The following is a 72089-nucleotide window of genomic DNA, read 5'->3' as shown; positions in this document are numbered from 1 at the left end:
TATGACATGGTAATGCTCTGTAGATTTTGCTTTTCTTCTATGGCAGGAACTTTTGAATCAAACTTAGAAGACAAAGATCTTAGAACCTTTTCAACCAAAGTAACTTCTTTTATTTCTTCACCCAAGTTTTTCATACAATTAACATTCTCATCTATACGTAAGAAATAGTTAGCCACACTTTCATCATTGTGAATTCTGAGATTTTCATACTGAATTCTGAGAGTTTGTAGTTTTTCCCATTTTACCTGATCATCTCCTTCATAGCTCAGAACGATCTTGTCCCATATTTCTTTTGCGGTTTTGAGCTGCATAACCTTGACGAATTCTGATTGAGATAGACTCCCTAATAGAGTATTGACAGCCTTTGCAATTGTTTCATACTACTTCTTACCAGTCGTATCTGTAGGAGTTGTTGATGGAAATGTGTATCATGTTTCCACAATATCCCAAACTTCTGTACCAAGAGATTGAAGATAGGTTGTGATTCTTACCTTCCAATAGACGAAGTTGCTCCCATCAAAAATTGGTGGCCGGATCGATGCTTCTTTTTTGTAGTTGCTCATGATGATAGATCTTCCTTCAAGCAAGCAAGCTTCTTCTGAAGGACCGGCTCTGATACCAATTGTTGGAAATAATACTGAGAGGGGGGGGTGAATCAGTATTATCAGGTCAATTATTTTTCATTTCACAATCAGGTTTGTATACGCTACTTCGACTAGTAAAAACCGTGTATGTACGCAACTGCAATTAAGTAAACTAGCGTATAACCAGCAGACTTGTAATTGAAATTATTCTTCAAATATTGATCATTAATCTGTGCATCAAACCATATAAACAGTAACCAGGAACAGTAAAATAGAACAAGAAGTCACACATAAGAACACAATATATAAGGTGGAAACCCAATGTGGGTGAAAACCACCTGTTGCAATTCGTCTCTATCTTCTTTTAATTAGAAACTTCTTTTTACAATGTATCTGTACTGGTGTAGTCTTATACCAGTACGCAAGCTGCTACCTGTAGAAGGCTACAACCTTCTCTCATTCTCCAGCTTCTCCTGGAAGGGAGCTACAACCCCCTTAGCTCTTGTACTAACTGAGGTACTAGTACGTAGGTGCTGACCTATAGAAGGCTACAACCTTCTTTTTCTTCTAGGGACCATGTTTCATAAATTTTCAGACTGGATCCATGAATAATATCAATCAAACATCAAGTATATCTGCATCAACCAATCTCCTTTGTACAAACCACTACTGAATCAACTAATCACTTCTCATAATGTTGTAACCAGAAATCAGTAATAGTAACCAGACACCAATTCTGAACCCAGAACACTGTAGCAATAAACAGAAGTAGCTAAAACAGATTTCATGAGACGTACGCTACTTCAATATGCAGAAACCTGTGTACATACGCAGCTGTATTAAGGCCAACTATCGCATACGCTATCTTCACTTGCTGAACTCGTGTGTATACGCGCCTCTGATGTGCCGAACCTGCGGACAGATCTATAAAAGATAATTTACCCTTTTTACTTAATCAGACATCAGTTATACCCAGATTATCAGATTTATAGATCTAATCATGCGCCAATTATAACAGATCAAAAATCACACAATGATACTACTATTCAAGCCTTAAGATCTCGACCCATCAATAGCACTTATCCATCTTTTAGCGCTCAGGTTCCTCCTTCGTTCAGATCCACCAATGCACCATAACCCAATTCTAGATCTTGCTCTTCATAAGATATTCAATACTTCGTTTCATGCTTTTTCCCAATGATCTCCTTCCCCTTTTATAGTTTTAGGCCTTACTCAATACCATGGTCGAAAAACATTTAGAACCAATACCTGGGTTCAACACTTCGGATGCAATACCAAGGTCCAAATATAACGGACTAAATACCATGGACCAAAATAAGTTTTTCCACAAGTACGTGCTTGTCTTTGCATGAAAGTACGTGCATACATATACGTGCCTTTTGATCGCCTAACGCGCGTGTACATGTGACTTGGTTAAGAGGAACCTGCGTATATCTCTTTTTCTTTCATTCTGAGAGCCTGAACTATGATCTGCCATTTGAGTGAGTTGCCATCAAGGACAACACCTGTGTCATAGTGCCAAACATGTGTCATAATGCCAACATGAAGAACATGTCTTATTTTAATTATTTCAAGAGATAATCAAATAAAATGACGTGAAGAATATGTCTTACATTTTCATTACATATTCGAATGACTAAAATATAAATTATGAAGATTGACCATAACTACAAAATTCAACACTCTTGTAACACCCTCCTCCCACATTTACCGAAGCTAACCAGTCTACCGAGGGAAACATGTGATGAAGAGTTACTATGAAATGATTCAACTCCCTAACTACAGTTAAGGAAGTGGAACCGATGAACCAACACTTTATAGACCCCCCTGAGGTGCTATAGGACCCCCAAGAACTAATCCATCACTCCATGTGCACAACCCCTAAGTTAACCTAGCCTTTCACTAAACTAAACCCCCAGTCGCTCCCATGACAAGGCCTCCATGTGACTGAAGCCCTCGAGTCACTCCCAAACTGCAGTATTTTTCAATCAATTCTGTATCAGAGACTATGATATTTAAGCCACGTTTTCAGGGCTAGTCTCCAGACCAATGCCTAGAACTCAATGAGACTTTCCAAGACAATAAATGACACCAAGACAAAGCCTCTAACACAAAACTTGATTAATGAATTGACCTAAACAAGCCTAACCATGACAGACATTTCGTCAAACACATGAAATCTACAGGTCATGAATGCATATTTAAACATATGGGTTTGATACTTATTTGAGAATCATCAAGAAGGTCTAATTCATTCTCATAATAGTTGCAATAACATATATAGTTCATGCATTCAATAGCCATTAATTTACCAATTAAAACATGTTAAGATCCATAACTAAAATTTGTCATGAAACCATGCTTATAACCAACATGTAACTAGAATATTAAAATTCATAGATCAACCATTAAAGCCACATAATAACAAGTACATTTACTCATAAAATACAAGAGGAAAAGAGCTCTTATTAACATATGCAAAATCAAACCAAGTTACAGACTTCCACGTACCGCTCGACCATAGATTGGGTTGAACCAAATCGTTCTTTGATCCAATCACCCTTGTGCCATATTCCAAGCATGAATGTGGGACTCACAACAGAACAAATCAAGGCTTCTTCAGGCATTACCGTGTATCTCGTCAAGGGATTCCTAGGCCCAAACAATAAACATACACTTCAGGATTTACTGCAATCATGTGATATACCAGTCAAGGGATCACTAGGCCCTAAACAAGCATGGATGCCTCCAGATCTCTCCACCTAAACAATGAGGAATTTTTTTGTATCCGCCTCTAGGATTTACCGTGTATACCACCATTATCGATCAAGGGATTCCTAGGCCCAACGAGGTCTCCACCCTCAAGATTTTACTTTGTATCCCGCCATTACCGGTCAAGGGATTCCTATGCCCAACAAGGGTATTCATAACCAGGCTTTACCGTATATCTCACCAAGGAATTCCTAGGCCTTGTGATTTTTCTTGACACCACCCTACTAAGTTTCTAATCCATTCGGTAATCCAGCTCAACCAAATAAGAGAACCCCATAACACCATGGCTATCCAGAAATAGCAAGGCAAGGCTAAAAACCAATGTCACCCTTAGAAAAAACCATGCCAATGACAGCAAGAGAACCAAAAAGACACATGCATGTACCATGCATGCCAAAACTAGCAAGGAAATCATGCATGCAACTCGATACCTACAAGTAATCTCGTCGTAGCCACTTGATCCCGCTCTTCCTTGCTTGATCTTTGCCTCCCTTTTTCTTTCTTTTCTACAATGCTAGAGTGCTCCAATAATTTCTCTAAGTGTGAGAGAGATAATGGAGAGAGAGCTCCACCCAAAAACTATCAAAAGGCCATGAACTGATCCTCAAAATCCTTTTTATCAATAAGGCCTCTATTTTCTTCAATTTACGTTATTTTTCCTTCATTTTCCTCCTCACATGCAACATGTGACCTTTCACCTTCCTTTTTTCCTAATTTCCGTTATTTTCATAAATAAAATGCCAATTAATGCCTCTTGCCTTTTTAAAGCCTATGTCATTGCCTTTGCCAATTTTCCCCTAGCCATAATAAACCAAATGAACACCCACACTAGGATTTTTTCCCCAACATTCAACTTGGAATACATGTCCCATGACCTTGGTGTTATTTTTCCTTTATTACTTTATTACATATAATTTTAACCTGGGGCTATTACAACTCCCTCTTAGCTAGGGAGGTATTCATAATGACTATCCATATGTTCTCTTTTTTACAAATTTGTCTAAGAAAAGGTTATAAGAATTCATCATCAATAGCATTATCCAATTACCATAATTCTAATCGATACCTATGACCTATGGTGTATCTTCACCATAAGCCTAGTTGGTACTCCTAACATGTTGTATATCATTAGCATCAACTAGTCACCATGATTCTAGTTAGCACCTCTGACCCATGGTATATTGACTAATACTGGTTCACCATAATCTTGGTCAATATCTTTGGCTCGTGGTGAGACGCTAGGGACTTACTCAATCCATTTCAGTAGTATGGTCCCAAATCCCAGTCTAGGCCATGATGCTAAATGAGCTCACTCTACCTATCTAGAGATTAATTTGAGTCTGATGCTGAAGGGAACCCACTCAACTTACTGATCCTAGGCCTATAGGACCATTCTTCCTAATCCTGGTCAATATACTTGACACAAGAAGAATGACTATACTTTGTTGAACCATTCTCCCTAATTCTAGTCAACATACTTAATAGGGGGATAATGTTTATCCATATTGCTATCTCATTAGCACTCCCTCTCACTAAGGGAGGCATTCTCAACAATTCCAAGCCTTTTCCATTGAAGTATACAAACTTCACTTTAGACAGAGGCCTTGTAAGAATATCATCTATCTTCTCATCAATAGAGATGTATTGGAGCCTTACTACTACTTTCCACACCATGTCATGAATGTAGTGGTACTTAATATCGATGTGCTTCGACCGATCATGGAAAACTAGATTTATTGTGAGCTTAACACAGCTTTGATTGTCACAATATATCATGGTTGATTGATACCTGATCAAATAATCCTGCGAGTAACTTTCGAAGCCATGCTTCTTCATAACTCTCTAAACTAGCTACAATATACTCTACCTCAATAGTGATGAGTGCAACAAATGTTTGTTTCCTGCTCATCCATGAAATCAGAGCGGATTCCAAACTGAAGCAACATTTAGATGTACTCTTTCTATCTTTCACACTCCATTCCCAATCTAAATGTGTATATCCCTATAGTTGTATATCACCATTTGACACATATATCAAACAATAGTCAATTGTACCACATAAATAACTCAATACATGCTTTGCTGCAATCCTATGATCATGTCTCGGTTCCATCTAGAATTGGCTCAAAGTGTTCATTGCAAAGGAAATGTTTGGCTCGGTATTAACCAAATACATCAAGGAGCCAATTAAATTTCGGTACATGGGTGTATCTCCCAGATCTAACTCAAAGTCTCTCAATTTCCTTAGGTTTATCACCATGGGCATTTTCATGGATTTATAGTCCATCATTCCAAAATTCTGCAGGATCTTGATAACATATTTTCCTTGACCAAGGAAGATTTCACCAAGATTTTTCCATACTTCTAGCCCCAAATAGTAGTGCATTAACCCAAGGTCCTTCATATCAAATACACAGGGCAATTCCCTCTTACATTGAATAATGAGATGCTCTACACTTATGATAAAATTTAACTCATCAACATACAATAATAAAATCACAGGTTCATTCTTATCAACCTTAACATATAGGTTTGGATCCGCATTTCTTTTGGAGAGACCAAGTCTTGTTAGATAACCATCAATTCAATAATACCAAGCTTTGGGTGCTTGCTTAAGTCCATATAAGGGTTTCTTCAATCTGCAAATGTGAGACTCTTTCCCATGAACCTCAAAATGTTGAGGTTTTTCTATGTACACTTCTTCCTCAATCACACCATTGAGGAAAGTAGCCTTTACATCCATTTGATGAAAATTTCAATGCATAGAAGAATTAATAGAAATAATAGATCTAATATTAGTGTACCTGGAAACTGGAGCAAAAGTATAATTGTAATCCTCTCCCTCTTTCTGGGAGAATCCTCTAGCCACAAATATTGCTTTTTATTTGTCAATACTGCCATCCATTGCATGCTTAATCTTATATATCCATTTTGAGGTCACCATTGACTTCCCTTTAGGCCTAGGAACAATATCCCATACATAATTCTTCAAAATAGGTTGGTATTCTTCCATCATTGCATATTTCCAAACTTGTTGGCTAGCTGGATCTTCATAGGTGGAAGGTTCAGAATAAATGATAATAGTCATCAATGTTGCATATAAAACATACCTTTTCGGTCTCTTAATTTCCGCAGAAGTGACACGTGGTGTTGCATGTCCTTCTACTTTTTGCAAGGTAGATATGAGAAAAGTTTGCCTCTTCCAGATTTCAAGAATAACAGCTGCATTCATTGGTTCACTAGGTCATTCTGGTTCTTCCTAATATCTACGAGATATTATGAAGGATTGGATGGACCTGAACCCTCTTCCTTAGGAGCTTCATGTTCTTCATCATCATCGGATTCTATGGGAACTTCTTTGAACTTCTAGTAGGCATCGTTCTTACCAAAGGTAATGTCTCTGCTAACTTCAAGTTGTCGCTATCTTGGAACATAAATTCTATATGCCTTTGATGATTCGATGTATCCAACAAATATTCCTTTCTTTCCTGAAGGCTCTAGTTTCTTCCTTTTATCTTTGGTTATATGAATATAAACTAGACAACCAAAGATTCTCAAATGTCCAACCTTTGGTTTTTGTCTGGTGACCACTTCTTCAAGAGTCTTATCCCGAAGATTCGATGAGGAATTATATTTTGTATATAGATTTTTGTCATGGATGCTTCACTTCATAAGAACATGAGCAATGTTTTGATCATGCATCATTGCCTTAACAAATTCTTCAATGGTTCTATTATTTCTTTCAGTGACTCCATTTTCTTGTGGATTGTAAGGAACTATCAACTCCCTCTTAATCCCAACTTCTTTACAAAAGGAAACGAGTTCCTTGGAAGTATATTCTCCTCCATTATCTGATCTCAGAATCCTAATTTTATTTCCTATCAATTTCTCTACTTCAACCTTGAACTCTTGAAACTTGTTGAAGACTTCATCCTTGGTGTTCATGAAGTAAATCCATGTCTTGCAAGAGAAGTCATCAATAAAGGTTACATAGTATAGAGCTCCTCCAAGATATTTCACTAGAATTGGACCACATACATCAGAATCAACTAAATCCAAGATTTCCTTGGACCTACTTTCATTTCTTGGAAAATATTTCTTGACGTTATTTCCAAGCGCACAACCTTTACATACTCATGCTCCATCTGTTGTAACAGACTTGGTGAAAATTCCATGTAAAAATATATAAATACCATGGATGATGGGATACGTATTCCAAGATGAATGGTGGGGGAAACATCCTAGTTTGTGTTGATTCAGTTTATTATGGCTAAGGAAATTGGCAAAGGCAATGGAAAAGGCTTTGGAAAGACATGAGGCGTTTATTGGCATTTTATTTATGAAAATAATGGAAATTAGGAGAAAGGGAAGGTGAAAGGTCACAGGTTGCATGTGAGGAGGAAATTGAAGGAAAATAATGGAAAATGAAGAAAATAGAGGCCGCATTAATAAAAAGGCTTCTGGGGATCAGTGGGCGGGACTTGGTCAGTTCAGTTTTGGAGCTCTCTCATTTTTCTCTCTCTCTCTCTCATACTCTTGGATACTTAGAGTTTTCTTGGAGTACTCTTGGAGGGGTGGCATACTTGGATTCTTGCATAAAGAAGGCAAAGGGAGAGAAGGAAAGCGCAAGAGGGCATCAGGATCAGAAGCTATAGAGGGATTTTCTTGCAGGTATAAATTTGCATGTATGTTTTCCTCACTATTTTTGGCATGCATGGCACATGCATGTGGTTTCTTGGTTATGATCTATCATTGGCATGGAGGATGGCTGAGATTAATAGTGGATTGCCTAGACTTTCTATTCCCTGGATAGCCATGGTGATTGTGGGTTTACTTGCATTATTTGTTTTTTGTTGGTTCTCATGTTACTTAGATTGAGTTATGTTACTAGTCCTAGAGCCTTGTTTGGACAAACGCTCTGGAGCCCTGTATCAGCTTGGGTTGAGTTACTAGTGCTTGATCCTTGGTTGGAAAAATGCTCTGGAGTCCTTGGTTGGTTGAGTTAATATTCCTAGAGCCTTGGTTGGAAAAACTCTATAGAGCCCAGTAAAAGATGTGGGTTGAGTTACTAGTCCTGGAGCCTTGGTTGGACAAACACTCTGGAGCCCTGGAAGGTTGGGATAAAGGTCAACCTAATGTTGGTTTTGTGATGTCCGACTGTGAGGTGGAATCACTATTCAATGGGTTGAGGTGGATGGCCTCTAGAAGCCCTGCATGAGTTTTGATTGATGTGTTCTATGAGATCCCACATTCATGCTTGGAATATGGCACGGGAGTGAATGGCTGAAGAAAGATTTAACTCAGCCATTCTATGGTCGGGTGGAACGTGGAAGTCCCATCTCAGGTTTGGATTTTGCATCAGTAATGAAAGGTTATTTATCTTTGTATCTCTATGAGAATTATGATGGATTACATGTGGTTTATATGGCTGTGATTTTATTGGTATTTTTGTCCCTATTATGTTTTCCTATATGTACATTTTATGGCAGCAGCTATGTATGGATCTCAGCATGTTTTTACTCGTACATGAATGGATAATGTGTCTATGACCTAAAATATGATAATGCAACAAATGGCATGAGGGAATAATGGTTCATAGCGATTCTCAAATAAGTATGAGATCCCTACACTTAATTTTGTTGTTTACACCAGTAAGTTACATGTCGATGATATGTTTGATGAAATGTTTGTCATATCTAGTAGGGGTATGGTTACGGTCTTGTTGATCTTATTAATTTTTCTTCATTGTTTCCCTGTACTTTTCTTGGTTTCAAGCTATCATTCCATTCTGGGCGATGGCCTCAGCTCTGATCCTAAAAAAGTGGCTTAAATCCTAGGGTCCCTGGCACAGAATTGGAAATTCTCGTCCACATCCGCTGGCAAGTAGGCCTATGAGAACGACTTTGGGTTTCTGGTCGCTCCCTTGCCCATAGCATGAGAGCAACTATGGCCTAAGAGGTCCAAAACAGTAGTAGGACCCAGGGACGGGTTGTCTGAGTGGTTGACTTGTCTTCTGAGGGTTCTATGGATGATGTTGGATGACTATGTGTGATGTTTTGTCAATTCCATTTCCTTAAGGTTACCTAGGAGGTCGAATCATATCGTAGTGGCCTCTCGTCGCATGTTTACCAAAGCTAGCCGATTGCTTGGGTAGATGTGGGAGGAGGGTGTTACAGAGTGGTAACAAAGCATGGTTGCGCTCTCCTTGGGTTGTGTGTTGATCATGATTTCATGTTGGTTGCATATGTGTCTCTTATGCATGTAATCAATGTGCTTGTTGCATTTTCATGGTGTTGATCATGGTTGTAGTGATGTCGCCATGTGAAGGTTGAAGGGTTGTCATCAAGTATATCCTCATGTGTGTATGGTTGATTATGCATTGTTATGCACGTCGGTGATCACATATTATCAAGTGCACATGAGGTAGCTTTTGTTGTCATGCATGAGGTCATGTTTTTTGTAGTTTATATGGTCATGCATTGATGACTAGACTCTAGCTAGAATGGTGTGTATATGGTTTTGTACTCATGTGTTATATGTCTATATGCAATTGTTATGCATGTATGGTCTTGGTTTTAGTTATGCATGAAATGTAGGTCAAACATGCTTTGTGAAGTCATTGTATGCAATTTAGGTCATCATGATGCTATTGGTTTTTATGATGCTAATGTGTTGGCTGAGATAGAGCAAGAGATGCAGACTATCAAAGTGAGGTTGCAGCATTAGACTTTGGGGTAAGAGTAAATTGTCATACAGGTATGGTTGTTTGGCACGCATGTATGTAAGTTAAGGATATGTGTATGCATTAGGTTTATGTACATGTCTTTTGATGTTATGGTTACATTCATGATAGATGTTAGTTGATCAGTGTAGTTATATGCACATGTGTCGAATAGTCAAGGATGGTAGTAACATGTGGTTGTATGCATTGCTATTTTTGTTTTATGTTAGATAACTTGATGATAATGTTATATGTTGTTGATGAGCATGTTATATGTTAACTAATTATTGTTATATGTTAGTTAACTTGATAATTAGGGTTATTTCATTGATATCTTGATGTTGTAGTTTGGATTGGTCATATGTGTGATAGTTATGTCCATTGCATTGAAGATCTTGATCTTATATGTATTGTGTTAACCTGGTTTTACCTATGTAAATGGTTATGGTTGCGATATTTAGGTATGAGTCGACGTATTTGTGATATGGTGTCGTACTAATCTATATTGATTGTACATATGTGATTGTTATGCATGAACGACAAATGCTTATGAGCTTATGATGTGAACATATTAGTTAGTTATTGTTATGGATATCATGATTTACGTTTGAGTTGATATTTTGTGAAGTTGTATCATGCTAACTTAGAATGATTGTGCAGACAAGATAGCCTCCCCTAAAATGCACTAAGGTATGAGTTCGCTTATGTCATTTATTTGGTGCTCGATTGTTTAATTATGTCATATATTTGGTGTTCAAGTGTTTGTGTTTATTACGTCGTCTAGTTGACTTATGTAACATGGTATGTTTGCAAGTTGGTTGAATTAATATGAGTATGTGTTCAAGTGATCTTGTTTCAAGATGATTGTACTAACACATATGTGTGGAGACAGTTGATATGTACTTGTGTGTAAGTAGGTGATAGTTGTATCATTTTGTCTAATGGCTGTGAGTTGACTATGGAATATGACATGATTCTTAGTCTTGCTAAATGTTGATTTCAAATTGATAGATATGATTGTCTTGATATTTGGAAAATGTGGTTGACGTATGTGAGTAGTTGTAGGAAACATGCTTGGTATTAGCGTGAAAAGATAATAGTTGACGTGTTTACATAACTAACAGTTGGGTGATGTGACAGCACATAGTAAGCCTTGATTCCAACAAAGTAAAAAGGTAGAAGAAAGGAATTGGACGAAAATTTCTTTGGCTATGTTTGGAAATCCTAATTCCAAACGAATGAGTGATTTGCATACATGAAATCTTCTTAACCTTGATTTTGTCTGACATTATGTGGATATAGTCATGAACATGTACTTGAAAGGTATATTTTCCAGTCTCTAGCTACAGGTGGACCTATCAAAGGAATTGGATTCCCTTGAGAGATGGCATGGATGTGTTCGGTTATAAGACAACGTGCTTGGCATAACAAGGTAAGGTAACCAGTGTATTGTATGTTTATTTATACACTGACAACTATGTGTTTATGGAATTATGATGCAAGGATTGCATGATAGAGAGACTGCCATGAAATTCTGAAGAAGGCTCCGGTTGAGCTTTCCTTGGGAACCATGGTATTGATTCATGGTGTTTGTTGCTAGTCTGGTGCTTTTGGTCTTATGGTGCTTTGTTGTGCTTGATTGTGGTTTTGTTTATGTCTTGTGAAAGGCCTTTCCACTTTGGTTGTGGTGACATATGGTGTTGTGTACATGTGGTCTCGTGTACATGTCATTCATGTGGTATGTGTACATGTAGTATTGTGTACACGTTGTACAGTGGTGCAGTGTACATATAGCATTGTGTACACATTGTGCAAGTGGTGTCGTGTATATGTTATGTTGTGCACATGTTATGCAGGTAGTGCTTGGTACATGTGGTACTAGTGTATGTGTGGGATTGAGTGCATGTCATACATGTCGTGATGTGAGCATGCGGTACTATGTATGTGCATTGTGTAGTCATGGTATCGTGACATATGCATTCATTGTGTTGCACTCTAGACACGTATCTGTGTTATGTTGTACATCAGGTGTAGATGCATGTATTGTGTTGCACCCCATATGTAGGTATATGTATTGTGTTGTGTTGTACATTGGGTGTAGGTGTATGAATTGTGTTATACATCGAGTATAGGTGTATGTATTATATTAAATACAATGGATGTAGGTGTATGTGGTGTATTTCACGTGTAGGTGCGTGTATTGCATGGAGTTTTATGTCATGTGTGGTCGTATGTGTGTGATGCACACTATGTATATGTGCACCTAGTTGAGGAGAAGGCACTTAGTGTTTGTCGGATGTCGCAATCGATCCGGTGTCTGTACAAAAATATCAAAGGCAAGAGTAAGGATCGATGAAGGATAAGTATTGATATTTTATTTCAGCTTTATTATACATGTGGTTTATGATTATGGTTTTTGATTATTACATGTGAATTATGATTCTGTTTTATGATGATTACATGTGATTTATGATTTTGATCTATCATAGTTATGTTTTGAGCTAACCTAATGTGATATGTTTATACGTGTTGATTTGTTCAAATATGCTAGTTTTACTTGTTGTGACAGGAAGCGAATAGGATTGCAAATGTACCTTATTGATGAGCCACAAATGAGGTATGATGTGAATTTATTTTGATTTATTTTAAATCTAATGGAAGCTATGTGCTTGGAACAGGAATGCATGAACATGCCCGGTTGGGTGGTTGAAATCAACTGCAAGTATTGGCAACAGCAGCAAAAGGAATTGGAACATTCAGCAGCATGTTGGTAAAGCACTTCAGGAACAGGGCCATTGTGGGACACTAGTACCTAATAATGTCCATTGATTTCCATGAGCATGCTATGACAGGTATGATGGTTTTGAGGTAGGTATATGCCTTGGTTGTTTTATCTTCTGATGTGAGGAAGCCTTGCCAAGGGATGGACTTCCCGAGATGGGGGTGTCAGCGGAACTTGGAAGGTAAGTGACTGCATGGAAGGGGTGACCAGATTTCCCGAGGGACTGTGTAGCATAGAAGGGAAGATCGGGGATGGATTTTCTTTGGTCATTAGCATTGCCAGATTAAATCAGATGCACATTGGGAGTGCGCCCTAGAACAATGAGTCAGTAATTGTTCACTGAGAGGAAAAGTGGAGCAGGATTATAGTGTTGGACATTGGATGTTGTTTGACTATGGCAATGGATTCTGGACTTCCTAGGAAGGAGGTGAATCCTGGCATTACTTGAGGGTGGAGGTGTGAGCCTTTGGATTCCCTTATTGCAGATGCAGGCATCATATATTTTTAGTTTCTGGTTGAGAAAATGTGTATATGTGTATATTATTGTAAATACGATATCGAGCTAGATTTATGAAGCTCCATAGACATTACAGTTATTTGTTGGTTGAAGCAAATGTGTATGTGGTTATTGTAAATACCATAATGAGTTGTGTTATAAAGCTCCAGTAATTTATGTTTGTCATGTTTTAGCAGATGGTCATTGTAAATACTGCAACGAGCAGTGTTATAAAGCTCCATGGGCAGTATGTTTTGTTTTCAGCAGTCTTGTTGGTTATAGGTGTCATTAAACACTGAGGACGGTGTTCCCCCAAGGGGGGGGATTCTGTAACATCCCTGGTGAAAATTCCATGTAAAAATATATAAATACCACGAATGATGGGACATGTATTCCAAGTTGAATGGTGGGGGAAACATCCTAGTGGGTGTTGATTCAGTTCATCATGGTTAAGGAAATTGGCAAAGGCAATGGCAAAGGCAATGGCAAAGGCTTTGGAAAGGCATGAGGCATTTATTGATATTTTATTTATGAAAATAATGCAAATTAGGAGAAAAGGAAGGTGAAAGGTCACAGGTTACATGTGAGGAGAAAATTGAAGGAAAATAATGGAAAATGAAGAAAATAGAGGCCTCATTAATAAAAATGCTTTTGGGGATCAGTGAGCAAGACTTGGTCAGTTCAGTTTTGGAGCTCTCTCATTATTCTCTCTCTCTGATACTCTTGGATACTTAGAGTTTTTTTGGAGCACTCTTGGAGGGGTGGAATACTTGGATTCTGCATAAAGAAGGAAAAGGTAGAGAAGTAAAGCGCAAGAAGGCATCAAGATCAGTGGCTACATCGGGATTTTCTTGTAGGTATCGAGTTGCATGTATCTTTTCCTCACTATTTTTGGCATGCATTTCACATGCATGTGGTTTCTTGGTTATGATTTTTCATTGGCATGGAGGATGGTCAGGATTGACAGTGGATTGCCTAGCCTTTCCATTTCCTGGATAGCCATGGTGATTGTGGGTTTACTTGCATTATTTAGGTTTTATTGGTTCTCATGTTCCTTAGCTTGGGTTGAGTTAGTAGTCCTAGAGCCTTGGCTAGACAAAGGATTTGGAGCCTTGTATTAGATTGGGTTGAGTTACTAGTCCTGGAGCCTTGGTTGGATGAAGGCTCTAGAGCCTAGTAAAAGTTGTGGGTTGAGTTACTAGTCCTGGAGCCTTGGTTGGACAAACACTCTGGAGCCCTGGAAGGCTGGGATAGAGGTCGATTTGATGTTGGTTTTGTGATGTCCGATTGTGAGGTAGAATCATTTTTTAATGGGTTGAGGTGGATGGCCTCTGGAATCCTTGGATGAGTTCTAATTGATGTGTTCTATGAGATCCCACATTCATGCTTGGAATATGGCATGGGGTGAATGACTGAAGAAAGATTTGGCTCAGCCATTCTACGGCCAAGTGGAACATGGAAGTCCCATCCTGGGTTTGGATTTTGCATTACTAATGAAAGGTTATTTATCTTTGTATCTCTATGAGAATTATAATGGATTATATGCAGTTTATATGGATGTGATTTCATTGGTATTTATGTCCCTGTTATGTTGGTTATATGTACATTTTATGATAGAAGCTATATATGGCTCTCAACATGTTTTTACTTGTTCATGAATGGATAATGTGTCTATGACCTAATATATAATAATGCGGCAAATGGCAAGAGGGAACAATGGTTCATAGCGATTCTCAAATAAGTATGAGATCCCTACACTTTATTTTGTTGTTTACAACTATAGGTTACATGTCGATGATATGTTTGACGAAATGTCTATCATGGCTAGTAGGGGTCTGGTTACCGTCTTGTTGAGCTTATTTATTTTGCTTCATTGTTTCCCTGTACTTTTCTTGATTTCAAGCTATCATTCATGCGCAGTGGCCTGGGCTATGGGTTTGAAAAGGTGGCTTAAATCCGAGGGTCGCTTTCACAAAACTGGTAATTCTGGTCCAGAGTCGCTGGCAAACAAGTCTATGAGAGTGAATTTGGGTTTCTAGTTGCTCCCTTGCCCATAGCATGAGAGTGACTATGGCCTAAGAGGTCTAGAACAACAGTAGGACCCATGGACAGCTTGTCTGAGTGGTTGACTTGTCTTCTGAGGGTTCTATTGATGATGTTGGATGACTGTGTGTGATGTTTTGTTGATTCCATTTCCTTAAGGTTACCTAGGAGGTCGAATCATATCATAGTGGCCTCTCGTCGCATGTTTACCCCATTTGGTCGGTTGCTTGGGTAGATGTGGGAGGAGGGTGTTACATATGCAATTTGGGAACACCAGAAACCATTTGGTTTAAAGTTAGCAAAGCTCTATAGTGAAGGTGTGCATATCTTCTATGTCATAGTTCACATGGATTGATGGCATTGTGCACTAATGCTTGAGTTGGTTGTTTCAAGACTTTATACAACCTTCCTTCATGAACTCAAATTACTCTAGCAAAGTCTATATTTGAGCCCTTGGGCCATACAAGGAATTTACCATCAACAAATGCTACTCTATCTCCTTTATATTCCAAACATGAAATAGAAACCAAATTCTTTTTCAAACATGGTACATATAGTATGTTGCTAAGATGAACTTTTTCACCTGATTTCAGCTCAATGGATGTTTTCCCAATGCCTTTGACTACATAACTATTGTTATCTCTGAGCTCTGACTTTTGAGATAATTTCACTTCCATCAAACGTATGAGATTGTCATGATCTCCTATCATGTGTCTTGAGGCACCACTATCTACGAACCATGAGTCATTTCTATCTGCAACAAAACCTGCAAGAGTGGAAAAATAGAAGAAACATTTCTCACTTGAATCTTCATTCTTGGGTTTCTTTGGATGTTCATCAATGTTTTTTGTGGCAGCATTTTGTTTTTCCTTTCTCTTTCTATCATTCGATCCTTCAGGACATTGGCTTTTAAAATGACCATATTTATGACAACGATAGCATTTAATCTTTGGCATATCTTTATTACCTTGAGGAGTAGGTCTTCTACCTTCATTTCTTCTTTGGAATCCAAACTTCCTTCTTCCTCCAACCTTCTTGGAACGTGCTGCAAATGCTTAAGAGTAACCTTCTTCAGATCTTTGAATCTTTCCCTTTGATATGAGTCTAGATTCTTCTTGAGTACATGAGATCCGTAATTCTTCAAAACCTGGAATCTCCTTCCTACCACAGATACTAGATGCAAACAAATCCCATGAATTAGGAAAACCATTAATTGTTATAGTCACAAGTTCTTTATGAGAAATATTTCATCAATTGCTTAAAGTTGATCAAAAATTTCAGAGATCCTCATGAAATATGAGGCCACAATATCATTTCTTAACACTTTAACATCACAAAGCTCATTTTTCAAACTCAATGCTTGACCAATGTTGTTGATAGTATATAATCCAACTAGGATATCATACATTTTGTTTAAAGTGTCAAAATTTGCAACATATGGAATCAAATGATCTTGGATAGAATCCACACTAATACTTCTAGTTGTGATGTCATCCTTCTCATACAATTTATTCCCCTTTATCATATGAAGTTTTAGTAGCCTTGCCTTTCACAATATCCAAGACATCATTCTTTAGAAGGATAAAGTCAATCCTTGTTTTCCATGCTGTGAAATTTGTAGCTCCTCCTAGCTTGTCCTTTGACTTCATAGAGGAACCCATAGATATAGAAAGATAATCAGATTGTAGATGTAGGACTTTTTAAATTTTTTTCCTTCAATAGTGATCTCAATTTCCTTTCCTTCACCAAATCTCTAATACCATGTTGATTTTTCAAGTGCAATAGATACAAGCATTATTTTCTAAAAAATTGATAATTACTTCTAATTATGTAGATCTTCTTTTAGGACTTCCAGTTTGTTATTAAGCAATTACAATTTGAAAATTAAACCATAAATGCATAAGGAGAGTAGATATCACAATGCACAAAGATAACATAAGATTTACCTCGGGAAAACCCACTTGGGGAAAAAACCCAACAACCTTTTCCATAGAGATTTTTTTAGTTCAACGAGAGATACACCTAATTTTGCTAGTCAACTATGATTTTCAAATTGGCCAATAATGCTATGGTAAAACCTGATCAAACATCCCTTTTGTCAATTCAATATTCTTCCCAATAAACTCGGCCCTCTCTGATTTTTATAGGCCAAAATTTGGCCTCTCAAAACTGCCCACAAATTCATCCCTTCTACCTAGACTATATTAACCGTAATTTTGGCCCTACTGCCCAAAATATGCCCAAAAAATCACATGTGTGAAGTCAAAGAGAGAGAGAGAGAGAGAGAAATACTTAAGATGAATTTGTCCTTCTTCATCCTACTTCATCCTTCTTCTTCTTCACTTGGATGCCTAGAATATATTTTGTTGTGTGAGAGATTAAATGGTGCCTTGTGGAGGAGGTCGAGTGCTTTATATATAGTGTTCTTCCTATCATAATGGGTGTCTCTTTGTTGGGGCTAACTTGACTTGAAGGAGGGCCAACTTGACAAGTTTTTAGCCAAAAATTCATAATTCAAATTTTTCTCTTTTGAAACAGACATGAAGAACATGTCTTATATTAATTATTTAAGGGCTAATCAAATAAAATGACATGAATAACATGTCTTACATTTCATTATATATTTCAACGGCTAAAATATAAATTATGAAGATCGGCCATAGCTACAAAATTCAACACTCCATTTCTTAATTCTCTCTGTATCTTTTGATAGACTGATTCTTCCTCCATTATAAGATTGAGTGTAGTTGTGCTTTGTTTTATTTTGTTCTTGTATTTCATAGAGCTATTGTTTTAGAATAATAATGGGATGGACTTTTCTATTTCGTTTTACATTTATCCATAATTTGAGAGGTTCTTTATCCATTAATTCCAAGCTTTTTCTACAATATCCATAAACAAAATGGGAGCAGTCCATAGTTCTTTGAAGGGTGGAATGAGAGTGTTATAGGATGACAATCAAAACTTAAACATGCTAGAGTTTGGGACAAGGGGATAGCATTTTCATCCAAAAGTAAGTTTCTTATGAGAAATCTATCGAGTCTAGCCATTATATTTGAGGTTCTATCGTTTTGTTTGACCATGTTTAATTTTACCTTACTCGTTTTAAGTCAACAAAATATAGATAAGAGGATAAATCCTCGATATTCTCTCTAAAAGAGTCTCTGATAGGCAAACCTCATTTATTTTCCCAACTATACAAAGTGATATTTAAGTATATTGTTATGATGTTATTGGGTTCCCATGTTATGTCTTTAAGATCCAACATGGAGGACTAGCATTCCAATTTATCATGATAGAAATTAGGCATGTATACATTGATAAAATTGTAGGTCTCACTTGAGGAGATATGGAGAAATCTTATAGTGATCCAATGGGAATAACGAAAGTCTTGAATAACCTGAAAATGTAAAGAAGACCAAATTGTACATGCATCTCCGGACGCTCCTTTTCAGTTGAATTATTTTGCTTTAGTTCTTTTCCATATTGAGTTAATTTTGGGAAGGATATTTTTTTCATCCAATTTTATCTCTTGGAGCAGTATGATTTGAGGGATTTCTATTTTTATTAAAATTTTCACTGAGTTCCATTTTTTTCACTCTCCAAACCCCTTCAATTCTAGAAGATGGCTTTCATAATTTGTTAATCATTTTAGTAAATTTTCCTATGGGAGTGTTGAACCTCCTTGACTTTTGGATTTTCTAGTAATTTTGTTATAACATCCCTCCATGGTATGTTGTGTGCCCATACTTTTATCTTTATCCACTTGCTCCTCTCATTTGTCTGCATTTAATTTCTTTCCTATTTTCTTTATTCCTTTACTTACTGTTGAGTTCTTTACTTTTTGTTCTTTTGAGTATTGTTTTGTCAATTCGAATTCATTAAGGACTATGCCTACTCCTGGCCTTGGGGTTCCTAAGATAATTGAGGCTATATGGTTAGCTTCCAGTGAAGAAGATAAAAAAATTTCCACTAAGTAATAGGGGCATTTCTTATTTGGGAATATCTATTTATTTTTCTCCTTTGATTTTCCTTACCACTTTTTGTTTCTAGTGATTTTGATTGAGATAAGAATTCATAGTGATTCAAGTGAAGGGGTTGGGTGGGATCAGAAATATAGTGGGGGCTGGAGATTATAGGAGGAATGGTTTTGGGTTACCAGTGGGGGTGAGATAAAGGGGTTTTTTTGGAGTATTCATCTTCCCATCTCCTCTTTGGTTTTTTCCATTTATCACCTAATTCAATTTTCTTCTCTTTTGTCGTTGCTTTTTGGCAACCTCTTGTGAAGTGGACATCTTCAAGGAGATAGGGATATGTTTTAAACCTTGTAGCAGGGGTACATCTCCACTTTATTATCACTCATTATTCCCAGACTACATGAGTATCTTGTTTCAATTTTTTCATAAAGGCCATAAAGTATCCCCCCATCCCACCTTGCACCTACCACTCCATGGGATTTTCTTTTATACTCGATCGAAGAAGAGGATATGAGAGTGTTGTGAACAAATCCAATTCGTAAAGTATCTTTATGTGAGGGATAAGTGTCAATCTTGACTTCTTTTCTTGGAAGGGGAGAGAAGTTGTTGGGTATTAAGGTTGATGGTCCACCTTTCCTCATAATAATGCAACTCTCAAGGTCTCCCTATTTTATGATTCTTTCTTCTTCAATGTTCTACCAGCAAGAATTTATCCCTATCTGTCATTGTTTTTGCATTGAAGGAGAGGCCTTGAAATATTACTTTATTTTTGGCCAACCAAAGAAATCCTTACCTTGAATGAGCTAAGGTATTTATTATTCTAAGATTAAAAACAAAATAATTGATTTAGGCAATTTTACTTTGTGAAAAATACCCACAAAACATTATCCCAAACACCAATTCTAAATTGAAATTATAGAAACAAATGGGTTATAGTTTCATCGTTATCTTGGAAAATAGCACATCTTGATGGACCTTGGATTCCTAATTTAGATATTTTTTCAGTTGTGAGTATTTTTTCTATGAGAAAATGTCCAATAGATAATGTTTACTTTGGGGAGTCCATCAAGATCCACTATATTTACCCAACTTTCGGAGCAGGGGGGGGGGGGGGGGCATTAGGGAAGAGATAGGTTTCATATCCCAGTTTCACTGAGTAGGAGGAGGAGCCCCAACTTTTGAAAGCTTCTGATTGAATGGAAATAGGATCACAATTGGCAAGAGCTGAGGAGAGGAGGAAAGAGATATTGAGAGGATGGGAAGGGATAAAGGATATGTTCCAAATTCTCCATCATCCTTCTTGAGACCATAGGGAGAGATTGAAAAGAGTGGTTATTCCATCTTGCAAGGACCAAGGAATAAGGTGGCAAAGGACATGGATTCTTTTCAGTGGTGTTTTCCCCAAAATGTTGTCATTCTAGAAATTAAAATATTTTTCTATTTCCAAAAACCCAAGTAATTTTCCCTTGTAATAGTGGTATTTATTTTGCCATGAGTTTCCATATTTGTGTACCCCCTTTGTGGTTGATTACTTGTTCCAAGAATCACCCTCTTTCCTGTGCAAGATATTTTGTGTGAATTTCTTGCTTCCACCAATCATTTTTCTCTGTTATTAATCTCCAAAGTAATTTCCCTCCTTGGGCTAGGTTCATGAGACAAGGATCATTAACCCCAAGGCGAGTTTGAATAGTGGCCCAATTTACGAGGTGGAATATTTGAGTGTTGGTTTTTCCTCCTTGCAAAAGAAATTTTCTTAATTCATGGGCTATTGAGTTTTGGATTCCTTTTGGGACCAAATCAATAGAGAGTTGATATATAGGGAGAGTAGAAAGAACATCCTTGAGCAGCACCAATCTTCCGACAAGATTAAGCCAATGGGCTCCCCACTTGTTGGATTTTGATTTGAAATTTCCAATTATAAAATACCAAGGGAATGGAAAAGGTTTGATAAAAATGTGGATTCCTAAATATCTAAAGTTAAAATCATTATCTTGTGCAGGGATTTGAAGAGATCTATGTATGGTAACCTTTCTAATATTGTTGGTTTTCCAAGAAAGAAGGAGGATTTTCTTCATATTTATCAAACCTCTAGAGGTTTATATAATATGTTCCATAACTTTATTGAATCGTATTGCTATTATTTAAGAGTCACCCCCCATTAATAGGATATCATCAACAAATTGATTTTCGTTAGATTCTACCCCTCTCGCAATTCTTGGCCCTAGAATATTAGCCCACATTTATTTCATATTCTAGCTTCCTACTAAGGGAGTCGAGAATGATAACATAGAGGAAGGGAGATAAATGGTTTCCTTGTTTAAGGCCCCATGATGGTTTATAAAAGCCAATATATTTTCCATTTACCAATGGATGGATCATGGGAGAGATGATGATGATGAAACCCAAGCTATGAATTTAGGACTAAAACCAAACCTAAGTAGAATAACAAAGAGAAGTATATGACGAACTTGATCAAAGGAATTTTCCATGTATAGCTTTATTACCATACTTTTATTGCCTCTAGCCCTGTTGGGGTTTATAGCTTCATGAACTACTATGATGTTATCTATGATTTGGATTTTTTGGATGAATCCTCCTTGATTCTTTGAGATGATATTGGAGGAGATGTTTTATTCTGTTGGATATGAATTTTGTGATTATCTTGTATGAGAAACTGCACAAGGATAGGATAAAAAGAACAAAATCTATTGAATTATGAGTGGTTGACTTCTTTTAGAACTAGAGATAGAAATGTTGAATTTATTCTTCGGTCTAGTTTTTAGGACTCGTGAACAAATGAGGTAATGTGGCTTAGATCCTTCTTTATAATTTACCAATAAGTTTTGTTAAAATGGGATGACAATCTATTAGGTATTATGGCTTTATCTGATTCAAATGAGTTTATTGCTCCCCAAACCTCATCTACTAATATTGCATGAGTTAGTTTATCATTATCTTCTTGGGTTATGAGATGGGTAATATGTTCCAACATATTTTATCTAGCTTTAGCATTAATAGATAGTTGTTTGCTATATAGCCTAAAGAAATGATTTATCTTTGCTTCTTTTATCTGAGGGCAAGAGTGAAAATTTTTGCCTTCTTTATTAACAATTTTTCCTGATGTTGTTCCTCCAAATATGTTGCTTTGCTTGATCGTGGAAGAACCTAATGTTCATGTCTCCTACTTTCAACCATATGCTCATGGACTACAACCACCACATTTATTCTCCATTTCTTAATTCTCCTTGTAGATTTTGATAGGCTAATTTTTCCTCCATTATAATATTCGACGTGGCTATGATTTGTTCCATCTATTATTGTATTTCGTCAAGCTATTATTTTAGAGTAATAATTGGCTAGACTTTGATGTTTTGTTTTTCTTTTATCCATAGCTTGAGAACCTCTTTGTATTTATTTATCTTTTGTTCCCAAACATAGATTGGGGACCACTTTATTAATTAGTTCCAAGTATTTGTTGCAATTTCCATTAATCAAGGCTCTTGCACCTACAGAGGATTATAACAAAATGGGAGCAATCCATAATTATTTGAAGGGTGGAACAAAGGTGTTATAACATGGTGATAAAAACCTCACCATACTAGAGTTTGGGATAAGGGGGTAGAATTTTCTTCCAAAAGGAAGTTGTGTATGAGATATCTGTCAAGTTTGGCCATTATATTCCAGGTCCTATCCTTTAATTTAACCATGGGTACTTTTCCTTTACTGGTTTTAAGTCATAAAATCTAGAGAAGAGGATAAATCCTCCATTTTCTCTTTGAAAGAGTTTATGATTCTCCGAAGTTTGAAAGAGTCTATGAAAGGCAAACCTTCTATATTTTCCCAATTATACAAATAGATATTAAATTATCCTATTATGATATTATTGGGTTCCCTTGTTATGTCTTTTAGATCCAACAGGGGGGACTAACATTCCATTTTATCATGATAGAAGCTAGGCATATATACATTGATAAAATTGTAGGTCTCACCTTAGGAGATATGGAGCAGTCTTATAGTGATCCAATGGGAAGAAAAAAAGTCTTGAGTGAGCTAAAAATGTGAGGAAGACCAAATTGTGCATACACCTCCTAACACTCCTTTTGAGCCTAATGCTTTTGCTTCAGTTCTTTTCCATATTATATTACTTTTGGGAAGGATACTTTTTCCATACAATTTTGTCTCTTATAGCGGTATGATTTGAGGGCTCTCTAGTTTTATTGAATTTTTTTATCAAATTTCGTTTTTGTTCACTCCCCAAACTTTTGCAATTGTAGAATATGGCTTTCATCATTTTCTAATTGTTTTAGTAACTTCCCCTCATGGGAGGGTTGAACCACCTCGATATTTGTTATTTTTACTGATTCTATTATAACATCCCTCTATGGTATGTTGTGTGCCCATACATTTATGTTCATCCTCTTGCTCCTCTCACTTGTATTCATTTAATTTTATTTATATTTTCTTTATTACTTTACTTACTATTCAGTCCTTTACTATTTCTTCTTCTAAGTATTCTTCCATTAATTTGACTTCATTGACAACTATGCCTATTCCTAGTCTTAGGATTCTTGAGATAATGGAGACTCTATAGTTAGCTTCTTGGGAAGAGGATAAAATTGTTTCCACTAAGTAGCAAGGAGGTTCTTCTAATTTAGGAATATCTCCTTCTTTTTTTCCTTCAATTTACTTACCACTATTTGTTTCCAGTGATTTCAACTGAGATAGGACTTCATATGGATTCAAGGGAAGGGATTAGGTAGGAAAAATAATATTGTGAGGGTGGATATTAGAGGAGGAATGGTTTTGGGTTTCGAGTGGGGGATGGGAGGAGGGGCTTTTGTGGAGTGTCATGTCTTCTTATCTCCTCTTCGATTTTTTCCAGTTATCACACGCTTCAATTTGCTTCTCTTTTGTCGTTGCTTTTGGAAAACCTCTTGTGAAGTGGCCATATTCAAGGCAAGATTTGCATTTGCATGGAATTTAATCATAGTCAACTTGTTGGATGCAGATCCAATTATCTAAAGAGAGTTAGATAGCCTCAAGAATCCCTTTCTCTAAACCAACTTTTAAGCAAATTCATGTTCAGGCAAACATTTCGTCCTTAAGTTGAACTTTATCAATATATTTCTCGAGAGCATCTCCTATAGTCCTAAGTCTATCTTCATTCCAACAATGAAGAGAGTTGTGTTGTAGTGAAAACTCAACCCCCCATTTTTGACTTATTTATTTCAAATAATGGGGACCCTTTCCATAAATTTTTGGCTAAATCACCTTTTTAATATTTTCTTTTGGTTAAGTGTCCTACAATTTTACCATTTTTATTTTTTCTTAGATTTCTATTTTGATTGCTTCGTTGAGTTTGAATTTTTGCTAGCTTTCCATCGGTACTTATTTCATCTCATTTGGTTACACGGTTTGCAAATGGTGCTCATCCAAAGTTCGATAATTTTTACCGCTTGGGTTAAAAAATGTACAAAATGTATATTATTTTATTTTTTGTAAATAAATTAGTAATTCATTGTAAATATTAATTCCTAGTTAATTTTTACTAATTATTTCATTTTCACTAACGGTTCTACAAAATTGCCGCAACCAAATTGTAGAATAATTAAAATTATGTGTTTTTGGGATCTCGGTAATTTATTCCAATTCCCAATTTTAAAAGAAATTACGAGACCTGAAATCTCAAAATTGCAAAGTGGTTGTAGTTCATTTTGTCAGATTTTTAATTACCAAGTGGTTGTAGTTTATAATGGATGAGTCTTACTCCAAGTGGGCCCCACTTCACCTCACCTCCTCCCTTACTCTTTTATTAATATCTCTGATAAATAAAATCTTGATAGCAAACATTGGCATTTTTATTTGGTGTCAAAATGCACATTTAAAAAAAAAATTGATATCAATCACTTTCTGATATCCGAAATCATGCGACCGGATAGTTTTATTTAACGAAGGTCTCTTCCACCTCATTTTAAAAAGTCTCCACCTCATCCTCATTAATTTAATAGCCCTCGAGACCAAGAACTTTGAATTATAAACAAAGTGGTTGTAGTTTCTATGGAGGGAGGGACCCACCTCCACATGGACCTCACCTCCCACACCTCACTTCCTCTTTTACTCCTTGACACCTCGAGAAATAATCTTACATCAGAACCTCGGGAAATAAATTTACATCGGAACCTCGGGAATTAAGTTTATCGTAACTTCTATTCCACAACACCTCTAATGGTCGTCAAGGAATATTTTACATTGCAATTTATCACGTTGGATGGTTCATATCGGACCTCGGGGACCTTTCAGTATCAGAGGAATCATCTCAACTGACGATGTATCTTAGTTCCAATATTCAATATTTTTATGCATGAATGTTTTCGTTCATACTATAATATACTCCTCTCCATTTTAATAATAAAGCCACTCCTCATTGAATATGGCTTATACGTTGAGCCCAAATGCCACTTTGGGTCCATAATTCATGGGCCAATAGCCACTTGCAACGTGTCCCACCATATTTTTAATATTAATTAATTAGTTTAATTATAATTTGTAATAATAATTAATAATTAATTTAGTAATTTAATTTTTATAATTAAATTAATTTGTAATTTATTTAAAGTTTTTAATTAATTTGTATATAATTAATGAATTTATAATGGTAATTAATTAGAATTTAATTAATTTTAATTGTACATTTGATTTTAGATTTAGAATTTTTAACTAAAATTTCCTTTTTTTGGCCAAAGGAGTAAATTTTCCAAAATTCTAGCAATTTTGACACTTCAACTTTGGAAGCTCATAAGTTGAGTTTTACTTGGCCAAATGAGGCTGATGGCTCGTTAGATAGATAAAATCATGGAAAATATTGATGAAGTGGTTACATGACCAAACTCAGTCATTAAATAGTCTAAAATTTAGCAAAAAATCAAGATCTGAATTTGTAAACAAAATTAAAATGTTCTAAGCTTAATTTTTTGCATTTTTCATTTGTCCATAGCCTCTGTTGAGTGCAGATCCATTCGACTACATTCTCTTTGACCAATAAGATATTTACAAGGATCAATGAAAAGCTCATATTTGTTTTTATTTATTTAATTAATTAAATTTTGATTGGAATGTCTTGTTTTCGAGATTTGGTATTTTTTATTTTAATTTGCATTTTAATTTAATTTTGATTGGTTTTTTGCTAGAGAACAATTAAGGAGATGAGGAAGAGAAGATTTCAATCAACGGAATTGCTCCAGCAATAGAAAAAAATAAAAAAATAAAAAATAAAAAATAAAAAAATAAAAAATAAAAAATAAAAATAAAAATAAAAATAAAAAAATTACCAATGAAAATTGTTGGAGCAGATTTGTTCTTCAACAGCTCTCCTATTTGGAATTCATTTTTGTAATTATAAATAAGGGTTTGTAGAATGGGAAAATGAGAGTCTTCTCTTCTCTGCAATTCTGGAATTCTTAAAGAACTATTGTAATAGGGGTTTCATGTTGTAGGTGAGAGGAGAGTGAAATCTCAGATCTGAGAAATATTGGGATTTATCTTTTACAAATCTGAACTATGTATGGGGAGAAGAGCTTGCACTATTGCAACTCTTGTTTTAACAATAGAGTTTATGAGTTGTAGAGGACTGTTGGAAATTAGATTCAAAGAATTGGGCAAGAGACCAGGTTTAATCAATATGTGTTTTGAATACTATTATTTTTAATGCAAATTTCATTTCTTTTGATAGCAGAATTATGTTATTGGATTTATATTTGTGCACTTCTATCAATATGAATTCCTTTCTTATGGCTTAGCTATCTAATCTGTTTGTCTTGTGAATTTGTTATTAGTTTTATATTTTTCTCTTGTGCATTGAAACCAAATTTTTAAGTAACTATTTACTCAGAAATCTGCCATTTAATCTTGATTTAATTACTAGTAACATTATGTGAACTATTTCCTAATGTTATTGGTTCATCATTCGTTGTTAATAGTTTAATGATTATTAGCATTATGATAATTACTTCTTAATGTTAATGATTAGTCATTCATGTTAATATATCTCTGAAAATAATGTGTTTTGGTATTCATAATATTAGTTAATTGAACTACTTTGTTAGCTTGATATTCATTATAAGCTAGACATATTTAAATCTCAATCATTTAATTACTTTTCTCTCTGTTGGGTTAGATCTACATCTTCCTTCAATTGAGATAGGTCTAGGATTAGATGCATCTTATATTAGACTTTGCATTTTAGTTTTACTTTCTGCATCCTAGAAGTCCTCTTATCAAAGAGGCAAACTTTAGTTGCGGCTTGGTTGAGACTTAGATCAGCTTAAGGATCATTTTCTTACCTGATCATCAAGAGAGTCGATCTTATGTCTCTTCTCTATTGCTAGGTGAAAGTCATATTTTAAGCCAGTAGAGATAGAGAGAAGGTAATTGGACCTAGTTTAACCAGTTGGAACCACCATTCCAAACAAAAAAGAAGTTGTTTTAAGTTCCCGACCGAGTGGTCTTCCATATAATGTTGAGGCAGACATTTCGAGCCTTCAACAAGTTGTGAGAGAGCTTAACCCAAATTGTGATACTTGAGGGGATATCATTCTCTTGGTTGAAATTTATGGTCCATTTGTTCAGATAAAGGCCTTGAGCTCCCATGAAGTAAGGACCACTTCTAAATATTAAGTCCCTGCATTTGTTTTCTTCAAATAGGAAGGTGTAAAAACCTTTTCCACAAAAGGAAATAGAGATTTGACCCTCGATTAGTGGCTTTCATTTCTTGTCAACCCACATTGCAAGGGTATATAGGGAGGGCCAAATTCTTGTAAACTAGTTTTTAAGGCTTTGTTTTGCAAGGAAAAAGGACTTTGTTTTGGACTGAGAGGCATGAATGACCACTTTGGGGATTCCATCATTGTTTTACAAATTTTGACTAGGAAGATTTCACGGGGCACATGTGAGCAAAAATAAAGGCTTAAAGGCAAAGATGTTGGGTAGAGTAGGAGGGGGGAAGGAGGCAAACCTCCTCCAGGAGATAGAGACATTGTAGGATCAATTGGTGTAGGTTTTTAGTAGTAGAGGAGGCCAAGAACGTGTGGAAGGACATATCAAAAGCCTTCAACTACATTTGCAGCTTCACCAATATTGAAGCTCTTCAAATATGCCAAAATTTTACAAAACGCTTGAGGAATTTAGAAGCATTTATCATAAGTTGCATTTTGATCATGCGATGTTAAAAAAATATTATTTTATTAATTTCACCTAGGTGTTGGTGTTGGATTCAACATTCCATCACTTACCTCCTTCGTGTATTTAGTTGATGAAGAAGTCTCTCATTTCAAAAATATGTTCAAAGAGGACTTAAGGGATACCATTGATGCCATCCTAAGAATGCCCTCTTTCTTTCTTGGTTTTGTTAAATAGGAAAAGAACCAATAGATAATGACGAAAATCACTAAAGATGATCTTTAAGGTATTCTTTTACAATTCCAAAAAGATAAGAGTCCAAGACTAGATGGGCTATCGGTAGAATTTTACATCCATTTCTTTGAATTCCTAAGGGATGATTTGTTAAAAGTGGTGGAGTAATTTAGGACCTCTAGATGGACACTGGCTATTGTCAACTCCACCTTCATTGTGCTTATTCCTAAATCTGATAATCCAATCTCTTTTGAGTAGTTTACACCCATTTCTTTGAATAATTCCATCTACAATGTCATGTCCATAATCATAACATGAAGATTGCAAGACATACTCTCTAACAATATCTCCCCTGGACAATTTGGTTTCTTGAGAGGAAAATAGATATAGGAATCCCTTTGTATTGATTAGGAAGATCTTCACACTATCCACATAGAACACCAAAAAACTATTATTTTAAAGGTAGACTTAGTAAATGCCTTAGATTGAGTTAGTGGGATTTACATCCATCTTCTCTTGACTTATCTATGTTTCTGTTGTCGACATGTTTCATGGATTGTGAGTTTCATGACCTCTTCCTTTACCACTCCTATAAATAGATCAAGCACCCCCTTTTCTAATTTTAAGGAGAGGTATGAGGCAAGGATTTCCACTCTCAGCCTTTATATTCGTTGATTCTATAACTAGATCATTGATAAAATGTATAGTCATCAACCCTACATTTTATATTTATTTTTGTCAATGACATTCTAATTTTTTGCGAAGGAAATATTCAGCCTTTAACAGTTAGATGCATTTGTCTACACTTTTTGGAAAGCCACGTGATGCATATTAATAGGGATAAATCTACCATGTTCTCATGGGGAATTTATAACTCTGGCATCATCTACATCATTTTCTTACTCTCCATCCCCATCATGGACATCAGTTATGGATTAAAACATTTGCGGTTTAATTTGAAACCTAATAATTATCAAAAGGATGCTTTCCTTTGATTGTTGGTGAATATTGAAAGGAAAGTCCATGTTTGGTGCTATAAATGGTTCTCTTGAGTTGGTAGGTTGGTGCTGGTCAAATTAATCCTTGAGCCAATATCAGTGTCTTTTTCCTCCTTACCATGCATACCCAAAAGAAAAATAGGGAAAATCCACCATCCTTTAGATTTCTTTGGGCAGACTATGAGGAAAAAAAACTATTGTTCTTGCTTCATGGAAGAAGTTGGACAAGCCAAAGGTGATGGGGGGATTAGGTCTAAAGATAACATATATGTTCTCAAAATAACTAGTATCAAAGAGTGTATGGAGACTCATTTAGGGTAGTAGATTGTGGGCTCAAGTACCTAAACCTAAATACTTCCCACATATCTCGAGAATAGAATAGATTATGGATCTCGAGAAGAAATGTACAAGTGGATCAATTGTTTGGAAATCCATTATTCAAGCCTTTCCTACCATTGGAATATTGTTTATTTTGCATGTTGGGGATGGCTCATAAGTACTACTTGGAAAGGACCCCTGGATAGGATGTCAAAATCAACATGTCCTCTCTTATATGCTCATTCAGAGACTCAATAGAGATAGCTACTACTATTTTAAGGTGTGATCAAATCTCAAGGTGCATCATTTGGGTCTAAAGTGGGGATATACATTTAGAAGATGACCTTGGGACTATTTGGAATTCATGAATCATATCCCTTCAAAACTCATTTATCATTATAATGGACAAAGCCAATCAACTTGTTTAGTCACCTAACACTTTTGGTCATTATGCTCCAAAGGTTGGATAAAACACTCTTGCAAAATATATTGACACTGGGCTAGCCCCATGGTGGGTAAAAAAACTTTGGAAACTAAAATTTCTAGCCAAGACAAAGATATCCATGTGTATTTTTCTTCATGACAAATCTCTCACATGCTACAACTGACAAAGGAGATCCTTTCATGGTTCAAGGAGGTGTTGCATGTGTTTCTAAAAAGGAACAGACAAACTCTCATCTAGTGCTCAGTTTCCCTTTTGTTAAAGTGTGGAAGAAAGTATAAAGGGAATTTGGGGTTAGTTCTCAGTTCCGTGAAATTCTATTGAGCAAGCTCTGCAAAACTAGTTTGTTGTTTTGCAACAAAAAGAGTTTTTGGCACTCTTTATCTCCATCTCATGGAGCAATTGGCTAGCTGAGGACCATGCCACTTTTCAAATTAACCTTCCCTCTCCTTATATTAATTTTGTTGAAATCCTAGCTACAATGGAGGCTTTTCTAAGCACCAACCACTCTTCTCTCCCTCATCCATGCCTTTAATTGTAGATTAATCAAAACATGCCTTCAGATTTTTTTATGTTGGGGCACAAGGAATCCCTTTGATGCAAGTATTAGGAGAGATCGTCTACATATTTAGTTCTCACACAATATCCTTTTCAGAAGGAATATGGCCATCCTCAAATAATTTTTCCGAACTCATGGGTATTAAATTCCTTCATTTGGTTTATAAAAAAAAAATCGATATTATTCATATTTTTGAGACTCTCAACAAATCATCAATGGGATGAGTGAAGTCTGTTCTATTCAAAAGTACACTCTCTAGCCTCTTTTCCAAAGTATAAAACTTTTCTATTTGTTTTTTCCTAGCTCTCATTTGAACATGTATATAGGGAAAAGAATCAAGAATAAGACATCCTCCTAAAAGCTCGATTGGCATTGGACAAAGACAATTGGAAAATACAGGAAAAATATTAGGAAAACACTAGAGTATTTTCATGCATCATGGCTCTAGCTAGATTAACTTCATGGAATACTTTCATTTTTTATATATAGATGTTATTACAAGAACATCAATTGATCACATTTTTTTGTATCTATCTAGGTTATTAATTTTGTAGGATGAAAATCGTATGGGACTTACTATGCTCGTTTTTGGATATTTTATGGTTAGCCTTTATACTAGACAACTAGATTTTGACTCTTTCATTTTTCTTATTTTTGTCATCAATTAGACTATGGAAATAGCTAGTTGAAATGCTTATGAGAATCTACAAATATAATTTGATTTCTTATAGCAAAAAAATTACTATATTTGTTTCCATGGATAAAAAATCTATGGGTCATTATTGTCCCAGTGGAGAAATAATTTTCGACGCATGGTAAAAGGGATGAAGTCGTGAATGCAATTTACTAATTTAGGAATTATATGAATCTATCAAGTTGAGCTAGATTTAATACGCGAATGAAATGAAATACAGATTAAAATAAAAATAAAAATAGAGATACAGTGAAACTGAACATCAATTAAGAAATAGAAATGTTGAAACTGTTTACATATATAATGAAAGAAACTAACTCGGATGGTGGTAGCTTATCTCTGAGAAGAGATGTGATGGTTATGTGCCTTCCTGAATTATGTTACAATGAGACTCAGAGGCATTTTTATCATGAACATACAATGAGAAACCCTAAACATCCAAAACCCTAACACTAGGAGATGAAGTTCCAAAGGCTTTGGGCCCTAATGAGGTAAGTTGGAATCTCAACTTCCGAGGGTCATAACATTGGCATACGATCTTCATTTCACGTTCATGATAGATTGTTAGAAAGTTTTATCCGAGGAGAGAAAATTTTGATTGCAAACATGATTTAAAGACTCGTGTTTGACCATTACCCCAAAACACGTCATTTAGGGCCTCAAAATAACTCCAGAAGTTCAAGACCTAAAAATTGTCAAAATTATAAAACTAACCATATAGGAAATAATTGTGCTAAAAAATAAGAAAATGATAGGAAATTGTGTTGTGGGCCAAGTGAAATAGGTGGGTGGCCACCAATATCCACCGGTATCAGTTTTCTCCCCTTAGGAAGCAATGGTCCCCATTATGTTGAGTTCCTCCATGAGTTGGGGAAACTTCTGTTGTGCTTAGTCCCTTGTGAGCCACTTGCCTTGGTGCAGGAGCTAGCCTGCTTTGAAAACCAAATATAGTTGGGTCCTCTATTGGAAAGTTTTCCTAATCTGTGTTTCCATGACTTGATTAGTTGTGGCATGTCCAATGCAATCTGGATTGAGCATTGTTAGTGTCAGTTTTTCTATAAATTCTGATGTGTCCAACAATGGTGGAAAGTAGGGCTGAAGGTGATCCACATTAAACATTGGGTGCAAGCCAAGGAATGGAGGGATACTTAGCTCAAAAGAGTTGTCACCCGTTACCTTGTTTATGGGATAAATTCCATAGCGGAGTGGTTGAGGCTTCCAATGGGCCCCTATAAGGCATTCCTTTTACAATTGTAACCAAATCTTATCCCCCACCTAAAACTTGTGTGGAACTCGGTGTTGATAATGACGTTGTTTGTACTTAGCATTTTATTTGTGCAATATATCATGGACCTCCTGGTTAATGTGTTTAATAAGTTTAATAAACTTGGTAGCTTTGTCGACTTCAAATTAAACATGTGCAGATTCTGCCTGGGTAGTTGCAAGGGGTAGTGTAAGATCAATAGGACACAATGGTTGAAATATTAGGCCCACCTAAAAGGGTTTATGGACAATTGATCTACGAAGAGCTCTATTATAGCTGTGTTGGAGTTGTACATCCACAATATGTGCACGATCATCTTGTTGACAACCTTTGTTTGGCCATCATTTTGGGGGTGGAAGGAAATCGACTTGGTGATCTTGGTGTCTAACAGTGACCAAAGTCTAGACCAAAATGCACCTAGGAATCTACTATCCCAATCTAAAATGATGGTCTGTGAGATCCCAAAACGTACCCATACCCGTTCGAAGAGGATCTTAGTAGTGACTTTTGTTGTGATACTTTTCTTGCGTGCAGCCAGAATGACCATCTTAGAAAATCTATCAATGACCACAAATACACATTCATTACCATGCTTAGTAGAAGGAAGGCCAAACATATATTCCATCTAGATGGATTTCCAAGGTTGGTTAGGAGTTGGAAGAGAGGTGTATAAGCCTTGTTTCTTCATAGTTGGTTTGTCGATGGCACAAGCAATGTGGATTTGATATACTTGCCAACATCCTATCAGAGCTTTCGCCAATAAAAATACTTCTGCAATACTTCCATTGTCTTCTCCACACCAAAGTTCCCTACAACTTGATTGTAATGTGCCTCCCAAATCATCTTGGCATGCTTGCTTGAAGGAACACAAAGGTGTCCCATGTAGCACATTGATAGTCCATCCTAAAGATGGAAGTCTATAACTAACTTTTTAGTCATCAACATTTTGTAGAGGGCAGAAAATTTTGAGTGATTTTCATATAGGTGTGGCCATTCAGAGGTCTCGTGCCCACAAGAGTTGAGAATGATGTTCAACGCCACAATCAGGGGTCGACTGAGGCAGTCTACAACATGATTGGTGCTACATTTTATGTATTTAGTGTTCAAATGGAATTGTTGCAGATATGCAGACCATTTAAGATGGCGATCGTTCTGTAATTTCCCTTTTGTCTGCATAAATTAAAGAGGTCAGTGATGCGTGTGGATGATCATCTCCTTCCCCAAAATATAATGTTTCAATTTCCAGTAGGCCTACACGCTGGAATACGTTTCCTTATCATAGGTTGGGTATCTTCAGAAAGTATCAAAGAATGTCTCACTATGATATGTCATTAGATGCCCTTACTGAGTGAGGACAACACCAATAGCACAGTCAGAGGCATCTATCTCAATCTCAGTAATGACCCACCTATAATTACAAACAAAATGTGAATATTAGCATGCATATAGGACAACCATATGATAGTCACATATGCATGAACCGCATGTAGTGCACTAGTATATATTAGGGAAAGTATAAATTTAAGTTGATGAATTGAGTATCAAAATAAATTCCTAAATAAATATATTGAGTGGAGCCCTGATATGTAAACCACACTTACATACCTACATATATATGATTAATCCTTTAAATAAATAAATAAATATATATATATATATAGATATATAGATATGATAAAGGTAATGAGATATATATTAATTTATATTTAATTAAAGTAAATAAAATTATTTATTTAAATATTAAATAGAGAAATATGTTTAAAATCTATAAATAAAATAATTTAGTTACATTAGAAATTAAATGTAATAAAATATTATTAAATCTTAAACTAAATAAATAAACCATTTATTAGATTCATTTCAACTGCCTCTATCCAAAAACAAACAAGGGTCAAGAATATTGTGGAGGTGACAGTGAAGAGGACTAAGAAAACGGTGGAAGGAGGAGGACGACAACGAGGAGATTGGGAGACGGTGGAGTTAAGCATATAAGGGATTGGATGAGATGAAAAGGGGAGGAAGATTTTGGGGGTAAGTCTTACAGAGAGGGACAATAAATTTTAATAGAGTCAGACATTGAGCCGGATTATTCTTGGAATTTTGGGCACAAGGGCTAGAAGATTTGTCTTATAGATCTAGGTACCATATAGGTAGACCCCAGATAGGCTGGAAGGTAAAGGACGGTTTGGTAACCGCAGTAGCAGGAACAACAACACATTCAATCGATTACCAGGTATTCTCCTGAAATTTAAATTCTTCTTTAAAATTTAAGTTATTGTCTGGTTAAAATTTCAAAATTAGGGCATTATATTGTTTGGTTAAAATTATAAAGTTATAGGTTTTAGAATAAGTTCTCTGGTTAAATTTCCCAATTTGGGCTTTACAGTCTCAAATGGTTGTTGTTGGTCTAGCAAGGTGAGGACTGGTGCATAGTAAAGGTGGTGTTTCAATTCAATGGATGCCTTTTGTTGTGAATTAGACCAAAACAATTACTTGTGTTATGCCCTTGTTGACTTAAAGGCCAAGTGATATGAGAGAACCCCAAAATAAATCTTTGATATAAATTAGATATGCCCAAGAAGCTACAAAGCTTGGTTAGAGTCATTAGAGTCAACCAATCCTGAATGACCTAGATCTTAGTTGGATCCTCATGCACACCTTGTTCATCAATTATGTAACCCAAATATTGGACCCGGTCCATGCCAAAGGAGCAATTCTCCAGTTTAGCGCATAACTTGTGTTGTCGCAAAGTGTGAAGGACCTGTCAAATATGTTTTGAGTTCTCTACGCTATTCTGTTTAAGATGAGGATATCATCTAGATATACAACCACAAACAATTTGGTGAAAGGCTATAATATGTCATCCACTAGCCTCATAAAATTTTCACGGGCATTCGTCAAACCGAAGGGCATGACCAACCACTCAAAGAGGCCCTCCTTGGACCTCAACGTAGTCTTCTATACATTTGTGGGTTCTATTGTAACTTGGTGATAGCTGAACTTCAAATCAATCTTACTAAACTACTTGACCCCCTTGAGTTGGTCAAGAAGGTCATCAATCCTTGGAATTTGGTATCTGTTCTTAACTTTTATTTTATTCAGAGCCCAATAATCAATGAAGATACTTCAAGTCCCATCCTTCTTCTATAAGAGTACAATTGGGCTCCCACAGGGTGAGGAACTTGGTCAGATGTGCCCCTTTTGTAGCAACTACTGGATTTGTTGCTTGATTTCATCATTTTCCATAAGAGAGTGGCAGTAAATTGGTCCATTAGGTAGAGGTGCACCGAGGGTCAAATCAATCAAATTATTGACCTGACAATGAAAAGGTACCCCCATGGATGAGGAGAAGATGTACTTGTACTCTTCCACGACCTTATCCACTTGCTTCTGCTAGGTGGAGGAGCCCTATTTAGAGGCCATGGATGTGGCAACAATCTTCCCCTTATTTTGAGAGTGAATCAAGAAGAAGAAAAAAATCCCAATCTAGGATATGATGTTACTGCTTTTCTTAGTAGAGATCAAAGAAATGGCAGCAAGCAGGGCTACCTATGCTATCCTATATAGTTTCTACCCAAAATTATAATAACAGTACGAGGTTTGGACTCAAACACAACACACATTTTCCACAATTATGGTTGGCCTAATAAAACATCACAAAATTCAAAGGGAGAAACATCGTGTAACACCTCATCCATGAAAGGATTGATGATGTAGGGCAGGCAGCACTATTGACTGACACAGAGGACTCACCCTTGGTGAAGCAACTCGATGGTGTATGGTTGTGGGTATAGTGTTGCCGGCAGATCCAACCACTTAATGACCTCCAATGAGAAGAGGTTCTTTTGAATCCTACTGTCAACAATGAAACGTAGTGGATCACCCTTCACGCACATTTTTGAATGGAAGAGACACTCACCTTCCTCCAAATCTTCAGACACGCTTTGCTTGAACTTGGTGGTAGCAACGATGGTGTTGGGGTCTGCATCAATGATTTTTTTTTCCCTTGTTGGGTTCTAGCTTAGAGTTAGAACCTGTGTCTAACTCTTAAGCTTTTAGCTCAGATACCAATGACTGCTTTGAGCGACATTCATTTATGTTGTGAGCGGGGCTCTTGTGGAATTCACACCACTTTCATATGTATTTATTTGTCTCCCCATTACTGTTATTTTCCTACGGTTTCAATCGGTTTTCCTGGAGTGCTCCACCATGGATATATCGTTTATTATGCAATTTGGGGGTGCCCTTTCCCTACTTCAAGTTCACATATCCAAAGTCTCACTTTTGTTTAATTTCATTTCTAAACTAATTTATTTGTGCAGAAAACTATGGTATTTGAGCACCAAGTGTCACTAAGAGTCCTTGATACCCAACTCCATGAATAAGATATGAAATACATTCATGAACTTTGGCACTTCTTGCTCCCTTTTTTGTCGTAGTTTGGTCCATTTTATGTAATTGTCTTCATAGCTTCCAATAAGGTAATATTGTTCCTTAACAACATCCCGGAAAGTGTTCCAAGAGGGTGCAACTCAAAATAGTGGGGATTCCTCCCTGGACCTTTACTCACAGTAAGTTTCCCACAAGTACTTGACATGGGGGGTGGCCTTTCAGAGTGCAAAAGTAATATTTTCTCTATCATAGAAATTATGGACCAAAAAATATCCTTCTAGTAGGTTTAACCATTTATCTAAAGCATTTTCATCTATCTAACCTTCAAATATGGGAATATAAAAGTTAATGTGTACCTTGAAGGGGGAGGCACCTCCATTGGTATTTGCTGAAGGATTTGGGAAAAATTATCCACAATCTCATTCCCTTGTCACTCAAGAGCTTCTTCGATCAATAGTTTGATAGGATTTCTTGCTCCCTTGTCTTTATTTTTTTCCACCATGGGAGGCTGCTAGAGTCAGCAAGAATGACCTTGCAATGGCTCAAGTATTTCGAAACCCAACTCTTTATACCCCACCCTCATTGGGTACATGCATAGAAAAATAGAGAAAGAGTGGACCGCTCTAATACCTTTGATCCGGAATTAAGAAGAGAATGAAATGAAATAAAAATTAAAATAATAATAATAAAACACAGACATATAGTGAAACTAAACTTCAACTAATAAATACAAATGTTCAAAATTGTTAACATGCATAAAGAAAGAAACTAGCTTGAATGGTGGTAGCTTATCTCTGAGAAGAGATGTGATGGTTGTGAGCCTTCCTGAACTGTGTTAAAATGAGGCCCAAAGGCCTTTTTATCATGAATACACAAGGAGAAACCTTAAACGTCCAAAACCCTACCCTTGGGAGATGAAGGGCCAAGGGTTTATGGGCCCCATTGGGGTAAGTTGGAACATCAACTTCCTTGGCTCGTAACTTTGGCATACAATCTTCATTTGGCACACATGATATCCCTTTATAAAGGTCTACCTGAGGAGAGAAACTTTCAACTAAAAATATTTACCTATTTCCCAAAAAAAAAGTCGTTTAGGGCCTCAAAAAGGCTCCACAAGTTTAGGACCTAAAAACTACCAAAAATAGAAAACTACCAAAATAGGAAACTATGCTAAAAAATAGAAAATTGTGTTGTGAGCCAAGTGGAATAGGTGGGTGGCCACCAATATCCACTTGGATCACAAGTAGGTTAATTCAACACTTGGATCCAGTAGTGTGGGTGCTCTCACACATGGTACATGGATTATTTAGTGTCATGTAAGTAAATACATTATACATTGTAACCATGTAGAGTTATTTCATAATATTATAAAACCATTGTCGAATAATCAATGAATTCCATTGTGACATTAATTGGTTCAAAATCATATTTTCATTGTTGCCACTGAAGTTATAGGTTCATAGGACCAAAACCTAAGGTGTAGTACATAGTTGAAAATCAGGATAAGACTTCAAAGCTAAGCCTTGAACTTAGGCTTGTCTCTTCTCCTTTTAGAAACAAGTTGCTAAAGGAATTTATTTTGTGAATTGTTCTCTTCATTGTTCACCTAAATCCATCTTAAAATGTGCTTCATATTTCCCAAGTCATCACTTTCTAAGAAAAGAGCATTCCTTTCAACATTATGGCTCAAGATTCCTCATAAACAAAGTGGATAAGTTTCTTGAGGGCAATAATACATTTTATTTATTTATGGACATGTTATGGATATGATTTTGGAACTTGGGTGTGTTCTCAACAAGTTTTTGTAAATAATCGAGCTAGGTTCTTATCACTGACCTAATCCATTAATAGGTATATTCATTGTAATTATATGACGGAGTTTTCCACTTAAATACAAAATGTGATTGTGATTATTATATTGAGCATTGAAGAATAAAAAATAAATTGAGAATGTAACACACCCCCTTATTTACCCCAATAAGGAAAGGTGGTTACTATGGAGACTCAATTCCCAATGTTCAGTCATGAGAATGGGATCTAAAAGTTTCATTTTTTTTTTACTATAGTTTATCAACTTTTGGAATTTATGTCGTCACCTTGACATGCCACGTGGTTTCAACATTTAGCTCTACAATTATCACCTTGGCATGTCACCATTAGAATAATTATAAAATCCCATATCCTAGAATAAAATTATATTACAACTATGTAATAGGATCGCAAATAAATCCCATTTCATGTATACATAATAAGGTCCATGTCCGATCTTGTTGAATAATGTAACAGCCCCAGGTTTATTTTCTATGTAAATAAATTAAACCAAGGTCACAGGACATGTATTCTAAGATGAATGGAGGGGAAAACATTATAGTGGGCATCACTTATGGTTTACTATTGGCTATGGAAATTGGAAATGGCATTGGAAAACTTGAAAAGGGCAATACATTGTAATTTAATATGAGAAATAAAGGAAAATAGGAGAAAAGGGAGATGAAGAGACACAAATATGAATGCAAAGGAAAATTAAGGAATTGAAGGAAAAGGGGAAAAAGGAGAGAGAGAAAACAATATATGGCTATCTTGGTTACTCTTAGTAATTCTTAATCACTCTTACACAATTAGAGCATTCTTGAAGCATTCTAGCATTCACTTAGACATTGAGGCATTCTCACTTGGAATCAGAGAGAGAAAGCACTTGGATAGAAGAAACCAAGCAAAGGAATTCGTGGGCAATGAAAGAGAAGATCGGAAAAGTAGCGACAACAAGAGAAAATTGCAGGTAACAAGTTGCATGTGTGATTTCATTATCAAGATCTGAATGCATGGTACATGTAATTTCTTATTTGGTTTCTTTGTTGTCATTAGCATGGGATTTTCCTGGATTGACAGTGGTTTCAGCCTTGCCTTTCCATTTCCTAGATATCCATGGTGTAGTGGGTTCCTTGTTGTGATGAAGCTTTGGATGGTCGATAGACTTTAAATCCTAGTGAGGTGGTCTAAGGAAAATTCCCAAGGGTCAAGGCTAGGGATGGGCTTTCTCCTGGAACTCTTGACGGATGGGTGGAGATAGGAAAATTCCTCTCGTTATCGTGAAGAAAGTCAGAAGCATCCAAGCTTGTTTGGTGTTAGTGATTTCTGGACCAGTTTAGGTGAAATCACTGTGGTTGAGGGTTGAGGTGGTTTTGCCTCTAGAAGCCCTGGTTGGTTATATTTTGGTTTAACCCATATGATCCCACATTCATGCTTTGAATATGGCACGAGGGTGATTGGCTGAAAGAGATATTTGGTTCAGCGCAATATATGGTCGAGTGGTACGTGGAAGTCATTGACTTGGTTGGCTTTATGCATATGTTATTATGTGTTATTTCTTATTCATATCAATGAGCACTTGTATGGATTATTATGTTGATTTTATGACTGGTTTGTCATGAATTTTTTCTGGTTAAATGTTGGTTATAGGAATGATACATTATTATGTATAATGTGCTCTTGTTACAGATCTGTTGTAACGGTTGCAACACCCTCCAAAATTTTGGCCTGCACTCGAATTTTTTAGCCTACTATGGATCTTATGATCAATCGTTCCTTAGTCACTTATTGGTCAGTTGATGATTTCAAGCCCCCTTCTCGGATATCAAGTGTCGTTCACGCTTTTACCTTTATATAGCAAGTGTCATCTTCGGGCATGGGAGTTATCGCTTGTCATGCAAAGGGGAGTTTTCGTTTGCATCAAGGGGAAATATTTGGGAAAATGAGTTGCTCTCGTAATATAGACATTTTTTTCACTCATTTCCAAGGTTTGACACACCATTACACAAGTGTCGTCATTATCCTCACAAAGTCCATCAACAGGGCCGCACTTGTCGTAAGTTGCCACAAATGTTGTTGCATTAAGAGAATTATGCTTTCATATGTTTTGTATGATCTACGTTGTATCACCAAGTATCTAAGTGTGTGGTTACAGTAAAGTTCTATCATTGTTCACATCGGTTCCACTGATCCCACACTTAGCCAAATTCTGGAGGATTCTTAGCAACCTAGCCTCATCCAGCCTTCCTAAACTGCACACTTTGCATCTGCAACCCTCAATATTTTTCCTTGTTTATTGGAACTGTGCAATGCGCAGAAATTCCAACCTCCCTTTGCCTCCAAAACTGTGCAGATGCTTCCTCCAGTGTCCTTCCCTCAGTCGAAGCTCACTGCCTTCAGAAATTGTGCAGTTATGTCTTTCAAGCCTCTCAGCTGCCCAGTCCCCCTTGCCTCCTGAAACTATGCAATTTTTCCTCCCAGGGCCCCATCCTGCAGCATCCACTGCCTACTTGAACTGTGAAATTATGTCCCTTAGTGGGCACTATGCAAATTTTTCCCTCAGTGGGTACTGCACACATTTTTCCCTTAGTGAGGACTGTGCAGAAATTTCCTCAGTCTAGCCTGAGTTGTGCATTCTCAGTGATCAAGCTCAACCCTTGGTTGCTTGAACTACGCAACTGCATAGTCACTGGGCCTTCTCCCCTAACCTGTCACTCAGTCCTGACCTAGTTCATGAATCCAAGTGCTCTACCTTATGCTAGGGGTTTATCAGACTGATGTCATCTTGTCATGAGTAGATTGTAGACACAGGAATTCGACCATGCTATGGCAAGATTATGAAGGACACGAAGAAGGAGGACATGCTATATGACACTTGAGGGGTTGAGGAGAAAAGATAATCATCATATCAGAAGACCAAGGAAGCCATGCACAAAACCAGAGGTAGGTTCACCCCACCTAATATAGGGTGATCAATGTGCTTTGTCTTTGAATGGTAAGCAATGTTCTTTGCCAAGAAAATTTCACTTTGGCTATTGTTAGAGTCGGTCTTATCAGTCCTCCGTCAGAGATCAAAACTCTTTTTGCATTTCATTTTTAGGCATCTCACTTGATTCATTTAGTTGCATTCTGTTAGGGGCATGCCATTGATTGACGGAAGGGTCTCTTCACCTGTTTCTCTCATGGTTGTACCTGTTGGTTTGGTCACAATTTCTCAAAGATCATCAAAGTTGATTTCAGTCATTTACAGTCATAGATGGTGTTTTGGTCAAAAAAGCAGTGTTTCAGTTTCTAGGTCTAGGGTTTGGTCTTCAGAATTTCAAATAATGCCCACAGGTCATGAGGATGTCTTCAAATAAGTTTTCATTTCAAATGTTTTCGTCATCATCTTGCTGGACTATGAATTTTCTTCAAAACTTTGTTTTGAAGAAAAATTCATCATTTCATTTTGTAATAAATTGTCATGTAATTAGCAAAGTTTTCAATTGTGAAAGTCTTCAAGAGCCGTCATGATCCTCTGTTGAAGTTCCAGCCATCCATTCCCTACAAAAGAACAGACAGAAAGGATATCATCAGCCCAAAAATCAAAGCAAACAGTGAATTGTCAAAGCTACATTTCTCATAAAAGATGGATCAATTGCTGCAATAAGTATTGGTGCCTTGCTGCTAGGTTTTGGCTGGAAGAAGTCAAAAGCATCAAAGAAGATGTCCAGGGTCAATGATAAGACAATATGTATGCATTTACATGCTGGTAGAGATTCTTCAGTAGGCATGTTTTCTTCACTAGACTCAGCTGTAGATTCTGATGAATCTGTTCCTCTGGTAAAGATGTGTGGGATTACCACTGTCCATGATGCAGTTCTTGTCGTTGAAGCAGATGCCAAGTTCATAGGGATGATTCTATGGCCCAAGTCAAAGAGATCAGTGTCACTAAATGTTGCAAAAGAAATTTCAAGGGCTGCAAGGGAGCATGAAGTGGAGCCTGTGGGAGTTTTTGTGGAAGAGAATGCCAATGAGATTGAACAAGCATGTGATGCAACTAACATTGTTTTTGTACAGCTTCATGGAGAACGTGCACGTGGTGCCATTTCAAATCTGATACAACATCGCCACATTATTTATGTTTTGCATGCCAAGACCAAAGAGAAGCCACTCAAAGTAAATTGGTTGAGTTAGTGTGCAATTTGGGTGAAGTTCGAGGAAACTTGGCCTGCGTGGCACATCGAGCAGGTGGCGTGGCGCACTGGAGGAGGGCGGCGCATTGGGCGCCTCCACGCAGTGTTAATTTACATGGGCGCGGTGCATCTAGGAGGCGCGGTGCGTTGGGTATGCCGCGCTGCGCACACAGCCAAGACGCTAAAAAATTGCCAAAACCTTCCTCCATTGCCCAAAACACGCACGAATTTGATGGGTTGAGCCTCCATCATCACTCTTTGTCCAAATTTGAACGCCTGCATCACGTGAAGGGACTTCTAATCAACTAGAGAGAAAATCTAAAGTGCTAGTGAGATTCTTGTGCATTTTACCTGCAGAAATTGGACCTGGCAGTGAATGAGGTATTTATAGAGGTATTATTTAGAACCTTATTGGTTTAGTCAAAAGCTAGTAGAAGCAAACATGAGGCGGAAAGGTGGATATGGTGGTTCCAATGTCAATCCACTGGTTGCTACTCAAATGCAGCATATTGCTGCCCAGAGAATGCAACATAATCCTGGTCTGCATGCCTTTCCTGGGAGGCCTGATGTTCCACCATTGGATGAAGAGCAGCGCTATATGTCTTCAAAGGCAGAAAGTCACTGGCAGTGGGAAGGAGGCGATCCAAATGTGCCAAATATGCCTCCTCACATATAAAGAAGGTCAAGGTCCTCCTGAACCAGGCAGTGGAAGCAAGATTCCGACAGGTCCTGATGCAGCTAGCTCCCCATTTTATCAAAGTCAAATTCCAAATCCCAAGGCACAACAGGAAAAAACGAGCATCAAAGATGTGAAAGGATCTGAGCATGAGAAAGAAGTGGATGATGGGTTTCAAGATCCATCTATACCTCCGACAATAGAGTTACTTGAGCAGAGATTTATGGATGATATTATGAAGTTGACAAAAGATCAAATTGATGCAGAGGATGAGGAAAATAAGAGGCATCAGGAGCGCACTAGAGAAATTAATTTTCAATACCAAGAGAAGTTAAGAGCCATGCGAGCTTAACAGTCTAAATATCGAGAAGAATTTTTACGTCGAGAAAGCACAGATGCGTCAGCAACAGTATCAACAATCCAATCTAAGTCAATTTCAACATAGTGTTGGTGGCCCAATGGCTGGATACAATGAAAATGCTCACGAACCTCGTGGTCATGGCGGTGGTCTTGGAGAAGGAAGGTGAAAAGTCAAAAACCGAAAAGAAACAAACGAAGAATATCTACCACCGCAGAAAGATAGGAACGAACTACCTATTTCTGTCTTTAGTCATGATTCCATGGGATCCACGCTACATTTTTTCCTTTTAATTGGTCACCAGAGAAAAACAAGATGTAACGCTGCTCTTTTTTAGAATAGGTGGTTGGCTTTCTAGCTTCTATTAGTTAATGATTAAACAGTTCCCCATTTGTGTCGATTTTTTTTCTCACCTCTAGGCTTATTAAATGTATTGTAAATCATTTGTAAGGGGTTGGAGTTTCTGGGAGTAGTGTGGAGGAAAAATCCAATGCTTTCATTGTACAGTTTGGCAGAGGATTAATGAAAAGATGCAGCTCTGATTTATGAGATCCATGTGGTGTGAGTTTGGCATAAGTGTTTTCTTACTGTTTCATATGTGTTTTGTGATGTTTTACATTTCATTCATAATCATTTCCAGCTGAATGCTTTTAAGTAAGAAAGGTAGAATTCAGTTTACTGCTCTGCCTTGGGAAAGCGTTCATGTTCTGTATGGCTTCTTCTGTCTGAAAAGGATTCATCACACATGCCCTTTTCAGCCTCTCAACTGTCTTTCCATTCCATATTATTCAAATTTGATTGCTAAACTTCCTTCCTATCTTGCCTCATGAAACAATCTGTGTCTTTAACTTAATTCCTCCAGCTCATGTTGTTCTTTGTCCCATACAGCCCTGAAAACTCAATCATTTATTAAACTACCTCTTTCATATTTATTTACTAGCCTAAAATCAGTATCGAATTTAAGTCATCTTAGACCCCATTAAGTAGTTTTACTGAGATTGACCCGAAGAGAGCCCTCTTCTGTCCTCGTAGGGCTAGCTACGAGGCTGAGCATGGTTTGATGTGGACCTAGAACCTTGCCTTTTCAGCCTGAGGCAAATCTAGGCTCTAACATAGTGGCGATCGTACTGGGGAAGAAAATGGTTTACTTGTAGATTGTCTTGCCCTAGTACATCTATCAAGTTCAGATCTGATGGTTGATGGTGAACAACGATCAGACATCAGAAGGCTGAAATCATTCACCTAGCAACTTCATTCACTGAAAAATCCAGAAATCAATGCTTCATGGTGATTCCACTGCAGGAAGATCAGTAGCTTTAAGGTTTTCAAGATGGATCGGGTTGCAAGAAGATACACTCCCATGAGCCGAGATCACATCCCAGGTTTTCCAAATAAAATGCCCAAGGTGGATTGGCTTCAGAATTTGCCTATGTTCAGAAATGTGGAAGGTAATGACGATACTCTTCATCTGGTGAAATTTCACATTCATGTGCATAAATTAAAGATCAATTTTCCTGAAGACTGTTTGATGAAAATGTTTATGGCTACTCTAGAAGACGAAGCCCGATCTTGGTATGAAAGTTTGCCACCTGCTTCTATTTATTGTTTAAAAGATTTTCATGCAATATTCTTTGAAAGGTATAAAGAATCATATCCATCCTTGGCTTTAGTTCAGGACTGTTGTAGCCATGTTCATAGTTTTATTGAAGATCTTGAGAATTTTTATGGACATGATGACTTGATGGATGGAGAAATCATGGAAGCATTGTATGAAAATCCATTTCAGCAGCATAAAGAGAGTGATACTTATCAAGATGATCAGGAAAATTTGCAGCAGGATCAAGATTTTAGTACGGTGGAAGATGAAGGAATTTTGCATCTTGACAGTCAACAGGAATTACATGAAATGGATCAGCAGTATGAGGAAAATTTGTACACTCCTTCACTTGAAATTAATGAAGACAATCACTGTTTGAGCAAGAGAAAACAAAAAGTATTATCTCCTCTGTCTGAAGACAAGATAGATCAACTCTTGAACGGCTATGTTCCAGCTCAAGTTAACACAGATCTACAGTGTGCACATGGTCAAGAAGGTGATGGTGGAACTTCTTCCTCTTCTGAAAAGGTTGAAAGTCTTGTAAGTAGCTTTATAGATCAGCGGGTTGAAGAGTTCCATATCGCTGAAAGTGAGGAAAGAGAAAGTGTCGTTTCAAATCTTTCCATAGAAGAAGACAGCATGCAGGGAAGTCAAGTTTCAATTTCAGAATGTGATAACGTTAAGTCAGCCATTTCAGATTGAGAGACAGATGGTGATGACCAAGAATACCTTGTGTTGAATCTCACGAAGGAGAACTCTGCTGTTGAAATCATCTGGAATAAAGAAGACAGAGCTATGCATCCAACTGTTTTCATGTCATCAGAACAAAGCCTTCATAAAGAGGTAATCCAGTCAGGTCAAGTAAGTGAACAACAAGATGAGATCTTTGTTCAAGTAAGTGAAAAAGTTTCCTTGGATGAATCGTTGGTAGATGATAGAAGTGATAGTGTTGGGTTTCACGAAACATCTGAAATTTCTTTTCTCATGATTGATGAATGTAATGAGAATCTGGCTGTCATATCATATGAGGATGACCTACCATATATTCAAACTACAAAAGATCAGACCATTCAGGATTCCATTTTAGATTCTTCTTCCTATGTCTCATGTTTTGAAATGTTCTTTGAAGAGGAAATCTGCTCATCTACTTGTTCAGAATTTTTTGAGGACCAGGAACACACTTTTACTGAAGTACATTATGAAGGAAGATCAGAATCAAAGGAGAAAGACACCTTGCTCTTTCAGCAGGAGGAAAGACTTCATGTTTTTCAGGATCCAATGGCAGATCTGTTGCAGTCAGCAGTGAAGGTGATTATTGCAGTATTCAGTGATGAAGGAGATTATGGTCGACTATATTTTTGGATGCCCAGTTACAAGTATCTACTGTTGACCAGAAGATCTGATCAGGAGAATCAATCAAGAAGGCATCTGCTTGATTGGTTACATTGGCATTTTGATATAGTTTGATGGTATATTGTCTTGTAAGAAACGCAGGTGGTCATGTACTACCACCAAGCTTTAAGTTTTAAGTTCAGGTCTTAGTATTTTGAGTTAGTTTGTTAGAGTCAAGTTTTTTCAGTCATTCCAGTTTGCATCAAGTTAGTTTGAGTCAAATTTTCAGTCAGCAAAGTAGTTAACAGTCTGGTGTTGATTTGGACTCCATTGCCCAATGGATGAAGGCACTGTCTGCTCACCCAAAGATCTGCAGTTCTTGGCACCTCCAAGGAGCTGGAGCTACCATCCCCATTGGAGCCAATGTTAGAGTCGGTCTTGTCAGTCCTCCGTTAGAGATCAAAACTCTTTTTGCATTTCATTTTTAGGCGTCTCACTCGATTCACTTAGTTGCATTCTGTTAGGGGCATGCCATTGACTGACGGAAGGGTATCTTCACCTGTTTCTCTCATGGTTGTACCTGCTGGGCTGGTCACAATTTCTCAAAGATCATCAAAGTTGATTTCAGTCATTTACAGTCATAGATGGTGTTTTGGTCAAAAAAGCAGTCTTTCAGTTTCTAGGTCTAGGGTTTGGTCTTCAGAATGTCAAATAATGCCCACAGGTCATGAGGATGTCTTCAAATAAGTTTTCATTTCAAATGTTTTCGTCATCATCTTGCTGGACTATGACTTTTCTTCAAAACTCTGTTTTGAAGAAAATTCGTCATTTCATTTTGTAATAAATTGTCATGTAATTAGCAAAGTTTTTCAATTGTGAAAGTCTTCAGGAGCCGTCCTGATCCTCTGCCGAAGTTCCAGCCATCCATTCCCTGCAAAAGAACAGACAGAAAGGACATCATCAGCCCAAAAATCAAAGCAAACAGTGAAGTGTCAAAGCTACATTTCTCATAAAAGATGGATCAATTGCTGCAATAAGTATTGGTGCCCTGCTGCTAGGTTTTGGCTGGAAGAAGTCAAAAGCATCAAAGAAGATGTCCAGGGTCAATGATAAGACAATACATATGCATTTACATGCTGGTAGAGATTCTTCAGTAGGCATGTTTTCTTCACTAGACTCAGTTGTAGATTCTGATGAATCTGTTCCTCTGGTAAAGATGTGTGGGATTACCACTGTCCATGATGCAGTTCTTGCCGTTGAAGCAGATGCCAAGTTCATAGGGATGATTCTATGGCCCAATTCAAAGAGATCAGTGTCACTAAATTTTGTAAAAGAAATTTCAAGGGCTGCAAGGGAGCATGGAGCTGAGCCTGTGGGAGTTTTTGTGGAAGAGAATGACAATGAGATTGAAAAAGCATGTGATGCAACTAACATTGTTTTTGTACAGCTGCATGGAGAACGTGCACGTGGTGCCATTTCAAATCTGATACAACATCGCCTCATTATTTATGTTTTGCATGCCAAGACCAAAGAGAAGCCATTCAAAGTAAATTGGTTGAGTTAGTGTGCAATTTGGGTGAAGTTGGAGGAAACTTGGCCTGCGCGGCGCATCGAGCAGGTGGCGTGGCGCACTGGAGGAGCACAGCGCATTGGGCGCCTCCACGCAGTGTTAATTTACATGGGCACGATGCATCCAAGAGGCACGGCGAGTTGGGTATGCCGCGCGGCGCACACAGCCAGGACGCCAAAAAATTGCCGAAACCTTCCTCCATCGCCCAAAACGCACACGAATTTGACGGGTTGAGCCTTCATCATCACTCTTTGTCCAAATTTGAACGTTGGCATCACGTGAAGGGACTTCTAATCAACCAGAGAGAAAATCTAAAGTGCTAGTGAGATTCTTGTGCATTTTACCTGCAGAAATTGGACCTGGCAGTGAATGAGGTATTTATAGAGGTATTATTTAGAACCTTATTGGTTTAGTCAAAAGCTAGTAGAAGCAAACATGAGGCGGCAAGGTGGATATGGTGGTTCAAATGTCAATCCACTGGTTGCTGCTCAAATGCAACATATTGCTGCCCAGAGAATGCAACATAATCCTGGTCTGCATGCCTTTCCTGGGAGGCCTGATGTTCCACCATTGGATGAAGAGCAGTGCTATATGTCTTCAAAGGCAGAAAGTCACTGGCAGTGGGAAGGAGGTGATCCAAATGTGCCAAATATGCCTCCTCACATATAAAGAAGGTCAAGGTCCTCCTGAACCAGGCAGTGGAAGCAAGATTCCGACAGGTCCTGATGCAGCTAGCTCCCCATTTTATCAAAGTCAAATTCCAGATCCCAAGGCACAACATGAAAAAATGAGCATCAAAGATGTGAAAGGATCTGAGCACGAGCAAGAAGTGGATGCTGGGTTTCAAGATCCATCTATACCTCCAACATTAGAGTTACTTGAGCAGAGATTTATGGATGAGATTATGAAGTTGACAAAAGATCAAATTGATGCAGAGGATGAGGAAAACAGGAGGCATCAGGAGCGCACTAGAGAAATTAATTTTCAATACCAAGAGAAGTTAAGAGCCATGCGAGCTCAACAGTCTAAATATCGAGAAGAATTTTTACGTCGAGAAAGCACAGATGCGTCAGCAGCAGTATCAACAATCCAATCTAAGTCAATTTCAACATAGTGCTGGTGGCCCAATGGCTGGATACAATGAAAATGCTCACGAACCTCGTGGTCATGGTGGTGGTCTTGGAGAAGGTAATCCAGGCTACCCAGGAGGTTATGAGTTGTTCAGGGATAGAATGGCATACTATGGCAATGTTGGACATCCATTCAACAGAAATTTCTCTTTATTATACTTCATATCTATACGCATAAATGCTGTATGGGAATTGGCACAGAGTTTATTACTGCATTACATTAAAGGAAGGTGAAAAGTCAAAAACCAAAAATCAACAAACGAAGAATATCTACCACCGCAGAAAGATAGGAACGAACTACCTATTTCTGTCTTTAGTCATGATTCCATGGGATCCACGCTACATTTTTTCCTTTTAATTGGTCACCAGAGAAAAACAAGATGTAACGCTGCTCTTTTTTAGAATAGGTGGTTGGCTTTCTAGCTTCTATTGGTTAATGATTAAACAGTTCCCCATTTGTGTCGATTTTTTTTCTCACCTCTAGGCTTATTAAATGTATTGTAAATCATTTGTAAGGGGTTGGAGTTTCTGGGAGTAGTGTGGAGGAAAAATCCAATGCTTTCATTGTACAGTTTGGCAGAGGATTAATGAAAAGATGCAGCTCTGATTTATGAGATCCATGTGGTGTGAGTTTTGCATAAGTGTTTTCCTACTGTTTCATATGTGTTTTGTAATGTTTTACATTTCGTTCATAATCATTTCCAGCTGAATGCTTTTAAGTAAGAAAGGTAGAATTCAGTTTACTGCTCTGCCTTGGGAAAGCGTTCATGTTCTGTATGGATTCTTCTGTCTGAAAAGGATTCATCACACATGCCTTTTCAGCCTCTCAACTGTCTTTCCATTTCATATTATTCAAATTTGATTGCTAAACTTCCTTCCTATCTTGCCTCATGGAACAATCTGTGTCTTTGACTTAATTCCTCCAGCTCATGCTGCTCTTTGTCCCATACAGCCCTGAAAACTCAATCATTTATTAAACTACCTCTTTCATATTTATTTACTAGCCTAAAATCAGTATCGAATTTAAGTCATCTTAGACCCCATTAAGTAGTTTTACTGAGATTGACCCGGAGAGAGCCCTCTTCTGTCCTCGTAGGGCTAGCTACGAGGCTGAGCATGGTTTGATGTGGACCTAGAACCTTGCCTTTTCAGCCTGAGGCAAATCTAGCCTCTAACAGCTGTCACAGTATATCCTTATAGATCCTTGTACTAACCCCATACTTGAACACAATCTCTGCAACCAAACTGCTTCCTTGCTTGCATGAGTGGCTGCCATGCATTCTGCCTCTGTAGTTGATAGTGCCACTACGGATTGTTTCTCGCTCATCCAACTGACTACACCTCCAAATAGGTTAAACACATACCCACTTGTAGATCTTCTCTAATCCAAATATCCAGCCTAGTCTGCATCAATAAAGCCATGAATATCCAAAACTATTTCCAATCCTGGTCTTCCTTGGTAGCACAAACCATAATCACTAGTGCCACGCAAATACTTGAAAACCCGCTTCACTATTATCCAATGCTCCTTCACTAGTTTTGACATAAACTTGCTCAATACTCCCACTGCATGTGCAATGTCTAGTCTAGTACAGACCATCGCATACATCAGGCTACCGACTGCACTTGTATATGGAACACAGGACATGTCCTCTTCCTCTTCTTGTGTCTTGGGACATTGTTCAGCAGATAACTTTACACCTACAGGAATAGGAACCTTCACCGGTTTACTATCCTACATATTAAACCTCTGCAATATTGTCTCGACATACTTCCTCTGGTTTAACCAGAGCTTCATCTTTGCCTGATCTCTTTTAATTTCCATGCCCAAAATATAGTTTGCAACACCAAGATATTTCATGTCGAATTTGGAGGACAATTGGGTCTTCAAATCCTGGATAATTTCTTTGTCATTTCCAACCAGCAACATGTCATCCACATACAATACCAGATAAATAACATGGTAACCAATTAATTTAAAATATACACAGTGATCTACTTTTCTTCTAGTGAAGCCAAGTCCCTGTATAAGTGTATCAAATTTCCGATACCAGATCCTTGGCGACTGTTTTAGCCCATACAAAGACGTATTTAACTTGCATACCAGTGCTTTCTTACCCTTCATCATAAAGCCTTCAGGTTGCTTCATGTAGATCTCCTGTTCCAGATCCCCGTGGAGAAATGATGTCTTCACATCCATATGTTCTACCTCAAAATCAAAAGCAGCAGCAACAGATAAAAGTAATCTAATAAAAGCTACCTTGGCAACAAGAGAAAAAATATCACCAAAATCAATTCCCGGCACCTGGGAATAACCTTTTGCTACCAACCGAGCTTTGTATTTCTCCACCTCTCCTTTTGCATTTATCTTCTTCTTGAACACCCATTTGTTGCTAATGGGTTTCCTTCCAGCCGGCAACTCCACCAAATCCCAAGCCTCATTTTTGTGCAAAGATGCCATTTCATCAACCATGGACTCTTTCCAGAGTTTTCCATCCTCTGAATCTACTGCTTTGCTTCCTTCACAGTTCTGGGATCATCATCAGTAATAGATAAAGCAAAATTTGAATAGAAATCAGATGGGCTATACCTTTCTAGTTTCCTTCTTTCTCGAACCGATCTTCTCACAACCGGAGTTTGTGGCTCTTCATCTTCTGATTCCTCTTCTGTTGTAGGGTCTGATTCTTCCTTCTTTAGCTCAAGCTCTATCTTCTCATGTTCCTTTGATGGGACTTCATGTTTAATAACATTTTTCACCTCTCTGAACACCACATCTTAGTTGTACACAACCTTCCTTGTTAATGGGTTCCAAATCTTATAACCCTTTAAACCATCCATATACCCAATAAAGATGCACTTTTCAGATATACTATCCAACATTGTTCTTTTCTCCTTTGGAACATGTACATATGCATCACATCGAAATACCCTCAAATGTGAAAGAGAGGGTTTCTTACTAGTCCATACCTCTTGTGGAGTCTTATCCTCCAATGCTGATGAAGGTGATATGTTGACCAGGTAACATGCTATCTCCACCGCCTTTGCCTAGAATTCATGTCCTAACCCGACACCACTGAGCATGCTTCTTTCCCTTTTCATCAATGTCTTGTTCATTCTTTCTACAACTCCATTTTTCTCAGGTGTGTGTGGAGTAGTCTTATGTCGTGCTATACCACACTTCTTACAGAATTCTTCAAATTCCTTGCTGCAAAACTCTCCACCATTATCTGTCCTCAGCACCTTTATGTTCTTCCCTGTCTAGTTTTCCATCAGAGCCTTAAATTCTTTAAACCTGTCAAAGACTTCAGATTTCTTCTTGAGGAAATATATCCATGTATTCCTTGAGAAGTCATCTATAAATGATACATAGTACATAGACTTACCGAGTGATGGAACCTTCACAGGTCCAAACACATCACTGTGCACAAGCTCTAATATATGTTTTGCCCTCTTACCACCAGAGGGGAAACTCACCTGATTCTGCTTCCCATATACACAATTTTCATAGAAATCAAAATCCAGAGAGCTATTAGTCATACCTTCTACCATACCTTTACCATGAAGTATTCAAAGGCCCTTCTCTCCAATATGTCCAAGCCTTTGATGCCATAGCATGGTCTTTTCTCCAGAGACCACTAGATTTTCTGCTCCATTTTCAGGAACCACAAAACTGTTGCACCCATCAATAACAGTGCTACCTTGCAGCTTGTACAGAGTTCCAATCCGAACTCCCCGCATCAATACCAGTGCTCCCCGAACCATCTTGCAAGTATCTTTCTCGAACATTGTTTTTACACCTACATCATCCAGCTTGCTTACAGAAATCATATTTTTGTCCAATGCAGGAATATGCAGAACACCCGGAAGTGTTCTAACCCTCCCACCTTGGAACTTCAACTTTACTTTTCCACGACCAACGACTCTAGCCTTCCTATCATCCCCTAAGAAGACATCAATGCCATCATATTTCTCATACTCGCAAAACCACTCTCTATGGGGAGTGAAGTGAAAGGATGCACCTGACTCAATAAACCATGCCTCATGATCTACATGTGTACTTGAAGAAGCCAAGTATACATCCCCACCTTCATCTGAGGTGGTTTTCGCCTCTGCAGAAGGAGCATCATCAGATCCCATTCCTTTGTCAGGAACTTTAGATTTACAATCCCTTTTGTAGTGCCCTTCCTTTCTGCATTTTTAGCACACTTTTACAGGTTTTCCTGGGGATTTAGATCTCCATCTATATTTAGATCTCCCACTCGACGGCTTATTTTTGTTTCTGTTATGGGACTATCCTCGTACAGTCAAGGCATCACCATTCTCACTCTCCATATTTTTCTGTCTCATCTCCTCCGTCAACAAGGATGAGACTATTTCATCAAACTGCAAGGCAGTTGCATTGCTACCTATTGCAATAACCAGACTATCCCATGAATCTGGTAGAGAACACAACAAACTGATGCACTTATCTTCATCTGAAATTTTAATATCAACAGATAATAACTGACTTAACACAGTATTAAATGCGTTCAAATGGTCTGTCACTGAGTCTCCATCTTTCATCCTTAGGTTATACAGATTTTTTGTAGGAACAGTTTATTCACCAAATACTTAGATTGGTACAAAGTCCCTAACTTGACCCACAAAGCCTTAGCCGTAGCTTCCCCTGATACATTCAGCAATACAAACTCTGAGACACACAATCGTATTGTGCTCTTTGCCTTCCGGTCCAACTTCTTCCATTCTTCATCGAACACTCTCGTTGGTTTAGTACATGGATCTACCGCGATCCATTGATCTCTATCTACCAACAAATCCTCCATCTTGAGTTTCCATAACTCAAAACTCTGACCATCAAATTTTTCAATCTCTATCTTTCCATTGCTCACCATCTTCTTTCACCACCAGAATCGATCCCGCAGATCTCCCACTAAATAGGGTCTACCACAAGCCTGAGTGAAACCCCTCAGCAACAAAGGCGTCCCCTTGAAGCCAAAATAGCTCTGATACCAAATATAGGTTTTAACCCTGTACAGAAATTACCTACATACTAATTCTAAAACCTACAATATGACACTTAAGGGTTTAAGGAGAAAAGATAATCATCATATCAGAAGACCAAGGAACCCTAAGGTATGATAGAAGATCGGAGATAAAGACCGCATGAAGACTCCATCTGATTCACAGCCCTTTGGAGGGTAGGTACGAAAAACAAAGCACATATTTCATGAAGTTGAAATGCACCTCTTAGTGTCATATGAAGGAAATATTATCATTGTCATATCATTATGTCTTCAATGACATGTACATTTGCAAACACTGAAATTCATTCCATGTGTTTCTGCTAAGTGCTTCACTCCCTTTCGCAAGATAGACAAGATGTCATATTTATGTATATTGGTTGTCACACTTTATGCATAAGCTCATTCGAGTGGTTCCAAGGGCTCATCTTTGAGTTTATGAGTTTTCCTAAACATGTAAACACATGTCGCACTCATTCAAAAAGTTTTGAACGTTGTCACACAAGTTTTTTCACAGTCGTCATAAAGTTTATCTTAAGTGTCACACTTGTCATAATTGGTCATGAAGCAGTCACACACAAGTGAAAGTGTTGTTCATGTGTTAAGGGTGATCAATTTATTTGATTCATCAAGTATTCTAAGTGTTAGGACACAGTGGAAGCTTCATCACTTCACCTATCAGTCTCACTGGTCCAGCACTTGGCTTTTTCCGAAGAAGCTCCCTCACCCTTCAACTTGGCTTCACCCAACCTGCCTGGACTGCGCATTGCATAGATACAGTCAGCAAGATCTGACCTTGACCCTTGGATATGTGCAATGTGCAGTTCATGTCCCCCAGGACTACTGCATTACGAAATTCCTGAGCCCAAGACCCAGCCTTCCCTTCCAGAATTGTGCAATATTTTTAGTCAGGCTTCCCCTCCAGAACCGAGCAGAGGCTACCTTCAATAGTCCTCCCCTCATCCTGACCCACTCTCTCCCAGAACTTCACAGAATTCAGTCAACCTTCCTATCTAGAACAGTGCATAAATACTCCATAGTGGCACCTCCTTCAGCTAAACTCATTACCTCTCGCAATTGTGCAGAGATTGTCCCTCGACACAACCTGGACTGCGCATTGCGCAGTTCCAAGACTCGAGCCTCATCCTTGATAGTTGGGACTACACAATGCGTAGTCACTGAGCCTCCCTCTTCAACCTACAACTCAATTATGACTCATTCTTTGAAGTTGAATGCACCATCTTAGGCTAGGAGGTTTTCGGGTTGATGTCATCCCTTCATGAGTGAATTGTAGATACAGCAAACCGGCAAGATGATGAAGAATGAGATTAAGGTGGAAGACATGCAAAGTACATTCTTGTAACTAAGCATTCAAGTTGATCCATCAAGGCAAAGCAAAGGGACACCAACTCGTGACCACAACCCAAAACTTGAGATCTTTGAGTATTCCTGTCACCAAGCCATGAGGAGGTGGAAGACAAGGGTATGATAAAAAAGGCATCACTCACAGCAGCAACAGTGGCCTGACACTGCCACATCATCATTGTGGACCATGTACATTATAGTCAAATGTATTTTAAAGTGGAAATCCGAAGGACACACATGAATATGGAGATTCATGTAAGTTGAAAATTCATAGGAAGTTAAACAATCATGAGGGTAGTCAAAGAGTCGCAAAGGGGAAGCATCACCCGTTGGTTATATATGCCCCCTCATTGTATGAGCAAGGGACTTTTCACCTTGGTTCCTCCCACAAGGCATTAAACAGAGCATCTAGTTCTTTGAGAAGCAAGGAGTGGCTCCAATGTGATGTACATTGTAAACATGTGTCTTGAAACTTTTTCTTAATAATAGAATCCTTTTAAGGCCGACACATTCTTCATGCACGAACTATGAATTTTTGTAAGACTATTATGTGGACATTTTTATTTCATGTTTTCTTTCACATGTACCAAGATAGTTGAACTATTTCGGCTATTTTAGTGCTTATCTAATTGAGAATGTGTTGTAATGGTTGTTATTAATGTCCCATCCTTGTGGACTATTCTACAAGATACTATATAGATCTTTCCTTGATGTTGGTTATAATGACCATCGCATCCGTTGTGGACTATTCCATTGGATGTTAGATGGAGCTTTTTGGTTCATGTGTGTCTCTTTCTAGGTGGTACTATTACCTCTCACTTTTATCCCCCCTTTGTAGTAGAAGAACCCTGACACAGCTGCAACTGCACACTCACCAGGCACACCTCCCTTGCTTTTCAAAGTCACCATTGCATCACTCTCCTGTGTTGACAGCTAGAACCAAGGCAAAACTTTAAGGATTTGGAAACCGGGATTTTATACCGGATGGGACTCCTACAACAAACAGTGTGAATTATAATTTATACTTCATATTGGGGAGATACCCTTTGGTTGACGGATTTCCAACACTGTTAAAAAAATGGCGCTAGAAGGAGGGCTAGATGACAGGGTGTGCCCGTTGAGTCTGGTTTGAATCTCTTATTTAAAATGGCTCTTCCCCAAATCATAATCACTTGATGTTTTTCTAAAGAGCTTAATTGTACCATCCATGCGGAATTTATTCATAACCTGTCTGAATTTAAGTTTGATGGTGAGGGTAAATCAATTTTTCGTGAACATTTGTTTCAAGTTGTTTGTCTTTGTCTTTCTCACAGAATATGTTCCAGAGATGTCATGGCCAGATTAATCACCCTCACATTTGAAGGTCATGTTAATCGATGACATCATACATTGCCCACTACTTCTATCCATTCATTCAACCAACTTCCCAAGAAGCTTCATAAAGCCTTCAATAAGTATAATTATAGAGATGTTTGTTGAAGAACCAATCTTTTAAGAATTAAGCCTAATGAATCAGTTCAGGATTTTTCTAATCGATTACTTCACCTCTGTTATGAAATTCTTAAAAAACATTTGAACTAGGATTTCTTGAAACAATAGTTTGAGCGCTTGGTTCTTATCTCTTCATACGATGAACCAGAACCTCCTGATTTTTTTGCTTCCCCGACACTTGTGAATCATGAGGTACCTCAAATTTCAGAGGAGGAACTTACTTCCCCTTTTTTTCTTTGTCCTCCTCCCTTTCCAGTCTCGATGTGGGTGCCTCCTTGCGATGGTTATAAAATTGGGAAATCTACAAATCAAATCTCCAGCCCATCTTCTCATTCTTCTTCCACTTTGCATGATTTAGATTCAATGGAGGAAAGTCCAAAATGGCTCATGGAGCCTACAACAATGACTAACTCCTCCATTTCACAAGATGTTGTCACCATTCACAACTCTAGTCTCAAAGTTAATCCACATTTCTATTGTCCTCTATCATCTACATATCTTGACTCTTTGTACCATGACCTACTTGATTGATCTGCTCCACCAGTTGGTTCTTTACATTCTCTTTTATCTCAAGCTGCTGGCTCAAATTGCGATCAGGTACAAATCAGTCACATTACGCAGGTAGAGTACCAGAAAGGTGAAGATGCTTTCAATATTTCCTCTCTTTTTCAGAATGTCCCATGTCGAGATATTGTGTTTCCATTCTTGAATGGTTCTTAATCTTCCAATCTCGGTAGAGAATCCAATGCAATCAATTCTTTCAATAAACCCCCAGCCTTGGGTAGTGATCATTCCAATGATTGTAACTCTATTTCTGTATGTCGTGGTGACTGCCCAAGTACATAACATGATCTTTAGGTTTCTTATGACAACTTTAATTTAGATCTAGAATCTTGTTCGGTCAAAGTAGATGTTCATCTCAAAACTTACTCTTATCCTCACTATCCCATGTGTCCTATCATTCGCCATACATATACTTGTGAAGGAGATACCTCATGCTCTTTAGTTTCTTCATTCGATGAGTTATCCCCTTGGTTGACACAAGGCAGTGAGGTTGTACATGATAAAATTAAAAATGGTGAAAACATAGAGAACCCTTCCCACACCTCATCATATCTTCTCTTGCATGAGGAAAACTCTTGAAATCAGCGTGCTCATGAGATCTCATCGATTAATTTATCTTTGAATTTGTGATCAGAAGAGTCTTCTGATTTGAGCAATTTGGTTGTTGAAGTTGAAAAATCTGGTAAAATTTGTGACAGAGATGGTTGTTATCCGATGAGCAGTAGTCTTACTAAAACTAGCAATAGCAGTTATCCTCAAACCATGCATGATATGGTTCAAACTTCAAAATGTGATTCTACAATCCTGGGAAGTTCCGTGACCTACCAGGGAGTTGAGGCAATTCAACTTCTGTTGATGGTTATGTCAAGATCTCGCAACTCTCGTAAGCCCCTCGAACTAAGTTAGAGTTGGTTTCTCTCGCACAATCCACCTCTTTGCATGGTTTCACTCAATGTAAATTTCCTTGTGAAAAAAGTTTGGTATTCCGGGTGTGACCTTATTTTGAAGATTTTACTTCTGACCGAATTCAAGATTATGTTACATCTCATTCATCTTCATACAAATCTCTCGCATCAAACTCGGGTTGGGAATGTGCATCTCTCATAGAGTCATGGAATTGTGAAGTTGATCTTTCCAAGGACTATCTTTGCTTGAAGGAATCATACTTTTCAAATTTATCCCTTAATGATCAGCTCCTCAGTCTTCTTGCCAATTTTGTATTGCAAATTTGTCCTCTCATCGCACCACAAATCCTCTTTAGTAATACTGAATGCACAAGTTGTCAGATGAATCAAGTTCTTCTCCATTCACCATGCCCCAACTGGTCTCATGCATTTGTGGTGCTAGCATCCTTTTTTAACTCTTTTAATGACTAAAATGCTTGTACAATTTTTCACCAGTTGCAAGAAAATGGTTTGTCATATTTGGCTCCCAAGGAACTTGGTTCGGTTGTTCATAGCATCCATGAGACTATTCAAATTTATTTTTCTTCACTTATTGCAAACTTGGAATTTGATGCTTTAATCAACACATCTGATCATTTTTCTTTCTTTGGTGAATGTCATTCAACTTACCATTTTCCCATCAGCACATCCAATCACATTTGTTTCACACCCCTTGATCTTCGTTGTTAAACATATCTCTATTCATATTTTTGTCAAGCATGCGAGGCATTTCAACCTTCGCTGATGGTTATGGCAGGTCCTCACTGTCTTAGCATGACTGCTAAGAATGATCAGATCTAATTTCCCTTATAATATTCCCATCGTGATCCCACTCCTCTAATTGAAAATTCATCTTTTCCAATATTACGGGGTTTTCAAGAGGGCCATCATGAATTTTATGATCCAATCATTGAATGGTTGGGACAATCTTACCTGCCAAGCTCTATAACAACACAAGTTTCAATCTTTCCTCATGCTTGCTAAAGGGCTCAGTGTAGATGAAGACACGTCTGCATGAAGCTTCTGAGGTTTGTTGAAAAATGGTATTCATAAAAAGGTAAGCATGTGGATTGGATGAAAGTATTGGTTGTGACACACCTTTCTTCCCACAGGAAATACCTTCCTTTTCTTGTGAAAGTTTTTCAAGTTTTTATTTCTTCTGTTGCACATCACTTTTTATCTATTTTAAGTGTTCATATCTTTGTGGATGCATGTCGGGAATGACTACGGTGGCTTCACTAGAAATTTCATTATACGTGACATCAACCTTCTAGCTACTAGGTTAGGATTAGGATTAGTTGCATCCTAGTTTTCCCTTTCTTGCACTCATTCCCTGTGGTTTTTCCCTATTTTCTTATTCTGATTCTACATCATGTTTTCTTTAGCCATTTTCGTCTTCTAGTTATGTTTCCTTGTTGTGTGTTTTCTTTCTTGTTGAGTTTTTCCTTTTGTTTTCTCCATACGAATAAGTGTTATGCATGGACCTTTTTTGGCTTCTTAGCATGTGTGTCGCCAAACTATAAAGGGTCTTGTGACACTTCAACATTTGGCTAGCCATCTGTTCATCTTCCTTGTGTTGGTTACATCTTTTGGCTGATGAAGTTCTGATGGAAAATATGATCCATACATAAGGAGATTTTTGGTCCAACCATGAACCCACGTCTAGTCCAAAAACCTCATGCTTATTCTCGGTTTTTTTGTTTTGGTGCTCTCAAGCTTATCCAACTAGTAGAAACAAAGAGGGGGGAATCTAAATGAGCAAACCTAAATTATAGGTATCTATATGCTTCTCTAAAGGAACAACCTATTATGATCTAAATAAGTTGGGATCCCTCTTCTGCCCCAAAATAAATAAGTACCAATGCACAGTTCTCTTCAAATAAATAAATAAAGGCAAAAGAAGAGAAAGGCTTCCTGCGTAGAGAGGTGAAGCAAGCAACTCTACCATGGTACTATCTAGGCTCGCTGGCAGTAGAGCAATTCTTTTGTTCCTACGTGACTCCCCAGGGTATTTTCCAGGCTCGTTGGCAGTAGAGCAACACCAGAGATGAAAAATTATATTCTAAAAATCTTAAGCTAGCGAGCTACACTACCCTTTCCAAATCGAAACATTGTGACTATGTTGAATCTTATTTTGAGTTCGACTAATAAAGTACAGAGGGGACAATTTCTAGTCATGGGGTAAGTGGAAAAGGCCAAGGAAATCCACATGATAAATTAATACTCCCTGAATAACCAAGGCCCTGCACGGAAGGAGTTAACCAAAATAGAGAAGTTGGATTCTACCAATGTGTCGCCAAGTGTTGTAGCGACTGCACCACCCTCCAAAATTTTTGGCCTACACTCGAATTTTGGAGCCTACTATGGATCCTATGATCGATCATTCCTAGTCACATATTAGTCAATTGATGATTTCAAGCCCCCTTCTCAGATATCAAGTGTCATTCACGCTTTTATCTTTATATAGCAAGTGCTATCTTCGGGCATGGGAGTTATCGCTTTTCATGCAAAGGGGAGTTTTGGTTTGCATCAAGGGGAAATATTTGTGAAAATGATTTGTTATCATTAAATAGACATGTTTCACACTCATTTCCAAGGTTTCACACACCATTATACAAGTGTCGTGATTATCCTCACAAACTCCATTGATGGGGCCTCAATTGCCATAAGTTGCCACAAAGGTTGTTCCATTAAGTGAAGTATGCTTTCATATGTTCTGGATGATCTACATTGTATCACCAAGTATCCAAGTGTGTGGTCATAATCAAGTTCTATCACAGTTCACATCGGTTCCACTAATCCCACACTTAGCCAAATTCCGGAGGATTGCTAACAATCTAGCCTCATCCAACCTTCCTAAACTGTGCGCTTCGCATTTACAACCCTCAAGATTTTTCCTTGTCTATTGAAATTGTGCAATGCATAGAAATCCCAACCTCCCTTGGCCTCCAAAATTATGCAGATGCTTCCTCCAGTGTCAGAATACCAAGGAACCTTGAGGTATGATAGAAGATCGGAGATCAAGACCTCATGAAAACTCCATCTGATTCACAACCCTTCGGAGGGTAGGTACTAAAAACAAAACACATATTTCATGAAGTTGAAATGCACCTCTTATTGTAGTATCAAGGATAGTTTGTCATTGTCATATCATTATGCCTTCAATAACATGTACGGTTGCAAATAGTGAAAGTCATTCCATGTGTTTCCACTAAGTGTTTCTCTCCCTTTCGCAAGATAGGCAAGATGTTGTCTTTTTGTATGTTGGTTGTCACACTTTATGCATAAGCTCATTCTGGTGGTTCCAAGGGCTCATCTTTGTGTTTATGAGTTTTCCTAACAATGTAAACACATGTTGCACTCATTGACAAATTTTTTAGCATTTTTGCACATGTGTCATCACAGTCATCATAAAATCTATCTTAGGTGTCACACTTGTCATAGTTGGTCATGAAGCGATCACACACAAGTGAAAGTGTTGTTCATGTGTCATGGGTGATCAATGTTGTTGAGTCGTCAAGTATTCTAAGTGTTAGGACATAGTCAAAGCTTCATCACTTCACCTATCGGTCTCACTGGTCCAGCACTTGGCCTTTTCCGAAGAATCTCCCCGACCCTTCAACTTGGCTTCACCCAGCCTACCTGGACTGCGCATTGCGCAATTCCTGATCCCAAGGCCTATCCTTCCCTTCCAGAACTATGCAATCTTTTCAGTCAGCCTTCCTTTCCAGAATTGCACAATCTTTTCAGTCAGCCTTCCCTTCCATAATTTCTCAATATTTTCAATCAGCCTTCCCTTCAATAATTTCTCAATATTTTCAGTCAGCCTTCCCTTCAAGAACTACACAGAGACTACCTCCAGTTGTCCTCCCCTCATCCTAACCCAGTGTCTCCCAGAACTGTGCAGAATTTAGTATTCCTTCATCTCCATAACTACACATAAATATTCCACACTTGCCCCTCCTTCATCCAGACTCATTATCTCTCAAAACTATGCAGAGACTGTCCCTTAATAGCCCAGCCTTGATTGTGCATTACGCAGTTCCAAGCCTCAAGCCTCAGCCCTAGCTACTAGTATTGTGCAATGCATAGTCACTGAGCCTCCCTCTTCGAATTCCAACTCAATTCCAGCTCAGTCTTTCAAGTTGAATGCACCATCTTAGGCTAAGATGTTTCCATGTTGATGTCGACTCATCATGAGTGAATTGTAGATACAGGAACCTGACAGGATGATGAAGAACAAGATGAAGGTGGAATACATGCAAAGGGAATTCTTGTAGCTGAGCATGCAAGTTGATCCATCAAGGCAAAGCAAAGGAAAACCAACTCGTGGCTACAACCCAAGACTTGAGATCATTGAATATTATTATCACCAAGCCATGAGAAGGTGGAAGATAAGGGTATGCTCAAGAAGACATCACTCACAGTAACAGCAGTGGCCTAACACTTCCACAACATCCAAGCAATTTACATCAGAAGTGCCATGTCATGTCTTGTAATGAGTTTTCATATTCCACATCATCATTGTGGACCATGTATACTATATTCAAATGTATTATAAAGTGGAAGCCCAAAGGACACACATGAATATGGACAATCATGTAAGTTTAAAAGGTATAGGAAGTTGAACAGTCATTAGGGTAGTCAAAGAGTCGCAAAGGGGAAGCATCAACCCTTGGTTATATATACCCCCTCATTGTATGAGCAAGGGACTTTTCACCTTGGCTCCTCTCGCAAGGCATTAGAGAGATCATCTAGTTCTTTGAGGAGCAAGGAGTGGCTCCAATGTCCCACTATTGGGGTTAGTGATGTACATTATAAACATTTGTCTTGGAATTTTTGCTTAATAACAGAAGCCTTTTAAGGTTGGCACCTTCTTCATGCATGGACTATGAATGTTTGTAAGACTATTCTGTGGACGTTTGTATTTCATGTTTTCTTTCACATGTACTAAGATAGTTGAACTATTTCGGTTATTTTAGTGCTTATCTTATTGAGAATGTGTTGTAATGGTTGTTATCGTTGTCCCATCCTTTTGGACTATTCCACGGGATACTAGATAGATCTTTCCTTGATGTTGGTTATAACGATCGTTGCATCTGTTGTGGAATACCACTGGATGTTAGACATAGCTTTCTAGTTCATGTGTGTCTCTTCCTGGGTGGTACTATTACGTCACTTAGAGGCTCACTTTTCTCCCCCCTTTGTAGTAAAAGAACCTTGACACAGTTGCAACTATACACTCACCAGGCACACCTCCCTTAGTTTTTGAAAACACCATTGCATCACTCTCTTGTGCTGATAGCTAGAGCCAAGGCAAAACTTTGAGGATTTGGAAACCATGCCTTTATAACAAATGGGACTCCTACACCAAATGGTGTGAGGTCTAATTGGGACTTCATATTGGGGAGATCCCTTTTTGTTGACAAATTTCCAGCACTGTCAACGGGATCTTGCTTATGGCTTAGTAAGTTATTGAAGGGTATACGAATGCATAGGCTAACAAGTGTTGTTGCAGCTAGTTGAGAGAGCATTGAGCCTTCTTGATGATTCTGTGATGAAGTTAATAAGACATTGAACATATTTGAATTCATGACCTGTAGATTATCATTATTACCATGTGTTTGACTAAATTTTTAGCATGTCTTTAGTGACATCTAAGAAAGGTCTAGCCTTATTTCTTATTATATTGACTTATTATCATCTTAGATTGAATTCTGGAAAGTTCTAGGTTGTTATGGGTAGCTAGCCTGTAGCTATCCATGAAAATCTAGATCTGGGTTGTTAGTCGCACCCTCTAAATAAAGATATTTTGTTTGCAACTGCAAAGAGGAAGGCATGTGCGCACTGCTGGAGATTTCCATCCGCATGCACAATTTGGCATGTGTGCAACTGGGATGTAGGGTCAGGAAAAAGTTAGTTCTAGCCTAAGGCAAGGTCATCAACATATGTTATCTAGTATCTAGGTGATGTGGTGCTCCTGGGAGGTTGCAATATGTTTCCGGTTTGTAGACCCAACTTCTATAACTAGAAATTGGATGTTGGGTCATGTCATAGTAACTCTCAGATCATGTTTATCCTGGAATCTTGTAAAAGCGGGTAAATGTGGGGTGGGTGTTACAAATAAGATGAAACCAGAATGTGTGAAGTATAGTATAATTCAACGAGCGATACTAACGCATTTTCATATCTAAATATGGATGTCTTCCAGTGAATACATTTACTAAAATTCCTTCACTTCAGTGTGCATCAGTTAAAGGAATCCCAACATCCATTAGAGAAATTAGCTTGGTTTTAAGAGAATATCGTCCATTAGATGAGACCAATAGTTGCACCAAGGTGAAGCATCAAAGAAGGTTCACTTTCATTACATGAAGTACTCCTACACTCAAAGAACATGTTCTTTTCAAGGCCAACTTCCAGGCATTGGATAAACACTGAATCTTCACGAATCTACCATCTCACTGCCATATGGGATTACTTCTTAGATCTCAATATTTTATGCATTTGAAAACTTTCAGTATGTGAAAGAAAACTGCTATGCACTCCAACTCTATGTATAATGGCTACCTTCATACAATGGATTCTTTTTCAAGTGCTCAACAACTATTTTGATCCAATCCAAATGCACAAAATATGTATTTACAATAACTCGGTATTTCTACCTTGTAACCATCATAACCCCAAGTATTTATTTTAATTGAGAGATTACAACCCTTTTATTGATGGTTTCTATTTTTTTATCATTTTAACTAAAGTAGGAGTGTCAAGATCATGAATCATGTTTTTTTCCCTAGGGAAAAATCATAATTTTATTCATAATGAGAAAAATTACATGTTGTAGATGCTAAAATAGCATATGCTTTATAAGCTTGTCCTAATACACAGGAGCTAAAACAATAAACAATAAACTATCTATTATTTCCTACCTTTCTTTTTTTCCACTTTCCGTCAACCACTAGTTTTGGGAGTGGATGCTACAATAGATATTTGAGCCTCTGTGGAAATAGATGGGTTTTCTTTGACAGAATCTAAACTTTTGGTTGTGTGTGATTGCTTTCTGCCACCGATTTCTTTCCTCAGAATGGGTTGTTTAGTTTTCTGTTGTGGAATGGAAGTCACTGGCACTAAAGCAGAGCAGTTCTGGTTCTCATCATTTTGTGGACTAGACTGGGTGCTCTGTGCATTGAATACTGTGATATTTCTGGGGTGTTCTACTTCTTGAACTGTGTTGTTTGTGGTAGTTTCTGTGTATTCTTCCTCCTCTATATCATCTACCGGAGTGGCTGAAAATTGCTAGCCTTTCAGCGTTGGTGGTTGTCTTTTTTTCCTGTCTTTTTTGTTTTCTGGGCAAGCACTTTGTAGATGACCATTTTGGTATTATTTGTCATTGTAAAGTAAGAGAATATGATCTGGTAAGCCTTGACTGAGATCAACCTCCACACATATTCTAGAAAAGTGTATATATCCTTGGTAAGGCGCTCGTTGTCCACTTTTAAGAATTTCCCAAGGGCTTTGCCAATGCCTGCTAATACTTTGATGTGCCAGAAATGCAGAGGTAGGTTATATAATTTTACCCACACAGGAATTTTGGACACCACCATGGTATTTGCATCAAATTCTGGAAACCATGATGTCAAGAAAAGACCAGCATTACCCCAAAACCATGGTCCTTCGTTCAATGCATATTCCTTGTCTTTGACTGTATAGAATTTAACAATGAAAAAACCTTTTGAGAATAGGTGAATATCACATTTTTCTGTCCATATGGAGTAAATCCATTGGCTTAGGGCTTCCAGTTTGGGCCAAAATCCATTAAATCTGCATATCACTGCTTTAGATAAATAATCATCATGTATCTCATTTACCTCAAGTATAACAATCGTTAAAGCAGGGTTCTGAGTTGTTTGCTCGACGATGTAGGCACCAGGAGTCGTGGCTTGCTATTTTGATTGTATTTGAGTCCTCATCTTCCCTTTTACCACATCTCTGAAAGAAACAGGTCCTTTGGAGCTTGTTCTTGTGTTGAGGATGATAGTTGAGTCACAGCCTATGTCATATTCCTTTAGCTTGTGTTCCTCCCGCAGGACTTTCCCTACGTGGATCAGGAGTTGTTTGCTAGATGGAATACCCATCTTTTCTTGAATCCTCTGTTTAAGGATTTTTATCTCTTCCCAGCTCCCGATCTTGATGCATACTGTATTCCCTTCCATAGATCCGATAAAAAGAGTAATTTGTATTCCTTCAAGTGTTTCTGGTGTGGGTGCTTCCAGATCTAGAGATGGGATGGACAACGCTTCACGGTAATCATGTTCAATTGTTAATGCTTGTTGTAGATCTGGGACATTGAGTTTGCATACTCGCGGTACCCACCAGCATTCGCCATATGCAGGCCCAAGGTACGCCATAATTTGTGGCCTTATATGCCAATCTGAGGCTGCCTCTGCTCTTTTGATTCTGCATATCTTCATCTCAGCACCCCCTTCTTTATGTTGTGGAAATCCCCATTCCTCAGTCTGAGGAAAAACCCAAAGTCGTGGAGCCTTTGTCAGGACTGTCCTCCACATGTCTAGATCTGCTGTGAGGGTTGCTGATTTGGGGGTATCAGTCCAAACATTAAACTCAAGGAAGGTATTACGCTTCAGATCTATGTTATTATAGCTTATCCCTACTGAAAGAGGTAGATATGTTCCCAGGGAGGTCCAATCGGTCTTCATTAGACAGGGATCGATGTTTATGCCTCCCTAGGTTTGTAAAGACAGACTATCAGACTTTTCTGGCAAGATTCATGTACATTTTATTTCACAGGTGTTGGATCTGAACAAGATGAAACCAGATCGAGCAAAAATGTCCAGATCTGGCCATTGCGAGTGCAGATCTACTCTCTGGGAGCGTCGGTCTGGTAGAAGATAGCCCGATCTATGAGCAATGGTTTGATTCCATATGAAATCATTCATCCGTTGCAGGAAACCATGACTCTGTCGTAGATGTTCTAGTTTGGCATGATAAAGTTTTCTTGATTTAGATCTACTGGGCACAGAGCTAATCCCATTCCAGTGTTTTCCCAGAGAGTCCAGATTGTAGGGTAGAGGAGCTTTGTTGGCGCACTAAACCAAATCTATTGCTCTCACCATCATACTCTTCAAGACAATAACAAGTTATAGATCATGAATCACGTTATATATATATATATATATATATATATTATGACGGGGTCTCATTGAGGCTCTCAACACAACCCTACCTTTAGATTTCCCCTTGGCCTTGTTACAACATTATAGTGAAATATCAATCCAGAGATATGGAAATCTGCTTAACAATAGAATTATCAAGGTGTATGAGAATGACACTTTTGTAATTTTGTCGCATTACATTTATCTTCATCTTACCCACATAATAATTATGATCATTCACATAACATGTCTTTAATACAAACCCAATTTTGGAAGCCAATGCAGTTGCTACTCTATACATTTTGAGCAGAAATGGTTGAGTACAGTTCATATGACTCCACATACAGGCCAGAAGAGAAATCAATGGGATGGGAGAAATTAGTTGAGTGGCAGGGAGAGGGAGACTCTCCTGATCTAGCGGGCACATTAAGAAGTCTGAGGGAAGAGACAATAAGTTGTAAAGATGATAATGAGTGGTTGATTGAAGACCAAGAAAGGCTTGCAAAAGCTCAAGAAAAAAAAAGCTAGCGTTAATGCAATTATTCTAAAGCCTTTCAGATTTACAGAAATAGGGACAGTTGGGGACCAATCATGGAGACAGACAGAAAGAAAGACTAATGGAGAAAATGGAAGTTGGTCTCAGAATAGGTATAAGATGGAAAATGATGATTCAGTAAAGAGTGTTATATCCTTGAGGACACTTGATCTAGTACACATGGATTTTATTCTAGCTCTACTTCTAGGAGACATCATCGCCATCACCACCAACATTGTCATAGGAGGAGTGAGAAGGATTAATTGCTAGAGGAATTCAAGAAAGTTAAGCCTCCTACTTTTGATGGTGAGATGACCAAATCAGAAGATGCAGAAGCATGGTTGCTTGGAATGAGAAAAAATTTCAAACTTCATGATTACTCAGAGAATATGAAGGCCAAGATAGCTACTTTCAGTCTCAAAGGAAAAGCATATATCTGGTGGGAATATGTCAAGCATGTCAGGCACATTAGGGAAGAGAAGATTACTTGGGAAGAATTTGAAAGATCCTTTATAAACAAGTACCTATCTGAGAGGTATTATGATGGAATGCCAAGGAATTTTATGATCTCGAGATGGGTTTCATGTCAGATGAAGAATATATAACTAGATTTCTAGAGTTGCTGAGATATGTTCCATATCTCAAGGATGATAAAACAAATATCCAAAGGTTCATCAGTGGATTTCCATTATCGTTCAAAGACCAGATCAAGTTTGATGAGCCTTAGTCATTAGAGGAAATCATCAGAAAGCTGAATCATTACTATGAGCAGTCAAAGAGTAAGCCTTAGTTCAAGCGTGACTAGAAGGGTAGTGAGAAGACTAAAGGAAAATGGCCTAAGAAGCAAGGAAGATCTCAAGATGTGGGTAAGAAAGAAAATATGGCTCCACATAATAAATACCAATGCAGCTGAGAAAGGACATGGGTCTCAGCCTATGGAGCAGTAGAATAATCAAAGTGGCAGAGAACCATTGAAGTGTTGGACTTATGGTGGAGACCATCACAAGAGGTAATTTTCATTGTACCAGGGTGGCAGACCTCAAATTTACAATGCTAAGGAGTTGTAGACAGTTGGGGATGGAGCTCAGAGCATTCCTAGGATCTATCCAGTAGTTGATAACAGGCATGCAGACCACCAGGCATCTATCATTGATATGGAAGGTAAGGTTTGTGATCGAGTTGTTTCTATTTTGATTAATCCAGGATCAAATTATAGCTATATTAGTCCTGAAATGGTGGATCAGTGACGTTTGAATAAGGAAGTGCATGCAGAATATTGGTTGGTGCAATTGGCTACAAGGACCAAGAGAAAAGTTCACCATTGGGTGAAGTCTTGTGCATTTGATCTTAATGGCATGCCTACATCAACAAACCTGATTTTTCTTCCTTTGGGTGCATATAACATGATTTTGGGCATTCATTGGTTATTTATTCATAGGACACAGGTAGATTTATATGAGAATTCCATTGAGTAACTGGATGATGATAGAGAGAAGAGAGTCTTTCAGGGAAAGAAGAATCCTACATCAATGAGAATGGTTACATCCATGCACACTAAGTGCAGCTTATCGTTTACAGTTCATGTATTTAGTGAAAAAGGGTTGGATGATGAGCATGGTGAAGTCCTAAGGAGGTATTATATCTTAAATTAGTTTCATGATGTGTTTCTTGTGGAGTTTCCAGAGCTACCTCCTCATAGGGAGGTGGACTTCTCAATTGAGTTGATGCCTAGAGCAGCACCAAAATCTAAGGTACCCTACAGGATGAGCACTCCCAAGTTGGTGGTATTGAAGTTGCAGCTTAAAGAGATGCTTGATAAGGGATACAGAATGCCAAGTGTATCTCCTTGGGGAGCACCAGTGGTTTTTGTAAAGAAGAAGGAAGAGGCTCTCAGATTTTGCATTGATTACAGGTAGTTGAACAAGGTGACCATCAAGAACAAGTATACATTGCCTCGGATTGAGAATTTTTTTTATCATCTGAAGGGAGTTGTAGTGTTTTCAAAGATTGATTTGAGATCAGGATATCATTAGGTGCACATCAAAGAAGAAGACATCTATAAGACTGCACTTTTGTACAAGGTATGGGCTCTAAGAGTTTGTGGTGGTTCCTTTTGCTCTTACCAATGCTCCAGCCATCTTCATGTGTAATGAACAATGTGTTGTGCCCTTACCAGGATATATTTTTGATACTCTTTGTTGATGATATATTAGTTTATTCAAAGAATTAGGAAGAGCATGCAGAGCATTTGACAACGGTATTGAGATTTTTGAGAGACAATAAGATGTATGCCAAGCTCAGCAAGTGTAGCTTCTTTCAGACTCAGATTCATTACTTGGGACATATTGTTTCCAAGGAGGGGATAACAATGGATCCATAAAAGATTAAGGATATCATGGAGTGGCCAACTCTAAAGAATGTGAATGAGGTCATATCATTCATGGGATTAGCATGTTATTACAGAAGATTCATCAAGAACTTATCTGAGGTTGGTTATCATATTACATCTTCCCATAGGAAAGGAAATAAGTTTGAATGGATTGCTGAGTGTGAAACCATCTTTGATCAATTGAAGCAATTGCTTACCAATGCTCTAGTTTTGAGGATTGCAGATCTCGATAAAGACTTTGTGGTGTGTACATATGCCTACAAGGAGGGACTTGGTGGAGTCTTGATGCAAGAAGGGTAGTTGGTTTGCTATGAATCACGGAAGTTGAATGAGCGTGAGAAAAATTATGTGACTCATGATCTAGAGTTGGAAGTTATCATTCATGCATTAAAGATGTGGAGACATTATCTCCTAAATAGGAAGTTCATTTTAATGAGTGATCATAGTGAACTGAAGTATTTGTTTGACCAACCCAATTTGAATGCAAGG

At 37.8% G+C, this 72089-nt stretch overlaps 4 pseudogenes; all 4 read left to right on the top strand.

Moving 5' to 3' along the window:
- The first annotated feature begins 42985 nt into the window (after positions 1-42985).
- LOC149153648 (N-(5'-phosphoribosyl)anthranilate isomerase 3, chloroplastic pseudogene) lies at positions 42986-43456 on the top strand (annotated as a pseudogene).
- Positions 43457-43750: 294 nt separating this feature from the next.
- Positions 43751-44658, top strand: LOC149153647 (uncharacterized; annotated as a pseudogene).
- Positions 44659-48511: 3853 nt separating this feature from the next.
- On the top strand, positions 48512-48982 carry LOC149153646 (N-(5'-phosphoribosyl)anthranilate isomerase 3, chloroplastic pseudogene; annotated as a pseudogene).
- A 319-nt stretch (positions 48983-49301) lies between these two features.
- On the top strand, positions 49302-50352 carry LOC149153645 (uncharacterized; annotated as a pseudogene).
- The last annotated feature ends 21737 nt before the right edge of the window (positions 50353-72089 follow it).

Source organism: Pinus tabuliformis, chromosome 9 (genome assembly GCF_031772625.1).
Source record: "Pinus tabuliformis cultivar Carrire ecotype Pingquan chromosome 9, CPIR1, whole genome shotgun sequence".
In the NCBI taxonomy this organism is placed as follows: Eukaryota; Viridiplantae; Streptophyta; class Pinopsida; order Pinales; family Pinaceae; genus Pinus; species Pinus tabuliformis.
Note: the sequence above shows the minus strand (reverse complement) of the source record. Positions and strands in the feature narration are given on the sequence as shown.